Raw genomic sequence first — 71,564 nt, forward strand, 5'->3', positions numbered from 1 at the left:
ATTAAAAGATTGGTAAATCAAGCAGCACTCCTTCCAAATTTTGTCAATATTCTATTGTGGGCAAACGGGCGATCTTCAAAAACTATTGAGTTTCTCCATGTCGAAATTTTCCATATCGCCAGTGGAAAGGTTATTCACCAGTACCGGCTCAACCAGTTACCTTGTGAAAACGACCTCAATGCCCTACAGGGTTTGTGGAATTTGGTGAGCATGAGATGCCAAAGGTCAGTAATGACCGGACAACCAAAAAACATATGATTAATAGACTCCTCATCATATAGGCAAAGAGGGCTTCTATTCAACAGATGAAACCCTCTATGTTGAAGGTTATCCATAGTGCTCAACTTTCCTTTGCTCGCTATGTAGGCGTACCACTAGGTCCTTGGGGGAACAACGGCATCCCAGATAGTCTTTTTCCAATAGAAAGAGTTCCCTTTATTCCTGATATCCTCCCAAATATGCTGCCAAGATACATTATCCCAATCTAAGTCCTTCCTTTGCCATGAGTCTTGAGATTGGGAAAGGCGGATAGAGGTTAGATGGGGAAGAACATCCATAACCAAGCGGTTGGCATGAAAGTCATGTTGAATGGCAATCTTTAAATCTGCAATAGAAAATGGCCGCATAGCCTCTAAAATATAGAACTCAGAGGAAGGGACTTTGAACAACAAAATACCCTCCCCCTAGTCATCCAATCACACTCAGGCTGTAGAGCCATTCCCCACAGACCATCTGACCTCTTTTTTAATAGTGTCCCAACCCCATTTCATCCTTTTTTAGAGCCATGAGTCTTTGGCCTTACCCTTGGATGTCCAGAGACTGTGGTTCATGAGATATTTCTTCGAGACAAGGGATGCCCAAGAAGCTGTGGCATGACCAACCTAACCTACAGAGCAAGATTTCTTAAATATGCTCTGTTGAGGTCTGTAATACTTTTCAAGCTCATACCCCACTCCCCTTTTCGGTCTGCAAAGCTTATTCCACGTAACTAAGTGGTATTTGTGGCATCCTAGGTTAGAGCCCCATAAAAATTAGCTGCAAGAGACTCAAGTACTTGAATAATCTTTTTCGGAAGTTTGAATGGGAAATACCAGAAAAATATTAGAGGTATAAAGGAAGATTGAAATAAACATAGTTTGTCGCATTGGAGAGTAGCGAGGCCTTCCATGCCGCCAATTTCTTTTGAACTTTAAGGATGAGGGTTGGCAGAGATCAAGACTAGGTTTTCCCACTTTGAAATCAGAGTGTTGGGGGTTGTACTACAGTCATGAGCATCAGATCACGATAATGTGAATGTTTGTCTTGTTATATGATATTGATTGTTGTATTCCCTTTAGTACCACTTTTTTGTGGAGTTAAAACCTTGGTGCATATGTCATGACTGCATAATGAAAGTACATGTTTGTTAGTTGTTATTTCCACCATTGTAATACTAAGATAGTAGTTTTTTTGTGTCGTCATTTATGTTTTCATTTTACAACCTATTTTTCATATCTATAAGCAATGCATGTAATAAGCTGCCCATTAAAGTCATTTTACTCAAAGTGGGTTAGTGAGAATGGTACTGAACTGCCAATTAAAATCATTCTCCGAGTGGGTTAGTAAGAGCGATGTTTGTACTATAGAAGTCTTGCTCTAACCAGCTCCAGAAAAATGCTTTGCTTGCTCCTTTCATGCATGATTTTCTCAATTGTCCTAATTTGTTCTCTTGTGTCGTGTTTGTATAGTCATCCTTTGCTTTAGTTGTATTTGCTTTACTTATGTTGAGTCTTGGTGTAAGCTCGAACGTTCACCAGTGTCGGAGCACCCTCCCAAAACCGGCCCCAAGTGTAAGATTGAGATTCCTTGTTTTGGATGGTCGGCATGGGAATTCTGTAAGCGGGTTCGACCATCCTTTGTAAGTAAAATGTAAAGCTTACTTGCTTTCTCTCGTGATGTACTCAATTGTTTAAGTGAATATATTGTGAGTTTTCTTTTCACACTCTTTGTGTATTTTGTGCCTTAAGTTTTCGAAAAAGCATTCAAGTGATTTGTGCCCACTTTAACATGGTGAAGGCTTGCGGCTTACTGGCGAGAGTTTGTCGCGCCGCACAGTCCAAAAGAGTTGGCCCGTGACAACTGGTATCAGAGCCTAGATTCTGTTCAATCTGAGGAAGTGATTCGAGAGTCAGAGTAGAGTTTCACACCGGCTTGCTACTGTTGAGGAAGACGAGCCCGGCTCATGACTAGGAAAACCTGGAGGAGACGGTGAATCGGTTGGTCGCAGATGTGGCCACCCATGAGGAAGCCCTCGGCTTTGCTACCGAAACCTTTGAGGGATTCAAGGAGAAGATGAAGTTGATGCAGGAACAAATGGCCGAGTACGTGGCCATAAACCGATCACTCTCTAACTTGGTGAAGACTCTACAGGACGAAGTCGTTGGACTTCGTAACTAACTTAGCCAATAGTAGTCAAGAGAGGACCAGTAGGGTCGGCGTTCAACGTCCAGTGAAGTACAGTGGTAGTCAGGATGCTAGGGTGATCGACAACTTTCTGTTCCAAGTTGGCTACTACCTGGACTTGCAGAACGTAGTAGAAGAGGACTTGAAGATCAAAACCGCAATGATGTTCTTAGAGGGAGATGTTGTGGCTTGGTAGAGGTGGAAAATGTTGGACATTGAGAATGAAGATTGCACGATTCGTACCTTCGACAAATTTAGCAAGCACTTGAATGGATACTTCATGTCTGTGGATGTTGAAAGACATGTTTATCGGTTGGTTGTGAACCTGAAACAGACAAGTGCTTTGAGAGATTATATCAGGGCCTACTAAAAGGTCATGTTGGACGTACTTATGATGCCAGAAAAAGATACACTTCATTGGTTCGTCACAGGGCTCCAATCTTGGGCCCAAGCCGACGTAGAGAAATTCAATCCAGAGACTTTGGAGCAAGCATATGTGGCAGCTGAGCGTTTGGCCGACACCCAATGCAAAAGCTATACTAATACCTTCAATTCTACGAAGAAGTCCGACCACGGCGGTAAGAGGGAGGAACGACGAGACAACACAAATGAATCATCGCCCCAGAAGCCAACCGAGAGAAAACTCTTCTTTCGCAAGGACTATACTGGGCCACCAAGAGAAGTGACTTGTTGGGTCTATGGAGAAAAGCACCAAGCGCATGTTTGCCCGAAACATGTGAGAACTACCGGGCAGGCCAATGCTGTGAGGGCCATCGAAGGCGAGACCGAATAAGGGCAAACACGGATGGGTGCCGCCCAGACGATCAATGTTGCCCAAAGTCGCGCAGTATCTAGCAGTATGGTGAACAAGGAGTTGATGTTCCTATATGTCACTCTAAATGGAATATATATTGTTGCGATGGTAGACTCCAGGGCAACGCATAACTTCGTCTCAGGAGAGGAGGCCGAGCGAGTGAGATTGAAGTCTGTACCGCAACAGAGGACCCTTAAAACGGTAAACTCTGAAGTCAGGTCCATCCTAGGAGAAGCAAGGGGTGTAACAGTTCAGATTGAAGGTTGGACGGGAGTCACCAACTTCTCCGTAGTACCCCTGGATGATTTCAAGGTGATTCTTGGGATGGAGTTTGTTAGAGGCTAGAATGCATTGATGTTGTCAAAGTTCAACACATTGACGTTAATGGGTGCAGACCAATCCCATACAGTGTCTTGTCACTCCACCAAAAGCAAGTCTCAGCCGATGTTGTCGGCAATACAGCTGAAGAAGGGCGTGCGTCATGGGGAACAAACATTCCTCATAGCCGTATGTCTACAAGAAGATGACCCTCAACCGAGAGTCATTCCCCCAGGGCTAGCCCCTGTCCTGAAGCAGTTCGAGGGAGTGATGCCCCCCGAGTTGCCCAAACGCATACCTCCTAAGCATGAGATTGATCAGGAGATTGATTTTGTTCCCGGAACCAAGCCACCAGCTATGGCCCCCTACAGAATGGGACCAACCGAACTGAAGGAGCTGTGAAAGCAGCTTGATGACATGCTTGAGTCAGGGATCATCCGTCTCACTAAGGCACCCTTCAAAGCCTCTGTATTGTTTCAGACAAAGCATGATGACTCCAAGAGACTCTGTGTGGATTACCGTGCTTTGAACAAAGTGAAAGTGAAAAACAAGTATCTGTTGCCTTTGATTGCAGACTTGTTCGACCAGTTGGGCAAGCGAAGATCTTTTCAAAGCTAGACCTTGGTTCCGGCTACTGGCAAGTCAGAATCATAGAAGGTGATGAATCAATGACAGATTGCGTCACCCACTATGGAGCGTATCAGTTCCTAGTCATGCCATGCGGATTGACGAATGCCCCCGCGACTTTCTCGACCCTCATGAACAAGATATTCTACCCATACCTTGACAAGTTTGTGGTAGTCAACCTTGATGACATTGTAATCTTTAGCAACAGCCTAGAGGAGCACGTTGATCACTTGAAGACAGTGTTTCAAGTACTCAAACAAAATGACCTTTATGTAAAGAAGGAAACGTGCTTCTTTGGCCAAGGAGAGATCAGCTTCCCCAGCTATATTATAAGAAATGGCCAGCTGCGAATGGATCTGGAAAAGTGAAAGTTGTCGAAGACTAGAAGCCACCCTCGAATGTGCCTAAATTGTGGTCCTTTCTTGGGTTGGTCAATTACTATCAGCGGTTCACCATGGGGTACTCATTGATAGCAGCGTTTCTCACTGACCTACTAAAAAAGAATCGATTCTGGATTTGGACTCAGTCTGCCCAAGATGCCTTTGAAGGCCTGAAGCATGCCCTTGTACAAGAGTTCGTTCTCAGATTGCCAGATCATTCAAAGCCCTTTGAAATATACATAGATGCCTCAGATTTTGCCATCGATGGGGTACTAATGCAAGAAGGTCATCTGATCACCTATAAGAGCCAGAAACTGAAGGACCCTGAGAAGCGGTACACAGTGCATGAACAGGAAATGACCGCCATTGTGCATTGCTTGCGCATATGGAGGCATTACCTACTGGGGGCAGAGTTCGTTGTCAAGATGGATAATGTGGCCACAAGTTACTTCAAGACTCAGAAGAAGTTAACTCCGAAGCAGGCTCGTTGGCTGAAATTTTTAGCGGAGTTTGATTTTGCTTTGGAGTACAAGGTTGGTAAGACCAACGTGGTAGCAGATGCATTGAGTTGAAAGGCAAAACTTGCAACCTCTCGAGCGGGGACCTCCGAAGCCCAATTGGAGAGTGCGCTCCTCGAGCGGGTTCGTGAAAGAATGCAACAGAACTCATCGGCCCAACACGTGGTTGCCTTGGCCGAAGCGGGGAAGACTCGAAGATTTTGGCTGCGAGATGGATTGCTCCTCACCAAGGGCGGACGCGTTTTCGTGCTGAAGTGGGGTAATCTCCGGCGGGAGCTAACAAATGAGTGCCATGAGTGCCACGATATGCTTTGGGCTGGCCATCTAGGCTAGGAGCGGACTCTGGCCCTTCTCAAACGGGGGTATTATTGGCCCCAGATGCGCGACAATGTGGAGGCGTATCTGAAGACCTGTCTCATCTACCAGCAGGACAAGGAGAGTAACCAGAAACCTACCGGCCTGCTTGAGCCTCTTCCTGTTCGGAGCGTCCATGGGAGAGCATCTCCATGGACTTCATTGTGAGTCTACCCAGAGTTGATGGCTACAACTCTATCTTCTTTTTGTGGATAGGTTTTCTAAGTATGTCACATTCATTCCAATTACGAAGGAGAGCCCAGCGGAGAAGACGACAGAGATGTTTGTGAAAAACATTGTGAAGTACTGGGGCGTGTCGAAGAGTATTGTAAGCGATCGCGATGCTCGCTTCACAGGCAAGTTTTGGCGTGAAGTATTTCGGTTGTTTGGCTCAGACTTGTTGTTTTCCACAAGCTTCCACCCGTAGACTGACCGCCAGACCGAACACATCAATGCCTTGTTGGAACAGTACATGTGGCACTTTGTTAGTGTCAACTAAAAAAACTGGGTAAAGCTGCTCGTTGTTGCCCAATTCTATTACAACTTGCAGAAGAGCGAGTATTCAGGTCACAGCCCCTTCGAAGTAGCCACCGGACAACAACCGTTGATGTCTCACACTCTTGCTGCCCAAGAGAAGGGAAGACTCAGCTTCGCCTACCAGATCCTTCGACACAAAGTCAACTACCTTAGCGAACCGAAGCGATACTTGGTCAAGTGGGTAGATGAAGATCAACCAACATGAGAGTATGTCTTTCCTTTGAAGCGAAGCCATCCAGAAGAAGTCGGGATCTACCACGAAGCTGCTAGCATTGAGGACACCGCTTGATTTGAAGGGGGGAGCATGTTCCCTTGTGTAGTGTCTGTATAGTCATCCTTTGCTTTCGTGGTATTTGCTTTGCTTATGTTGAGTCTTGGTATTAGCTCGAACGTTCACCTGTGTCGGAGCACCCTCCCAAAACCGGCCCCAAGTATAAAATTGTGATTCCTTGTTTTGGATGGTTGGTATAAGAATTCTGTAAGCGGCTTCGGCCATCATTTGTAAGTAAAGTATAAAGCTTACTTGCTTTCCCTCGTGATGTATTCAACTGTTTAAGTGAATATATTGCGAGTTTTCTTTCCACACTCTTTGTGTATTTTGTGTCTTGAGTTTTCGAAAAAGCGTTCAAGTGATCTGTGCCCACTTGAATACAGCGAAGGCTTATGGCTTACTGGCGAGAGTTTACCGTGCCGCACGGTCCGGAGGAGTTGGCCCGTGACATAATTTCTAATAGCTTTTAAATGTTTTCTTTTTCCCTTAATGTTGTCATCCAGTTGTAGTATGAATCAATTGTCAAGATTATCTTCACTTTGAAACATATATATTGGTCTTATGAGGACAAAAAATTTGCAAGTTCAACAATAGCAATACTTCTCAAAAAATCCTAGGGAGCAAGCGAAGGTTGAGCGTGTATAAAACACACTATCAACGCACACACAAAAATTGATTTAAATATATAATTAACAAAATTGAAAATGAGCAAGAAGCCTTAATAGTGAGAGTAGGGAATATCCCATATAGAAAGAAGCTAGGAGAGTTGGCATTTGGGTGACCCAATAGCAAGAAAATTACTCATTTGACTAATCAAGCCAACAGCCAGAAGCTTATAAGGGCTGGTTTCATCATTTGACAAGTTAGTTAGTAAAAATAAATAAATAATAAAAATATAAAACTATAAAAATTAAGGAATGCAAGAAAAAATACACACTCCAAGAGATTACATGTAATGCTTGGCGCTTGGTAGATCGGGTTAGATCGGGGTCCAGATCCAGACCCAAACTCCACCGCATGAAGAGGAGCCCGACGCCGGCTATTCCTCTTCATTTCTCTTGTGGTGCTCGATGCGGAGAAGCAGGAGGCGGAAGGAAGTGCAACTGTTGCAAAGATGAAGGGCCATAGTAGTGCTGAGGTAAGCCCTCTCGATCTCTCTCTGGCTTTTATGTTTTCTCCTTCTTCCTCGCCCACTACTGCATCCCTATCCTTGTCTTGTCCCTTTCATTGATCTTTGTCTTCTCCCTCTTTATTTCGAGTTCTCTCTGCTCAATCGCCCTCTCTTCCACCAGCTCTCAACCCTTGTCTTTTCCTCTCTACCCTTGCATGTGCTGCCCCTCTATCACTCACACCCTCTCGTGTTCACTCTCGTCTTCAATCTCCCTCTCTTGCTTTTCCCTGCTTTCTCCAAGCTATGTTGCCCTAAAAAGTTACATGATTATCTTTTTAGCATCATGGGTTAATTTTTGAAGTGGTTAGGAAGCATGATAGAGATTTTGATGTGGTAGGGAATGTGTAGAACTGTTTTAAGGAACTCGTGAAGTATGCTATTGTTGATGTGCATATTATGTCACTTGTTGGGACAGAGACCTGTTAGAAGGCTTTATGGGCGGATACTACCTATCATCACCCACTTGAGGCGATGACCTACGTCTCAATGATCCTATTTCTTTTTTGTATAGACTTTAGTGCGAAACGAGCAGAAGACTTATTGCTTGAATATTTTTGTAGGTACACCAAGAACATTGAGTATACCTTGAGCAATAAGATTTGAAGCTCGAGGTAATTTGGGTAATTTTGGTGATGCGCAACAGGTATAGCGGCATTCCAAACAAATCCCTACCTTGGGCCAAATTCAGAGTGTGTCAGTTTCAAGATTGTTGTAGCCTATGATTGTGTTATGTTGAATGAATGTTTGCATGTGATTGAATGATTATGAGATTGGTTGAATGTTTTTAAACTACTACGTAATGATAAGTGCATGCTAGCAATTATAGTTGCTTAAGACAAATTAGGTAGGGTATCAAGTCAAGTGTCTCCTCGACGCCGATTGTGCATTAGAAAACATCTTAAAATGATATTTGTATAGGACAACTACGAGTCAATCAAGGATCGAGACCACTCTCCATGGTTCGGCTAAGTTTTGTATGATGTGATTGATATGTTTGATTGATGTGAATCTTGCAATATATTTCGTGTGCATTTTTCGTGTGAATGTACTCGTAAAGTTATGACAGATAGCTAAAACTATTGGCTGTATGTGTAGCCCTCGTAAGCAGGCGTTTTGAGGTATGGGTGCACTCGTGAAGTGAACCAACCTCGTCTGCTAGCCGGTCATTTTGTGAATATGTTCTCATAATGATAAGTTAAGAAATAATAATTGATAGGAGGTCAGTGGGTTATGGCAATGTGCTTGAGATATGTCCCACCCTCGCCACTAGTCTCACCTGCTCAGAGCGCAGGCAGTGCAAGGCCCTAGGATATCATTGTGTGATGTGCTTGGAGTGTTGGGCTCTCGTCTTCCCAACCTGAGTGTCATAAGGAAGGCTGAGCAACTCTCCTTAGAATTCATACATCCATGGATGATTGCTCTACTGCTGCAGCATGAACAAATTCATATCATTTCGGGCCACCATGGGGTTGTCTCCCGACTGTAAGTCAGCCTGGTGTGCACACACCTATGCTGCACCCATAGGAGTTGTCAATTCATTAAAGTAAATGTAACTAAAATGATTGTAAATGAAGTGAATGTGATTATTGAATGTGTTAATTATGGTCATTCAGTGCTCCCTACATATTGTGGTATATGTGACATGATAGTATTATGTTTTCATATTTGTGATATCCTAGATTTGAACCATTACCTTAGAGGGTTAGAGATTTATCTGGTTTGTTGTCATACTGTGAAGGCTAAACTTCTGTTGTTTATTTTTTTCAGGTTTTGACAAACATGGGACAACAAGTTGATTAGATGACTCAACTCACATCCTATTGGGGAGATTTTGGGTCTATTGTAGTGTCGGCACGTCATGTTTTAGTCTCATTGATGTATCGTTTTTAGTAGGCATCACTGTTGTGGTTTTGGAGCATTTTTGTCATATGTGTTATTGAGAAATATAAAGTAATTTTTTTTAACTGAATTTACTATATAATGAAATGTCTGCCTTATTGTCTTTTGATGTGCATAGTTCCTTTTGATTGTTGTGTCGTCGCACCTCGACATTTTATGTTCTAACAAAAAAAAGGTTATTTGGGGTCAAAGTGTTGGAGTGTGACATTACAACTTAATTTTCTATCATCTTCCTACAAATTATAGTTCAACAATGAAAAGTGTGTCAAGAAAAAAAAGTAACATGAGCTTTGGTAAACAAAAAAAAATCAACCAACTAATATTTGGGGCATGAAACTTCTTAATAGCCTTTAAAAGTTATTTCCTGAAGGTAATGGCAGTTCACTTCAATGTTGTTTATTCACTCATGAAATGTGCACCTACTACCAATATAGACAATAGTTTTGTTGTTGCAATTAGGGGTGAACACGAGCCGAGTCGAGCCCAAGTTCAGTCAGCTCGAGCTCAGCTCGAACTCGAAAAAAGCTCGATCGAATCAACTCAAGCTCAACTCGGTAGTTAGGCATTGAGCTCGAGCTCGACTCGATTAAGTCTCGACAAACACTCTTTTATCTAAAGCCAAAAGACAAAAAGAAATTCTCTTTTATCTAAAGCCGATCCTAGGGCAGTCTGTTCTCCTTCCTTCTACTGCAAACTATTTCCTCCCCAACCCATTCCCAGTGATCAGCTTCTCTCTCTATAATGATAAGGAAAAAACGAAAGAAATTTCCATGATCCGTCAAGTCTCCTTCTCCCTTCCTTCCACTTGATCTTCCTTGTATTCATGGCTTGAGAAGTCGACAGTTCATCACAAGCAGCCTTAAGTCAACCAATCAGTCGTTGTGTTCACCATATGCCTCCAGTGATATGTGCCAAAGAGAACTTGCCATCTTTGCTGAATAAAATGCAGAAATAAAGCAAGAGAGAGAGAGAGAGAGAGAGAGAGAGAGAGAGAACTACATACATGCACATAGGAAACTTGCACTTTTGCTGCAGGCACTAACCTTGAAGGTTGAAGGCTGAAGCGGAGCTGCCGGCTACTGCGACAGGAACCTTGAAGGCTGACGACTGAAGGCTGAAGTAGGTGGAAGATCTTAGGAGTTAGGTTAGGGTTGCATTTGGGGGCAAAAAGTTTCAAAACTCAGGGCAAAAAGTTTCGAAATGAGAGAGGGAGAACAAAAAGGAAAGTAGTGAGTTTCCCGCCTAAGACATTTTCAAAAACCGGTTTTTCAATTAAAAAAACGAGTCAGTGACATTTTTGAGCCGAGTTGAGCTTTAACAGTTCGAGTTCAGAGAACTCGAACTCGACTCGATTAGTTGAATGAGTCGACTCGTGAACTCGAGATCGACTCGTTGTTCACCCCTAGTTGCAATACAACTTTAATGGGGTTTCAAGATGGATTCTCTTATACTCAAATAAGTTTTTTATCTATAGAATCTCTTTGGTTGATGAATTTAGTTTGATATTCTAGTTAGAGGTTTTTTATTTAACTTTTTGAAGATATCAATGGACATTCAGGAAACATGAAACTTTGTTGTAGAATATTTAATGTGGAATTTTCTTTCTTTTTGCATAAACATGAGTTGTTAGATTTAAAGATGAAAGACAAGATACAATAAATCTTAGAAATTTCGTGAAGTTGACAATCATCAACACAACTTCCGCAGACAAGAAAGTGCCATCAAATTATGACATGTTACAACATCTCAATTTAAGATCATGAAAGAATTCAATTAATTGATGAAGTGTTAGACTTTAAGCCATCACAAATTATCTTTTTTTCACATCAAGGGTCTCTCAAGTCTCTACAACTTAATCACCACTAGTCATTAACCAATCCTCAACACTTGAGTCACATTTAGAAAGAAAAAGTAGCCTCTAAAATGAGTAGGTTACTTCTATTCTAAGAAAGTAAGTTAAACATGTATCCCAAATTTGACATTTCAGATTTGTGTATGAGAACATCGATCTTTGATTTGTTGATGCTTCTATCAACACTAATATGAGTATATGACAATTTTTCCACAAATAACTACATCAATAAGGCTTGCCAAACTAATAGGTTCCTTTGTCTTCTTTTTCCTTTGTCAATGGCAACAGCAGGCATCATAAGAGTAAGACAACTTACATTGAAGACAAATGTTTCTTGTTGAACAACTGATTTTGGTTCGTCTCATCACTTTCTTTCATGTTTCCTCTCCTTGATGGGAGAAGTGTCAACAAAAGTCTTTAGTTTCTCAAAAAGTCATATTCATCACCAAGGCTGCCAAAAAGGTTGATCCTTTTTTCTTAATCTTTTGTACTTGATGACTCATTAATTAACTGTGAATGGACGATATTGCAAGAGTAAATCCACATTCCTTGCTAAGTTGAATGGCTTACCATGACTCCCGAATATGCTTTCATAAATCTAATATATGCATCAAAGTTGTTTCATTCTTCATAAACTTCTTTAAACTCAAGTTTCTTTTTTCATATCAAGAAATAAGAATCCTTCATCAGCAAAAGAGTCCATTCAATTTAAATGCTAGGGCATCATTAAGTGATGTCCAAACTGAAAGGCGAATCTTAGTGTAGCTTTCTATCTTGTCATTAACATAGCCCAATTAAGATTTGTCAATAAGAAAAAGTCAACAAAAAGTGATCATAGTTTGAACTAGTTGCGGTATGTATGCAAGTCATTAAAAGTTATGATGGTGATCCAGTGTGATGTTTTGGCTAGACCAACTTAAGAGTATTATGGGTTGTAATAGGTTGATTCACATTACATGTGCCAACTAGTTATGACTAGCTCTCAATAGCTGGTGAAGAACTAAAGGAACCTGAAAAAGAGAAGAAAGCAAACTAGTCAATGAAAGAGAAAAAAAACTTAGATGTTGGCACTCAAGGGGGTTTGGTACCAAGTCATTAATATTCATGTATGCATCAGGTATACATGTACATACAAAGTGCGAACAAATAATGTTGTGCAAATGCAAAGTTAAAAACAATTAAAAAATGATTAAAAAAGTAATAGGCCTAGATTCACTCTTACGATGAATTTTATTTTGGGCAAGTCGATGACAATCTAGATAACATTGATATGAAGGGCTAATAGCATCAACAACTTTATGTTATGAAAAATTATATTCTTGTCGAAGGTAACTGTCATCAACAATGATAAATAACTTTTTGCATGAATCTGAAACAATTAATGAAAATTTATACAGGAGTCCTTACACCACATTACAGTATTCTGCCGGCATCATCCCTTTAGAAGGTTCATGTTTCCAAATTGCATGAAATCTCTTCGTTGGTAGCTCTATATATGTGTGTGTGTGTGTGTGTGTGTTAATTTCCTTTCATTTCCCTTATCTCCTTCTATAAAAAGTACACAATGCTTGTAGCCAAACTTGTTTTATTATCGATTCTAACTGTTTCCATTGTGTGCATAGCAAAATAGAAGAAAGAGAGGAACTTTCCTTTAATAGACTCTTACTCTTATATTGCAATAAGAGGCAAAGTTAGCTCTCACCTATATTTGTAATTGTATATATTCAAGAAATTTGAACTATTGCAAAGTAGAATGTTTATTAATTTCGCTCTTGTTTATCTTTCACTGCAACAAAAGGTGCCAGCTCTGGAGCTATACTAGCACCACTGGCAAGTGGCAACACCAAGCCACCACTGCTGTTATGAATGGCCTAACATCAAACTCTGCCGCTAATTCAGCGCCCTAATTGACCATCTTAACTGACCCGCAGCTTAGTGCCAGTGTTAATTGTTACTGGCACTGCCCAGGTAATGCCAGAGTCCCTGTGCTCACTGGCACTACCTTCAGCGCCAGTGATTTCTCCTTTTCCCTTGTAATAGTCAGAGTAATACTTTTGGATATTATTCCACAAGTAATACAAAGTGTCCAGTCCTGCTTAAATTACAAACAATACTATGGTCTCCAATAAAATGAACATAGAACGTGTACAACAAAAGACATTACTAATTAGTTCACAAGTGGGAGAACATATGTTCTTTCATTTTATATGTGGTTGGTCTATATGTACCACTGATTAGATCATGATTTTTTGCTACTCACTGCATTCTATAAACATATATGTTTTACATGCATACTAAAAAATTTAAGGTTTTCAAAAACATGCTTTTAAGCAACTTGGGCAAAAGATAAAAATATGTATCAAATGTTATTGCCTCTGCATGTCGAAGAACAGGCTATGAACGTACAACTTTCAAAGTAAAGTTTTGGCATAACTAACGACAAGAAGTCATTACATGCCAAAAAGAAATAGTGATGTGCGGATGACATTTTTTATGCAAATGCCGCGGGTTATAGCGTGAAGCAACAAACCATTGCACAAAGGAAAAATGTAGCAAGGAACAAGACGGTTTTAAAATAAATATCAGATGCTTTGGGATGAAATTCTCACCAAAAAACATAACAACCTTTTTGCATGCTTAAAGATGTTTGGCTAATCAATCTATCATCATTCAAGCTTTGAAGGAAGAATATATATATATATATAAGTACCAGAAGCTAGTTATCTGAGTACTTATAATAAAATTTAGCAACGCTGCAACTTTTAGTTCTCTTGTTTTCTTTTTTTTTTCAACTGTATATTTAATAGCAGTTCTGCACTTAAAATTTTTAAATTGAATTAACTTTTACAAAACAAAATTATTGTTTTTTGAAAAGTTATATGTAATAATAATAATAATAATAATAATAATAATAATAATAATAATAATAATAATAATAAACAATGAAACAATAAACTGTTAGGTGCTAGAAACTTAGATGCTAGACTAATAAGGAACAATTTAGTCTCTTATCTTTTTTGCAGATAGGTGGTTGGGAGAAAAATGTCAAAATAATATTTAAATAACAAAAATGTATCATCACTTTTTTCTTATTGTTTTTCTCTGAGTCATCAATCTAAATGCATCGATGACTGAGATTATTCCTTATTTGTTTAACAGTATGTCCTACCAGTTTCTCATTTAAATAGCGGTCATTTGAACAAGCACTTCTGTCTAATGAGAGGTCAAAACAGAACCAATTTTTTTGTTGAAACCACCCTTTATCAAGATTCTAATTGCTAAGATTACATTAAGTGACCCACTATACAAAGTTAACATGGCAGAGCCAAGGGGGGGCGGGCAAGGCATAGGCCCTGATCAGCCACCTCAAATTTTTTTTATTTAAATTTACATGTAAATTGAAAAAGAAAAAATCACTTGTCGTATATAAAAATTTTGAAAAATAATATTTTGGCTCTTATCAAAATCTGAAAACTATAATTTGTACCCCTTCATGAAAAAATTGAAGCTTCGCCCCCACTGTTAACATGTAAAATATAACGGTGGAATTTAATATGACAACAACATCGGAAATTGTTGTCATCGGTAAGCCCATATCGACCATTTTCCTAAAAGGAAAAAGTTGTCATAACCTACAAAACATAATTCCGTCTTCACAATTCCAATGAAAGTAGGATTAGGAAAAACAAGGCCCTTAATGCGCTTTCTTGCCGATTCTGGGTCTTTCCCAAGCTAAGACTCTATACAAGATCATGAGGACTAGGCATCTTTAACTTTGTCCGTTTTGTTGCATTTTTTTCAGAACGCGAATGAACCACTTTACAGAATGAGAAAGAAAGGAGGTGAGAGTCCAAACACCGATGGTTGTCCTTCCGTTTCGGGTGGTTCTAGTGAGAGTTTAAAACTTCTCCCATCCTCGGTACTCGTCATCTTCCCAAAGAAATTTAATAATTAATTTACTGTCCCATAGATCTTATATTTGTTTTACATAAAAGAAGGAAGATGGTGCAAGATGAGAAAACTGAGATGTCATATACAAACAAGAGATAGATTTGGTAGACATTACATTACAGTAGTGAAACATTCATGTCGAGGAGGAGGAGGCGTACGTCGGTTTGAACAACTCCAGAAAAAAAAATTCATCTGTTCATACCTTTTGAAATTAAACTTGGATGGTAGTTTTTGAAATTGTTCAAGAGCAAGAACAGCAAGATTGACAAGCACTTTTAACATAAAAAAGGCAAAGCAAAATGTCCCAAGGACTGTATACTTTATTAGCTCGTTAGGTGCTACTGCTCTTATGCCATACAATGAAGATTGAAGGCACACTCCACCAAGCGGGGGAGAGAGAGAGAGCCCAGGATCTACATGACTGTTCGTATCTGAAAAAGAAAATGATATAATGGAAAAGAGTGTGGACGAGAAAATTTCCATGGTCGGTCAGGAGGGTTTAGCTTTGACGACAAATAAGGACCTGATGTTTTTGTTGCTTTTTTATAATTATTTCTATTATTTGAAGGGAAAAAATCTGCTAAGTGGTCCTACTAAAATAGGCCCCATGCATAAAATTGTTATTATGATGCTTTTATAGGGGAATTTTCTGTTTTCAGGTTTTTTTCCTTATAATTTCAAGAAGAGGCAGTGATTTGTAATAACGGTTTATTTTTTGCGACAATTGTGAAATAACAACTGTTACCAAATAAAAGCTACAAATTAAAGATTTAGTAAAAGATTATTATTTATTTATAAACACTTGCTGGATTCGTGCTTGAGTTGACACACTGCTCCTTGCTTTTATGCTAAATCCACTAGGCACAGTTGTTGTTGTTACTTCAACCGTGGTTGATTATGGTCAGGCACTTAGCAATAAGATCTCACAGAGTTTTTGATACTCTGAAGGTTAGCAAGAAAAGGATTGATTTTAAGGACTAATTTAGGATAGTCAACTAAATGTTGGATGAATCCAGAAAGGAGCATGTTGGAGGAGGTACCGCTTCAGGGTGGTGGGGATGACTCCAGTTGGCTGACGTGAGCCGCCGGCCCTCTCTCTCGACTCGGTTCAAGTTCGCACGGTACCGCCCTGGACCAGAAATCCCGCTGCCACCTTCTAAAAAAATCCATCCCCACAAATCTCTCTCTCTCTCTCTCCCTCCCTCTGTTCTGCATCACTGTCATCATCGCCGCCTTCTTCTTCTCCTCCTTTTTCTTTGGGTCTCCATTTATAATCCGTCAAGCCTATCTGTTTGTGTCCTCACTCACTTGCTCTCTCTCCCTGATTCGATTGATCGCGGTTCACACAGAATCGTAGTAATTAATTAACTATAATAAACAAAGGAAGACGAAGAAGAAGGAGAATTGGGGGAAGAATCGACATCTCCTTGTATCGGGGCTTACCATGTCTGGTTTCCTTCGATGGCGAAGGCTGAGAGATACCGCCAAGTCTACCCAATTGTTCTCTGATGTCCTGTACGCCAGACCGAGGCCGAACCAGCCGCTCTCCTCTTCCCCTGAATTGCCTCATCACTGCCTCCTCTTCTGCTACTCGCAGAGGTGTTGCATCTCCACCAGGTTGAACTACCTCCATATCGGGGCTTACCGGCGGAAGGAGGTACCACTGCTAGGGTGTCAGGAGAGGAATAAGTGGGACGGGAGTAGCAGGACGAGGGCCGAGGCGAGCTGCCCACGATGCTCCAAGCAAATGGACATCCTCTTCCACGGCCGCGATCGGGCGTTCCAGGCCGTTAACCTCTGCCCCAATTGTAAGACCGCCTACTATTTCCGCCCTTTCAAGTTGGGATCCTTGCAGGGGAACTTCGTTGAGGTAGGCAGGGCAGGAGGAGAGGATCTCGACAAGAGACAGAACGATCAAGGCGAGACCTTTCCCGACCTCATATGCACGGGAAGGGAGGACGTTCTGGTAGAGGATAAGATAGATGACGAGTGCCCGATCAAGCTGAGGCTTTCTTTCTGGGAGTCGTTTAGATCCCATGGCGGAGATCCGCCGGAGAATTGGCAGCCCCCAGGCAACGGCCTCGCCGTCCAGAAGCCTCCGGGGCCGCCTTTTCCTCCCGGTCTCAACGTGGTGCGCGCGTCTGGAACCGGTGGTGGGGGAGCCGGCGCTTCCGGTGGATCATTTGGGTCCAAGGATGGGTGGGGCGGATCGAATTTGGGGAAAAATCTGCCCACCCCCAAGGAGATCTGTAAGGGACTCGACAAGTTTGTGGTTGGCCAGGAGCGTGCCAAGAAGGTGCAGTTTTTATGCGGTTCCTTGCTTTTGTACTGTACCTCCCTCTTCTAAAGATGCTGCTCAATTTCGATCTAGTAATGAACGTTTTCCTGTTCTGTTTGCCTCTAGAATGCTATTGCTAACCCTGATTACCCCTTCAGTTTACATCTGCCCCACAAGCATCGGCAATCGAAAAGCTTTTACTGCAACATTTCTGATGCTGGTTTAAATAATAGTTCTTATATCTTCAGGTTGTGCACTTTTTGTGCTTTGGCATTTCGTTCTTAGCTTTGGCCATCTTTGCGTGGGCACATTTTGTATTGGTGTAAATTCTTGTAGAAAGCATGATAGCACTAGAAGAAAAATAGTAAATGTGATACCCCTCTTCTCTGTCTACAGGTTCTTTCAGTCGCTGTCTATAACCACTATAAGAGGATATACCATTCATCGCTGCAAAAGAGGTTGGTCAAACTATAGGACACATAATTTGCACGGTTAACGTTACTGAAATGGTTGACCAATTTGTATTCATTCGTTAGTTAAAGCTCATATTAATTTCTCTGTGTTTGTTGGTGGAGATGTGAGACATTAACATTTTGAGGGTGACAAATATCATCGGAATGGTTCCTGTCGTAATCCTCTTACTTAAACCTGTTCTTTTCAGTTCTAGCGCAGGGGCAGATTCTGCAAACCCTGATGCTGAACCTGACGATGCTGATTCGGTGGAGCTTGAGAAAAGCAATGTTCTTTTGATGGGTCCGACTGGTTCAGGTACTACGGATTCTTTTAGTGCAAAAATGGCTATATTCTTTTTCTCCTACCAGTAAGGCCGTAAGGGACAGTCCGTGCTACATTTATTTCTATTCTTTATATGTATATATATATATATATATATGCATACTGCCAGTTATCTCGTCTCACATGCCATTGTATGACTTGTAAGGACAGGGAAGACATTGCTGGCAAAAACATTAGCCCGATTTGTAAATGTGCCCTTTGTTATTGCTGATGCAACAACATTAACACAGGCAAGTCCTTTAACTGATTGAGGTACTTTTGGACACACCATTGTTCCATTCTAATTGCCTTGGGGGAAAACTATGTAAAATATTTAAATGTGGAGGCAAAATAAGATAACAAAGTCTTTTTTTCATGTCTATGTGTTTCAATTGCTTCATGCAGGTATTATTGATATTACAATCCGTAGACTGCTTTTTTCGTTTGAAGACCATTTTCTTTGTTTTCATGATGTATTATGAGTACTGAAGTGGATGCACCCCTTATGTCTGAACCAACTCTTTGACTTTCCATCATCGATTGTATGCTCAAATATATGACTTGTTCTCTGAAACCATTTTCTTATTAAATCCCTTTTATTCCTATTTGTTCCTTTCTTCCATGGAACTCTTAACGAACAGGTGTTGAATTGGTGGAATTTGTAGACCTACCAATGTGTGCTGTACCATCCTGAATGGTCAAGCTGTGGATTGGTTGGCAATAAAAGGAATTAAAAAAAGTGTTAATGCTTTGTTTTCCTCTCTCAAGTTATTTGATTCATATGGACGACGTTCTGTTAACCATGTCAAATTTCATATGCTACCTTTTATATAATATCTCTATTTTCCTCAGTCTACATCTAATTTGATAAGCTATTTTTTATTTATATATTTACATGTAACAGCTTAATCCTGTAATAGTTCATATTGCATGTCCTTTTACCAGCATATGAAATTTTCAGTTGTGCAGCTTTACTATCTCATTTCCCTTGCTATGTCGTTTTGTTTTCTAAGGAAGTGTTTCAATTGCCACCTCAATTTTATTTTCTTAATAAAACCACATTCAGAATATTTAGTTCTTTCTTATCCCCATTTTGCTACCTGGTAGAAAAATGTATTTACATCTTCAACGTGGAATTGGTTTATGCTATGCCAGCATAATACATCGATAGAGTGGATAGAGGTTTAACTGAATGCATGGAACGATCGCTGGTTCCCAAGGAAATAGATACATAAGATTCTTCTGGTCTCGCTTTTCTGTTTTTAGTATGTTAGCATCCTAATCAGAAGTTGGTCACGAGTTGCTCAGGACCCTTAAAGGACTAACTGAGACTGGTCGGTCTGATTCGGTCCAAGTCAATTGACTATATAAATAACATATATTTATATGAAAATAAATAAATATAAAATATGTACATATACAGTGCACACACACACACACCGTGGCTGCACATATATATTTATGCTTCAAGGATTAGTTGGCTAATCGATGGTTAGGCTGACTGACAACTAATCACTAGTTTAAAACAGAGGTTAGCCAATAACTGACTCAACTGGCTAGTTGGACTAGTCAGCTGTAGGGATTTTGACACCTATGCCTCAAAAGTCTTGGACTATTCTGGGACTTGAATTCACCCACTGATAGTCTCCCAGTTTTATACAATACAAAAAGAATCAAGTGCTCTGCTTGGGGGAACTATTTATCAGTCTCTCTATTTCTAATAATTTGACTAGTGAATAATTCATTTCACTAGTCATATCCTGAAAAGTTCTTGTTAGATTGACTTTTTTAGCCTATTTGCTGTTACTAGAATTGATTGTATCTGAAACTTTTTTTTTCGCTTAATTGGATTTGAGTCTCTGACATGCAATAACCTTTACCTGCAGGCAGGATATGTCGGAGAGGATGTAGAATCAATACTGTATAAGTTGCTTACGGTATAGTTCATGAACATTGTCAATTTCTCCCTAGCTAAAAGTTAAACCATCATCTTGTTCCTTCTTTCCATTCTAATTGTTATTACCTCCTTTCTATTTCCTAAATGATATTAGGCTGCTGAGTTCAATGTTGAGGCAGCTCAGCAAGGCATGGTCTACATTGATGAAGTTGATAAGATAACTAAGAAGGTACTGTTTGGCATCATTTGATTCATCAAATTAATTGTTGCATTAAATATTCTTCAGCAACTATGTATGTATCTCCTTGATATTTTTTTTTTCAATATGTGCGTAGGCCGAAAGCTTGAACATCAGCAGAGATGTTTCTGGTGAAGGTGTTCAACAGGCATTACTTAAAATGCTGGAGGGAACTGTAAGCACTTGCTGACCGTCTGGTCTCCCATTAGATGTTTTGGTAACTCATGCCATGTCTGTAATATTGTTGATACAATTGTCATCAACATATTTGTGGTGTGCATATGAATGTGCTTGTATACATGTGATGTGGGGCTATTATATGGTTAACCGTCACATTTTCTGAGCTTCCATTGGAAATGAGACTCACCAGCCCCTCCTTTCGTCGCATTGATTGGGTCAACCATTTTGTGCTTTTAGATACATTTTCTTCATTGCATAAACATGCTGCAATACTCCAAATAAAAAATAGCTAAATCCTGACAAAGAAGACTGAAGATAATGTACGAGCTCCCTCACTACCAATTCATAACCTCTTCTTGTTTTTTGAGCAAGCCTATCCTACATGCTTCTGAAATTTCTTATGTCTGTAAAAGTTAATCCCTCAAGATTACTGCTTGATGTTCATGCCTCTTTTTCTCTTAAGTTGCTGTGTACTATTTTTTTAGAGCTCTTTGGATCCAGGACTTTGAGAGGCATTCTGCACAGGTATCCTTTGACTTCTGCAGTAACTGAATAAGATGTTTGTTCATCCTCTTCATGGAAGCTAGCCATTTGTTTTGTTTTGAGTAAGCAGTTGTTTCCAAAAATGCATTTTAAACTTATTGCTAGGTATGTGGAAAAAAAAAAAACTTCATTCTAATTGTCTAGTGTCTTTTATTTATCAATATTGGTACTTCAATTCTCAGAATAGCTACCGAACCTCAAGAATAGTCAAACCAGCTCATGATTTTGTGGGTCAACTAAAAAAAGAGATGGGCTGTGTCACACGGGTAGTGCCGGAAAATGCACCAGTCCGTCGGATGTAGCTGTCGGAGGTCTGCACGGTGCCGGAAAATGCACCAGTCCGTCGTTGCTGCAACTCGACGCAAACAAAGAGACGCCGGTATGCTCCGCCGGTGAGTTTGAGGTTGGAAAACCTCGTCGGAAATCGGAATTGCCTGGATTTAGCGTTCCCCTAAATCTGAAAACTCTAAACCCTAAAAGCTCGTTGACACTCTCTTTATCGAAATGTTTTTAACTTCTAAGTTTTATGTTTTATTCATTTTTTACCCAAATTGCCATTTAAATTTTTTCAAAATTACATTTGATGCCACCGCCCGAAATCAAAAACTTCTTTAAAAAAGATGCGAAAAAACGCGCTTTTTTGGCTTTTTCGTTTTTTGAAAAAAACACGTATGGACAATTTTGGACTCGGTCAAAGTTGACCGAGTCTGAAAAAAAATGACCCCGGGTACGTTGACCGTACCTGGTGCTGTCAACACCGCACACCCGCACCGGTACCGGTGTCGTACCGGTACCGTGCGGGTACTCATCCTTAAGAGGAGTACCCGTGTTACATAGGAGATGGGCAAGACTCATGGATCATTGATGGTTACATTCTGAGAATGAAAAGCAGCAGGTATTTTTTATGTGGTAATACTAACTGATCAGGCACAAATCAAGATAACAACAATATGTCAACCAGAACATCAGATGACCTTGATACATTACCCTCCCCATTATCGCAATTATTGCCAATGTTTTCAAAATATCACGATAGTATCACTAAAGCAGAATGAAAAGAAAAAGCAGCAAAATGTCACACTATTTGAGAATATCACTGAAATGGATATCTTGCGATAATATCCTGATATTTTTTTTTGCAAAAAAAAAAAAAAAAATGCGTTCTGAACATTTTTTTAATTTTATTTGTCATTTTAAAACCTTTTTGAGTTTTTATAAATGTTTTGTAAGAAAATCAGAAGAAAGCACTTAGTGTCGTAATTTTTTCTGTTATTCTACGAGAGGAAACTCCTACTGAGAAGACATGAGAACAACTGTGGACATGCTTTCAACATTCAGAATTTTCATCGGATCTAATAAAGGAGGATTACTTTGCCTTAAGAACTGTAAAGTTTAAACTGTGACTCCATTTGGAAGCTTAAGCTCACATGCTTGAGGCAGGATTGATAATTATGTCTACTCAGTGCTACTTTAGTGATCTCACTCTAAGCTTTGTCCATGCTACCCTCACATCATGAGAGATGGCTTCCTTACTTTAGCCACAAGGGATGTGTTAAGTTATGAAAAGTAGTTAGGCATAGTGGAAAGTATTAGTTCATCTCGTTTTAGGGGTTGCTCATAATGTTGTGGTTACGGATGGGAGTTGGTTAACCTTTACTCTGGGTGTACCCATTGTTCAGGGTTTGATATCAATCCCATTCAGTTGTGCATATAAGCTATTCGAATGGTTTGTCTATCTCTTGAAGTTCCTCCCTGTGAGATCCGAACAAAGCAATTGCCAGCATGTGAAAATACGAGATCTTACCAATTATCAAAAAAAGTAAAATCAGGGAGATATGTTCAGTTCTAGAACATTACAAGTTTCATTACTAATTGTTTAATATCTTCTATATGCATATCATTCAATTCTGGACAAAGATGATAATAATAAATTTTGGCATCCACCAAGAGAAGAATGCTTAGTGGGTCAAGTCACAACTTAAGTTGTGAAGGTCGCGGATGATGTTATGCCAACTGATCAATTATACTGCTTTCTTCCATTTGGATTTGCCTGTTCTTCCATGTGCTGTAATTGTGATGTCTTGTGTTAAATCATTTTTATGTATTTGTCTGGCAAATATATTGCTGTATAGTGTATTGTGTGGTTTTTAGTTTACCTTATTAAGAGGGAAAGAGGAACACCTTAATAAAGACTGTGGGCGCCTGATAATGTCATTGCAACTTCTTGTAAGCAAATATGTGCGACCATCTCCAATTCCATCCTTTAAGCGATGAAGTAGGTTGTCATTATTGGCTGCGCTAGCCTATTGTGGCGTGTAGTTTTGTGAAACCTCCTCTTAGCCATTTGAATAGGATTGATGGTGTTTCTGTCTTTATGATGTTCTTAAGTAAAAAATTTGTGAGGTTGAAACTGGAAAATACGTGAGCATGATAAATGCAGTTCATAAATCCATATCCTCAAGTTTTCCATCTATTTTCAGGTTGTTAATGTTCCGGAGAAAGGGGCTCGGAAACATCCCCGTGGTGACAACATTCAGGTATCCCTTTATCAAGTACTCTTAGCATAAGGAGAAAGGAGTGGCTCTTATAAATAGTTCAACACACATACACGTCTGAGTTTTATATTGTAATATTATCTAGCAGCCAATGATCTATTGGTCTTCCGTTTGATCTGGTCTTATGTTGTTCCAATCATCCATTATTCTTCTTGTAACGTTGGTGCATGTTATTGGTTTGGCATCTTTATGCTGCAGTGTATCTTTTGGTAGGAGAGATGGGCATGGCATAATCTACACTGCATATTTGTGTGCCCACTGCCCATTGTCCAAGTGGATTTTCACTGTTGTGGCATGAAAATTAAGTTCAAGTGCAGCTTGACTATTAGCAAAGAGAAATTCTGAAAAATGCATTGAAGGCCCATGAATGGAAAAAGTAAACTTCCTTATTCTTTTATAGAGTGCAACTAGGCATAAATTCCTCAATATCTAAAATGAGTGAGGAAAACATGTCGCAAATGTATTATATATATATATATATATATATATATATATATATATATGTGTGTGTGTGTGTGTGTGTGTGTGTGTGTGTGTGTGTGTGTGTGTGTACAGACACAATCATAATCAATTCTAAGGCAAACATGGCATAGTTATGACGCTATAGTGATTAGAAGCAAATAAGAAATTTAGCTGTAATGCTGCAATCAATTAATCAAACAAGATAAACCACAAGCATTTAGTGTGTCATTATGACGACCATCAAGCACTAGACTGGCTGCAGCCAGGTCTGACATTGACCATGCTGCATTCAGGTTTTCACCCAAGTATCTTTTTGCTTTTGTTTGTGTTTTTTGGAAGAAAGGGTGGGTGGGGGTGTGTGATTGGAGAGAGAGAGAGAGAGAGCTGATCCTGATACCTTTTCTTCGTCTTTGCAAAAATTTTTAATGCCAACAAAGAAAGAGTAGGTCAGTATTTGACCAAGTCTGGTTTATTCATGGAAAAACCCTATGCAGATTCAATTGTTTCTTAATTTAACTGGCTTGCAATCAACCTGTATCCTTTGTACACATTTGTTGGATACTGTTTTTTGGCGCACCTGCACCCTAGTTGCATTACTCAGTGCAGCGATCTATATGGCAATTCTATGTAACATAGTCATTAATCATTATAAAATTGGTTGAGTGACTATAAAATTGGTTATCATTATAAAATTGGTTGAGTTGGGTATCGCTACCGCTTCTTTCAGCTACAAAATGCTTTCTCTCTCTCTTTCTCTCTCTCTCTCTCTCTCTCTTTCTCTCTCTCTCTCTCTCTCTCTCTCACACACACACACACACAACACACACACACACACACACACGTACAGAATTTTTACCCATTTATTTTCCTTTTACAGATAGACACAAAGGACATTCTCTTCATATGTGGTGGTGCTTTTGTTGATTTGGAGAAAACCATTTCAGAAAGGTGAGTATGTCGCGTGTTGGTTCATTTTGATGCAGTATATATGTTTCTGTCAACTTTAAATTGCACTTCCTCAGGCGTCAAGATTCTTCCATTGGCTTTGGAGCGCCAGTACGTGCAAACATGAGGACTGGTGGGCACACAAATGCTGCAGTGACTTCATCCTTATTAGAATCAGTATGAAAAATTGTTTGATTTAAAAGCTGTAGTAATAACTATGGCTTCCTTTCTGGTTTGATCTGAACTTCTGAAGTCACCCTGAAGAATGTAGCTGCTATGTTCAGGTTGAAAGTGGTGATCTTATTGCATATGGTCTAATACCGGAATTTGTTGGGCGGTTCCCAATTCTTGTCAGCTTGTCAGCTCTGAATGAGGACCAGCTTGTTCAGGTAAACTGAAATGACTTGTGTTTGTTTATTCTTTCTTATTTAGTATTTTTAAACCTCAAAATCTGTTGTTGTCAGTTAAACCAAGTTATTGATTTAGCTATTTGAAGTTTATTTGTAAGATGTTTCCTCTCAATTCCCTTTACCTTAAAAAAGGTTTATCATTTTCTAATCATGCAAAAAACTTTTTTGCACTATCTTATTATGATGCACACACATCACCCTAAGTATTTTCATAGATTGCTCATCACTGATTTGTCATTTATGCTTGGAAATTTTGATGGTGCCATATGATTAAGTCTTTTGCAAACTGAAATACATTTTGTGTATTCTCCTCGTTGGCTGATTCCTGGTGGTTTTGTAGTATTACACTTTCTCCTTAGCTAAAACTTTGTTCGGATGAGCATGACTGAGCAGATTGGCGTTTCCTTTGTTTATTCTAAAGTGCCTTTGGACCTTAGCGTTGTCGTACTGTTTCATCTAGTCTGTAATACTGAGTCAAGCTAGTAGTCTTAATCTCTTCTGCAGTGCTTAATGAACCGTAGCTTTGTCGTAGTGTTTCAGTTAATTTGTAATGCTAATTCAAGCTAATGCTCTTAACCTCTTTTTTAGGTTCTTACTGAGCCAAAGAGTGCTCTTGGGAAACAATACAAGAAAATGTTTACCATGAATGATGTAAGTGTTTATATTTGACTGAACTTCTGATTAAATGCTCTGAAATGGTTGACAGTTTAATGTTGAACTTTGTGGACATCACTACTTTTCATAATCATGTTGTTAAGGAAGTGATAATTTATGTTGCATTAATTTTCAGGTTAAGCTACATTTCACAGATGAGGCCCTTAGGCTTATCGCAAAAAAAGCATTGGCCAAAAATACTGGTGCTCGAGGTTTGCGATCTATATTGGAGAGCCTTTTGACAGAAGCTATGTATGAGGTAGGGATGATTGTATTGATTGGTTTCTGTTTTGTGAGCACAGGTTCCTTATCTTGCATTTAGAACAATGAGGAAAAAGTTTGGTCTAGAACCGTGTTTCTAGTTCAGTTCATAGAGTGGGCAGTTCCTAAGGCCTTGGTTTATTTCCTCAGATCCCAGATGTCAAAACAGGAAATGATAGAGTTGATGCTGTGGTAGTTGATGAGGAGGCTGTTGGATCAGTGGATTCTCCTGGATGTGGTGCTAAAATTCTGCGTGGGGATGGAGCATTGGAACGTTACCTGTCCCAGCGGAAACAGAAAGAAAAGGACCCTGTGGTATGAGTCACCTTTCTTTATGTGTTACTCTGAACAGCAATGATGCCCGTGAATTCACTTTACATGCAGAGATCTGTTCAAGTTACTTCTGCTAAATCTGGAATACCTTTCATTTGATGCGCTATAATTGTGATTTTGCAGGCTCCAGCCGAGGCAACGGAGGGTGAAGGAGAAATTGAAACAGAGCACTCTACTCGAGTGATGAGCATGTAAGATTATTCCATGTTGTCGAACATACAAATGGAAAAAGTTACGAAAGGCAATGTAATGATCTTTGTAAGCAACTGTCTTGTCAATGGAAATGTAACATGCTAATTAAGATAGTTCCATAAATCTCACAAGTTCCACATTTTTTCTGCTGTATGTTTATTATTTATCTGAAGGTCTTATTTTCCGCAATCATGGTGAAAGAAAACTAGCATTCAACGAATAATACATACAAAAATCACGACTCCATGCTAGTGCTTGGTGCTCCCTACTGCTTGCTGCTATTTATGGTAGTATTTAAAAGTAAAAAGTATGCCGGTCGATATTGGGGGTGCCCTTCAGTAGGCATCTATTATATAGACGGCAGCGGAGTGGCTGAGCTATCAACCTACAATGCAAGATGGAAGCTTTCAATTCGTGGGAGACCTATTCCAAATAATGTATTAATCTACCGTGGCAGCTTTCGTTTGGTCTCAGTCCTACTTCCAAGTAATTTATTGTAGCATGGGCTGAAGACAAGATGCTGGCATCGTATGAAGTTCTGGCATCGTATGAAGTTCCACCTCGAGCGGCATCTCTATTGTCCTGACTTTATCAATGAGCTCTAGGCCAACGTTGCAAATGGATATGCATGGATAACCCGTCTGGACCTGGATAAACCCTGCTTGAACGCCACTCTTTCCTTCCTCCTCCATTTGGCGACTTCACTTCCACTTGCCGCTGACCGAACCTTTTAAAATTCTTTTGTTTCAAAAACTGCGTCTTTTAGACTTTTAAAATTCCCTCGTCATGGTTTTTCTCTCTCTTTTTTCCTGCATTCTCCGTAACTCGCATACTTCTATAGTGACTGACGATGAACATTACGAGCTTAAGGAGCATTTGTTCCTTCCTCTATTTTCCATTTGCATTAGGACAAGGATCTTCTGGTAATCCTGCTTTACAACTCTGATTCCAATAACTTGCTCTTCCGGTCCTATGATAGTCTCCTCTTTTCCAATTCCCACTTGATCTTTAATTACTCGATGCCAATCTCTGTGTGCAGCTTGCTAAATTTCTGGTGCCAATAATAACCACATCCGAGTCATTCTCATCGAATAAGGAACAACTATGATCCAGCGAAAAGCAAACGATATGCCTCCAACCAGAAGAGTTCCAGATACCTTCTATCAGTGCCCACAAGTCTTCCCTAAGTCAAGCTCTAATTGGCATCTACCAGATCTGTGAACGTTGCAATGTAAGCGTCACCGGATCTGCAGAACGGCCCAAGTTTGAATGAGTTTACGGGCTCTCATGAATTCTACCAGACAATAACTTGTTTCTCAAAGATGTGATGAAAATCAGATCCTACCGCTATGTGGTTGAACTATGATGGTAGTTGAATTTAGGGTTTTTTTTTTTTTTTTGTCAATAAAATTGGGGACCCAACCCCCGCAGTGTTTTGCCGGATGGTAGTGGAATTTGGGCAGCTGCAAGACCGATCAAAATAATAAGCCTCTTTGGAAGTATTTTATCATATGTATACATTTAGAACAACCCATCCAAGTGGATTTCTAGGTTTTAGACCATCGAGATCAGATTGGTAGGTTGGAACTTTAACGAACTTCACATTTTGATTTCTCGAATGCTTTTCCCAAGTTGTTTAGATCATCGAGATCAATTGGTGGGTTGGAACTTTGACGAAGAACTTCACATTTTGATTTCTCAAGTGGTCTTCCCAGGTTTTTGAACAAGTTTTCCTGTGTTTTCAAGCTCTATTAGAGGGTAAATTTTGTAGATCCTTTCTTGGGAATCCTTGATTCGACATGGCCCATTGGGACCATGCACGGTGAGGATACGGTTCTAGATTTCGCCTTTTACGGCTGTTCCTTGTTTGGCCTGGTCTTGTTTACATTGTATTTAAATCGTCTAAATGGAAACATGGTGCGGCGAAGAGCAAACGATTCTTTCGCCTTTCACTGAAGAACAATTGTGGCTGCGTTGCAAAAACCAGAGACTGAGAGACCAAAAGGGCTTTCATTCTAGAACCGAAAATTTGAAAGTTGTTTTTTTGGTTGCCTGTCATATTACTAAATAGGAGAATATCCAACTTTTGGGTTGAGGTTAGTCCCATGTGCAAGCTTCACATTTCCAAAACTTCTACTTCAATCCCATTTTTTGGTTACAATGGTGAATAAAATGCTTGTTAAACCTGCCATGTCAAAGCACATGAAATTCTATGCTTTTCCATATAAACCTATTCTCAAAGTGATCGTTTACTCATTAAATTTAAATGAAACTGTAATTTATCTTAGTCTAACTGAGTTTTTTTTACCACGAGTCAATGGGGCGAAGATAATGGCAGGCTCCCATAAAGGCGGGTCCATGTCAAGAAATTCAAAAAGCGAGAGCCTGAACAATATTTTTTCTTGCATTATACGTACAGTACCTCGCACGACCACCTTGATTAAACGAAACATGCTCCTCAACTTTTTGAAGGTCTCGGATGAGAATGCATTTAGGGAAGATATGCTGACGACGTTAAGATTTGACAGAAAAAGCAGATTGACAGAAAAAGCAGATTCAAGGTCTCTCTCTCTCTCTCTCACGCACACACACACGCACAGAGATGGTGTCCGATGGACCAATTCTGAGATATATGTGTCGATTGCGACGCAAAACTAACACAGACGAGACCACTTAAAGAATGAGGGTAGAAGGAACAGACAGAAACAGAAGTCCCTCGCGTTTCAAAATCATAATAAACTTAAAAAAGTTTCCCAACATCGTTTAAATAGAAACTGCCAAACTGCTACCTCTAGAAGCAGAACACCAGAGACGTTGGCAGCTCAACTTGAGAAAAGAGATTAAACAGCAGAACCACGCCGCTGGTGCTGATGGAGGGGTTTCCTTGGCCCCCTTGTTAAATGATTTGGTTTAAGGCAGATCACAGATATCCCTCTGATTTTCAACAAACAATAACCTTCAGCTTCAAACGTAAAAGCCCAAGAACCTAAAGCCTAAAGACAGCCAATGTCTTTCTTTATAAGCATCAGAGAGCCTAAGGTCTAAGGAAAGCCAATGTCTTGTATAAGCACAGCATTGACAGATGACTTCACTGCACTGGACAGCCAGGCTTGTCTTTAGTGTTTGAATTCTACCCATTTATAAGGGCATAACATGGCCCACTTTGAGCTGGCAGAGCAAAATCTACAGCTTTTGGATACAGACATTCAATACATCATACATGTTTGTGCCTTCCTTGCCCCTTCCACTGTAACTGACGTCAAGGTAGTAGAAAATGAAAAGTAAGGCTCTTCCATCCATTAATAACCAGCTTTTAGGAAATAAATAAAAAGCAAAACAAAATTAAACATTTCAGTAGCACCACCAACCGTTCAAACAAAAACTTCTCGTTCTTATTCTCCCAAGAGAGAGAAAAACAAGTGAGGATGAGACCAAAAAGGAAAAAAAGAAGGGAAACAAACTAAAAGAAAAACTGAGCCTTAATAAAAAGCTCCTGGGGATGGTGCGGGAGCAAGGATTTTATAAAAAAAAAGGAAGATGCCTGTCAAATTCTTGCCGCTTAGGAGGATTTGTGGCTCTCGATCAGCTTCAAAGCAGTGTTAGCATCAGGAAGAGCAGGAATGGCGCCTTTCTGTGTTGTGCAGATGGCTCCACATGCATTTGCAAACTGCAGGGCGCCCCTCAGTTTCTCTTCATTCTGCACGGAAACAGCCATATGATTCAGTATTCCTCTTCTTTCTTTTCCTTTTCGCCTTGCTTCGCAGCGCAGGCCAAGAGGGGAAAAAAGGGAAAAAAAAAAGAGGCATCAGTTAAGCACCTGAACGAGATTGTCGAAGTCCTTGCTGAGTTGGACCAAGAGAGAACCAACGAAGGCATCACCGGCACCAGTTGTATCAATAGTCTTTACTGAGAATCCGGCTACTCTTCCTTTGAAATTCTGTAATATAGAGCAGATGTTACAACATGGATCAGTCCCATTAGGCCTTTGTTTAACTAGAAGAACGATGCGGAGAAAAAAAAAAGAACAAATTAAAGACCTTGGTGAAGTATCTGCAACCCTTCTCCCCATCGGTGACTACCATCAATTTCAACCCGTCATGCCACAGAGAAAGAACCACATCTTCCTTCTCGGAGTCTCCACCAGTCAAGAATGAAACCTCATCATCACTAACCTGCAAAGTTACCACACTGGAACCCTCATGAAAATGAAATTATGCAGTAACTATAGCAGAAAATGTTGAAGGAAGCCTTCAATATCTTTTTCTCAATCAAACCTTAAAGAGCATAAAAGACCAGAAGAGTTGCAATTAATTTTAAGATATCAAACGTGAAACCAGTCGACACTTTTAAACAGTAACAAGGTTATGCCCTTCTCTTAGATCTCAAAAGCATTGTTTAGCGACAGAACCAAGAACCAGCAAAAGAACATTTGTTTTTTAATAACTCCATTCTTCTAGACGGGGAAAAGATCGATTTATCTCATGGGAAATGATAAAGACATGGATCAAATTCAAGTTCGTTACCTTGATGAAATCTGCCTCATTCCAGATGCTCTTAATACCTTCACGCGCAGCATCAGCAGAGGGCCAAAGGGGCAGCCTCACATTTGGATCATAAGAGAGCAGCAATCCAGCTTGCCTGGCAGCCTTCATGGCAGCAAGATGCGCTGATCTGCAGGGCTCAGAAATCAAACTAATTGAACCGTAGTGGAAGATCCTACCGCTGGTGATCAAACCTAGATTGAGTTCAGATTCCTTCAACAACATATCAGCACTAGGATTTCTGTAGAACATGAACTCCCTTTCACCATTCTTCTTCAAGGTAACGAAAGCCAGTGCTGTTCGAGCATGTTCGTCGAAGCAAACGCCACTGTGATCCACGCCATTGATCTTTAGGATGTCCACCAACATGCGGCCAAATTCATCATCGCCAAACTGCAAACAAAATAAAACTTCAGAGGAACTGAAGAGCCATGGCGAAAAGAAATGAAACTTGCGTAGAAAAGGGGGATCTTTCCTCGGGAAGAAACTGATTTTCAGATCTAGTAAATTTTCCATGTTACATTTTCGAAATATGAACACGATTAGTAGATCAACAGAAAATGTAATACAACAACGGATCATACTCCATTGCAGCGTAAAATGTGTATAAATCAATGAAAAGGAGAAAACACTAGATTATATATATAATAAAGGAGGCCTTCATATTAAAAGGAGTGATGAAAGTCAAACAAGGAAAAGAAGGACCGGGGCCAACAAACGCAAGCAAGAAGCAAAACGAAGACGTCCAAGCGCCAAAGCAAGTAAAAGAAGATGGTGCATATGAATGGTTCAAGAAACAGAGGAACTGAGAAGAAGAAAAAAAGATGGAAAGCCAAGAATGTTTTCCATGTATCTCTCACTCGGTGATCTCTCCAAGCGATGCCAGCTTAGACATGAACAGAAGACAAGCTATCGGCCAAACGCACAGCAGACACGTAGGAAGAGTCTGATCTATGTAAGCAGGGAACCAAAAAAAGGGAGGGCAAAAGGAAAGAGAGCAAAATGGAAGTCATCCAATATAAGAAAAAAGCGCACATGATACGAACTTGAGAAACACCAAGATCTGTCAAGCTAAAGACGAAGCTGATGACGGAGTTTAAGAAAGGAAAAATAAAGAGACGAAAAAAAAAACAGAGCAACCAGACCCAGAAAGATGGATCTTGTAACCAAATATCGATAGAGAAGCCTCCATCCCCAAAGCAAGCACTAAAATCTGGAAAAAAAAAAAAATCCTAGCCATCCACATGACAAGGTCCCGTGAATCTAAGATCTCAAGAACCACCAAGATCTAATCACATGGATAATAGGAACAGACAGAGGGAGAGGAGATCCATCATCCAACCTTGCCAACGAAGGCAGATTTGCCACCAAGTTTGGTGATAGCCACCGCAACGTTGGCGGGTGCACCACCGGGGGCCTTGAGGAAGCCGGAGGATTCGGCCAGTGAGAGACCAGCCACGTCCGGCACGAAATCTATCAGCATCTCGCCGAAGCAAACGATCAATGGGCTGCCCTCCGAGATCGTCATTGTTTCTTTCTCTTCTCTCACTCTCTCTCCTACGCAACAAAAAAAAAAGCAGAGAGCCCAAGAAAGAAAGCCCCCGACGAGAACAACGGACAGAAAAAGCCCAAGATCAGAGGTCCGAGGCCGCGCCTTCTCCCAACGTTTGTTTAAATAGAGCAGACAGCCTTCTCTTTCTTCCTTTTTCTATATTTTTAATTTTCTTTTTTCCTTCTTCTTCTTCTTCTTCTTCTTGTTTCAAGATTATTTCCATCTACATTTCCATGAATCTTCTCAGATCTGGAATGCTGACTCACTCTACCTAATAAAGATAAAAAAAGTCTTTACCTAATAAAAGATTTTAGATATGCTCAGACTCCTCATGAAAACGAGAATGGAGGCAGATGTTTCGTATTTATTTTCTAAACTTTGCTACTTCATTTTTCTTCAAGCAGTCTGCTTGACCATTGCAGAACGTGCATGCTACTTAGCGAGTTGGGTCTCCGTATAAACATGTCCCTGCTTATACATTTTACACTGATGAAAGTATGTTTTATTATACATTGGTAGTTGGAGCTCCTTCCTTCCGTTCTTTTCAAGTTTGAAGGACAGCGACACGATGCTCCCTTCGTCCCCACTCTTCAATCAACCGTCCTGCGCATTAAGTGGGGCCTCTCTCCATCCTTGATTCCTTTCCCGTCCGTCTTTCGAAGAGATCTTAATGGGCTGTTGTAGCTGCGCCATTAAATTCAGTGTCTGCCATCACTACCAGTATCTTATCAGTTGCTAACTCCACCAATCGGCTGAATTTTACAAGAGGGCCGATTTTGATCATGTCCGTCGATTCATCATTGTAGTTTTTATATCATATCGATCGATGTTTTGAATACAGGAAAAAAACAATAAAAAAAAGTTAACACAAATATTTAAAAGAAAACTTGCAACCAAGCTCAAAGAAAGTCCTTTCAAGTGGGTGTTGATATTGACAACGCTGATCAGACTCAGGGTGAAATTTTGGGCCGGATTCAGGCATGGCATCTTGCTTCAAGAAAGTCCAATAAATTGAAGAACCGGATTAGATTCTGATACAAACAGGTTCTGCTTCGGGTTTAAATAATTATTCGATTGAAAAAATGGCATTAGATTCTGCTTCAGTTGGGTTTAGATGTGAGACCCAAATCTTCTTATCGTTTGGAGACAAGGGGGCTGGTATATCGTGGATATGGTTCATATTCAAATCTGGATCCCATTGCAAAAAACTGGGCATAAAATTCATTTATGATCCAACAAGATGCTTTATCTGGATCATCCCACGAACTGGATCTGATCCAATTGGGGGCTCCCTCTCCGAGCCCATGTACCGCGGAGAAAACGATGACGACGACGCACGTGAACAGAGTTGGCTAAGGCCGTTTGTTGGATTTGGATTTGGATTTGGATTTGGATCTTTCCTTTTTTTTCTCCTTCCACAAGTGCCCTTATCTGTAGCTCGACCACATGAAACTCAAACGGATCAAGGGATCCGAGATTATGATGTCCACACAAACCTAAGGACCGCTTTTGTGGACCCAGCTTGTAATTGTATCCATTCCAAAGATAGATCCAAATGTTAAATAGCAATTTAAGCTTCTTTTTTTTTTCTTCTTCTTCTTCACATGAGTTTTAGATCGAGATATGTAAGCGGATGAGATTTCAGTCCGATCCAGATTGAATTCTACGTGCGTGAATTCATATTCTGGTTCCAATTTAGATCTCACTGTATTAAAACAAAAAATCGGATCTCACTAGCATAAGATACGACATTTATATGTAATTGGGTCGGAGAATCCAAGATTTACGGTAAATATAAGCTCGCACAGTCAGTTTTCGTGGCTTATAACCAACGAACAAAAACTAACTTTTTGGAGGATATTAGGATTGTTAATGGGTTGGATTTGAATTGGATGTACCCTTTGATCATATCAGATTTATTAGATGTTCATGCTTCATATATTTTGGATTTGATTATGAATGAGCAAAGTATTATTTCATACCCAAATCTAGTTTTAATCTGAATCACATGTTAAAGCCGACTTTCAAAACGTATGAATATTAGTTATAAGAAAATTTAACTCCCTATTCAGGCTTATTAACTGATCAAAAAATTAATTTAAAAACGAAACTTGAATCTGAAAATATATTGTTTCCTAAATCTAAATCTGATCTGTTTCCATAATCAAACTTTAACTTTTTTATCCATATCTGACTTATTTAAAATAGTTTAATCAATTACTTGATCCGAAAATAATTCATTGACATCCAAAAATAAATCCTTTGCTATTGTTTGTTTTGTTTCCTTTTGTTCATTCAACTGATGATTTTGATTCGTCGAGAGCAGTTGCTTCTTGGATGCCCTTGAAAGCTGCAATTTCCTTTTGTGGATCAAAATGACGTGACTGGGGAGTCTCTTTTTTTACAAACAAGTCTACAAAACAATTACTCCAAGTTTTTGTTTCTCAAGGTCAAAAAGTTATAAACGAATGGTATGCAATCCTGCATGTAAAGGTTGAAAACAGTTGATTAGTTAAAAACAGGAGTCAACTGCAAAAGAAAACAACGGTAATATATGAGGAGCGGCAAAAATTACTCCTCCAAGTTTTTGTTTGTCAAGGTCAAAAAAGTTACAAATTAATGGTATGCAATTCTACATGTAAAAGTTGAAAAGCAGTTGATTAGTTAAAAACATTTTACGGGCGTCAGTGTCAACTTTTTCTACTGCAAAAAAAAAAGTCAATATATAAGTTAAAGAATATCGAAATAAACATGGAAAGCAAAAAAAAAAAGAGTCAATATATAAGTTAAAGAATATCGAAATAAACATGGAAAGCAGTAAGCCGTGATATCATAAAAGGATAAGATCATTTGCTCAATAAAGATGACAGAATTTTTGCAAATAATATTGTTACGCGTTATTTTCAAAACAAGTGTCACCTTTTCTATTTCGTGAGACGTGACGCACTGATTCCTTCCATATCACTGTTACACGTAGAGCCACGTATGATCAGGCTTATGAAATTTCAATCTTGGTCTTCATTACTTCATGGCTGATTGAATTAGAATGCTTTGGATTCAAGTCTGATAACCAAACCTGATTAGATTTGAATATCGGATCGCGGATCCAGTTTTAGTGCTGAAAAACAGTGCACAAATTGAATCCACTTATAAAGATAGTTGGATCCGAACTAGTACATCCCTAGCAAAAGAGTCAGAGGTCGAATTCAGGTAAAAATACAAGCCCTCGTCTAATTAGACATTGTGCACTGGAGTTGGATCTGAAATTCGAAGTCCAAAACCATATTTCAATATTTTGGACATGTTGGGGGTTCAGATGAGCCTCTCACATAAATTCACAACTGGATATCATTCACCAAATCTGAATCAGATGAGACTGATGCGATCTTAATTCTATCGATGGGTTGGGACCAATTTCTGACATCCCTGCGGGAATGCCATGCAGCACGAAGGAGAAAGACGTCATTTCATATTACGCCTTCAACGCAGGAAGGGGAAAAGAGCGATGACGAGGATCCTACAAGGATTGAGCCACTGCTGGCCCCACCTACTAAATCCGACGGCGGATAAACTCCCCAATCTCTCTCCTTATTATATTATATATATACATGGGACAAAAACCAATAGTTCGACCTTGCATTTAAATTCAATTATATAAAACACAATTAATTCGTACTTTATTTATAAAGCACGAATCAAGCTCTTTAGGTAGCGTTCGGATGACATTAAAAAATAAAACTGTTTTTCTAAATCAGACTTTGTTAACAATTGGTTTTTTAACCACACGCAAAAATGGTGTTTGTCACATTAAGGAGTAAAATTATTGACTCCCTTTTGAAGGTAGAGCATCGTTTTAGGGTATCATCCAATCCAAATATCGTCAGACACGATGAAAAGTCAATTGATCAAATCGATCTGAATGTAAACAAACAATTTTGTTGAACTTAGGAAACCAATGTTATTAAATTGGGTTGATTCGTATGGAACCAATTTGATTCATCGGCCTATTTAAGAGCGTCACTAGTTATTTTATAATATTATTTTATATACATTTTTCAGAGTTTCCTTGTTAGTTATTGTACATATATATATATATTAAGAAGATATTTTTTAAAGTATTTTTTGTCGTTTGGCAGCCGGAGTCTGAATCGGCCCATCCACCCACCGCAGCCACAGCTTGGCCGAGCCGATGAAGCCAAAGTGCGCATTCCGAGCCGGCAGTGATTGGGCGATCGAAGGCCAGGGTAGAGCACAACACGTAGACTCGGTAACCGACAGATCTCAGAAAAGGCCGCTTCCATCGATAACCGTGCTCGCCTCCTCTCTTTCGCGGCTCCTTCTTCTTCACTCCACCCCTAGTGAACGAATGAATGAATGAATGAATGAATGATCGAGGAGGAGGCCACCGATTCCTCAAGAAACCGCCATTGAGAGCGGAGGTTCGAATGGCGTCCATTGGAAGGGCCGGACACGGTTTGGTTCTTTACGGGGAGAGGCAGACGGTGCCAGTCAAAGCCTGCGGCCGACTCCCCCCGGTCAGAAAAGGACGACCCGGATCCCGGCGGCCCCCACGGGCACCCGGCCAGTAGAAGCTTGGGTTTTTCTAATTCCCTTTGTCCGCAGCCAATAGAGTTGAAGCACCACCGGCCGGGCCGGCGGCCGCTCTCTCTGGTCGGTCGGTTGCCTGAAAGTAAAATACACCCACGTTGACGTTGCCGGTATTGGAATTCATAGCTCCTATTGGGTATCGCTTTAACCACAAGCTATAACCGCCGTTGGCTTCGTTCACTTTTACGATTGTTAAAATCAATAAATAAGCCGTAACAGTACATAGGCATTAAACTGCAGGCAACCAAGCAAAGTTTTGGGTTTGAAAGCGTAGATGGAACGGATGGTGAAGTTTCTGCTGCATCTCTTCTTCCACCTACCTCTACAGCCGAGCTAGTCCATTGCAGACCGTCTGTCTTCCCTGAGAGAGAGATCTATGCGTGCCATCTTTTCTGGACCTAATAAGACAGCTACTGGTAGGTGGAGGAAGGGAGGTGGGGACGCCATTTCTCTTTCAGCAGGCCCAAGTTGCCGCGCTGGTTCACAGGAATATTTAACCGTGACTGCAATCTGAGAGATATATATCTTAAAAGTTTCGGCTATGAAAAATGAAAACTAATTGAGATAAATATGTAAGTGAAGTTGGTAGCAAAAGAAATTAAATAAATCCATTAAACGCAAGTACAAACGAAACGACCAGCTAACCTGGATGAGGTCATTATAATTGAGACTTTATCTTTTCGGCAAGAACCAGCGACTTTAACATATCTAATTCAAATCGAATGTACCCTTTCATTGTATTTTTGTTTTATCGATTTTTCACATACTCAGATCCAAATTCACGTTTGTATATAGATGCAAAAGAAGTCCATACAATTTTTAAATCCAAAAATTGAATGTAATCTTTATAATCAGACTTTTAAAATCATAACTGAATCCAAACTGCATCATAGTAATATATTAAGGACTCATTTTCAAAATGTATGCGTGTCAGATAAAGAATATATATTTATTTAAAGCCAAATCGAAATCTAATAATCTCATGTTGTCGTTTGTTAAATCCCAAATCCAGACGTTAAGTTTATTTTTTTCATATCTGATTTTTCTTAGGAGTCCAATCCATTGACATCCCCAGCTAAAACAAATAACACATGACGCTGACCGTATTCATAACATTTACTAATTAAATTGTTACGAGATAGTGCCTAGAACGATCTCCATTACATCTTGGGATGTTAATTAATGGCGTGGACTATGGTAGTATCAAGCCACTAACCACGAGTTCGACTTAATTGGATTCAATGTAATCAGATCCATGGAACTCAATTTCAGTGTCTATTTTCTAAAACTGAATTTGGATCCACTAATCATTATAAGATAGATCATTAATAAGTATATTTAACACTTCTTTTTAAAATTTGCTCTACTTGCTTCAATGGACATGGTGCCCAGAAGTGTTCTTAGCTCCCCAGCAAACAGAGAACGATTGATATTTTGGGTGTTAATTTTGATCACCTCGGGTATGAGATCCAAGGCGCTTTGAGATCAGACCCACCTGACGAGTTCAAATCTATGATCCTTAATGAGGATCTTAGATCTTCTTTTTGGAAGATGGATGGATTACAATCCGCTTTTTGAAGTCATCTGCGTTTTATTAATCCAATATGAATCATCCGAAGCCAAAATTCATGGATTTCATAGATAATAGCGATTCTAGATTCATGGTTCTCCATGAACTTTTAAGGTGAAATATTGGAACCTTCCTAGACCCTAACAACTAAAAATTGAAATATGTATAGAGAACGTATCATTGATACTTGACAATATATATATATATATATATACACCCCCAAATGGACGTTCCTTGCACCTTGTTTTGCTCCCAAATTAAAACGGCATTTAGGAAAGGAGAGTCCGTGGCTCATGAATCTTGATCAGCTTCAAAGCAGTGTTAGTATGAGCAGTAAGAGCAGGAATGGTACCTTTCTGCGTTGTGGAGATGGCCTCACATACGTTTGCCAACAGCAGTATATACAAAGTTTAGTATATAAAATTTATTTTATTTTTAACTTGATGGCAGGCCATGGATCCTACTGGCCCTTCTTGCCTCCGTCCCTGTATGTAACCGACGTAAGATGTAAGTAGGGATATCAATAAATTTGATTTGGGTTTGATATCCGACTGAACCACTTAAGAAAATTATATATGAAAAGAGAAAAAATATACATCCAAACAAGATATTAGATCAAATTCGGATTTAACAAATAACAATCCATCAGACTGGAATTCATATTCAGATTCAAATTTGGATTCAGATGGGATTTAATTTTAAATAAATATCTTATATCTAATGCCCATACATTTTGACATTGGGTTCTTAACGTATCCGAATGGGGTAACTAAGATTTGGTTTAAAAGTTGGATTCAAATTGATATGTGAACTAAAAAATCATATTTGGATTGAATTCTTATGTGGCACATACTTTTTTTTTCATTCAGATTTGAATTTGAATCATTGAATGCTAATCCAAATACATGAACATCCGAAAAAAAAAAAAAAAAAAGAGGATGCAGTTACTAGTACATCTGACTTGAATCCGATTTATTGACAATATTCCTAGATCTACCACGTAAGACCATATGAAACTAAACTTTCAAATGGAACAAAGGATCTAAAATGAAGAAATCCACACAAATCAAGGGATCGCTAGGTGGACCAGCTTCTTACATCCGTCTCAAAGTTGGATCCAAATATTAAGTTAGCTATCTTTTCCTTTTTCCCTTTGATGAAGTTTAGATTAATGATGTAAATGGCGGTTCAGATTTGGGTTAGGTGTAGCCATCTATTAGACTTAATGAAACTTGGATTCATCTCTTCTTTGTAAAACAAAAATCAGATCTGGATAGTATAAGATCCAAAATTTATATGTTACAGCAGAGTCTCAATGGCAGGGCTAGAAATTTAAACGGGAAAGCACGCACATAACTTTTAAGTTCAAGAGGTAAAAGGAAAAACAACCTTTATCTCAGGCATTTACATTCTCCGCTCTCATCATTCAAATTAAGATTCAGTTTCAAAGTTACATAGATCTCTCTCTCTCTCTCTCTCTGTCCACCCACTTCACAAGCAGCCAGCTCCCAGAAAAATCCGTCCATCCCCAACCGCCCAGATCCTCCCCTCCCACTATCTTGATCAGTTGTTGTCTTTTCACATCGGATATCCTTGGAGAGATGGTGACGGTTACATTCGAAAAGCATCAAGTTGTGCAAGAGATTACAGGTTTCTCCCCCAAGAGAAAAAACCAGTGTGATCAGATATCACAACATGGCGTCCTTTCAGGAATGGTAACATGTTTGGTCAGTGTTCGGTGATCTACAAGGGCATACCTGCCCTTTTAGTGGAAGCTGGACCCAGTCAAGGCCACTCCTGCAGTACAGCGTTGCCCTCGCAACTGCAAAAGCTACATAAAACTACTCCCTCTCTTTCACAGCGATCTCTTTTTCTCTCGACTGCATCAAAGAAGACGAAGAAGAAGAAGAAGAAAAGGAAAGGATTGGGTGGAGGCGGCAAGCAATGGGGAGCTCCTGTATGGCAGCAGTACCTCCTCTGAGAATGGCGTCGAAGGCGCAGATGCTACTGCTGCTACTGCTAGTGGTGTGTCGGATGGAGTGGGGGTGGGCCTTCGAGTTCACTGTCGGAGGGGACATGGGTTGGGCCATTCCTCCTGCCAATGACACCGACATGTACAATCAGTGGGCTTCCAAGAACAGGTTCCAAGTAGGCGACACCCTCCGTGAGTTCTCTCTCTCTCTCCTCTCTCTCAACAGTTTCATATTCACGTACAGAACATATGACATACTTTACAGCATGTCTCTGCTTCAACATTTCTGTTCTTTTAGCCAAAAACCAACGTGAAAATCAAGACATGTAAGTTGGTAGTCGATAGTGTTTCCAAAATCACGTTAATTATGTCACAAACACTCCGCCTGCTCAATGTAAAATTCACTTTCAGTTTAAGAAAAGTGAAGAAGCGTAGCTGAAATGGCGCCTTGACACCTTCCTCAACCATCACACATCTCTTGGAAGATGTTGCAGGCTGTGCTGGGTAGCCATCTGAAATTGAGTTTTCCAGCAGCCGGGTACCGCTGTGGTCGCCATCAATTTACTGCTAGTCTAGTCCTTGTAGGCTTTGATGTTTATTTCCACGTTACAAATTCAAAGCCTCTGCTTTAATTAATTGCCGCCATTAATCGATTGAAGGTCTTGTCCTTGTTACAACGCAGAATGAAGTATTTCCTCGACTGAAAACATAAAACATTAGCTGAGATGAATTACTTCGTCTAAGGACAGGCTCTTCAATGTTCTAGCTTTCCTTCTTTTCTTTTCTTTTTTTCCGTGCTCTTTTCTTTTGCTGGTAGAGTTCTTCGTATGAATTAGAGTGAGAAAAAATGAAAGGGAGAACCGGGGAAGGTTACTGACAATGTTCCAACTCTTGGTAGACTTCAAGTACAAAAAGGACTCGGTAATGGTGGTGAGCGATACGGATTACGACAAGTGCAACTCCTCCCACCCACTCTTCTACTACAACAACGGGAACACCGACTTCAAGATCAGCCAGTCGGGCCTCCTGTACTTCATTAGTGGCGTTTCCGGCCACTGCGAGAAAGGGCAGAAGATGATTGTCAAGGTGCTGAGCGGGCCAGCCTCTCCATCCCCTGGGGGGAGCCCTTCGACGCCCTCCCCACCTGGCTCCAACGCCGACGTCGCCGGCCTTCTCCCAACGTCCGCCACCGTCTGCTCCCTCGCCGCTTCCATCCTGGTGGCGCTTGTCGCACATTAAACTCTGCCGAGTCGTGTCGATGTGATGAGTTCGCCTTGCTTCTCTCCCCGTTCCTGTTTTATCCGTTTCAGTTTCTACTTTCTGGTTTCTAAAGGAAAAAAAGAGTGGGGAAAACGTTCCTTTATTGTGAACCTGAAGGCCGAAGTGCTTGTTGATTAGGTTTAGTTACATCTCATGTTAATTCTTGCACGTTTTGAAAGTGAAACTTTTGATTTGTGGTTGCTTGAACGAAGACGTGGCGTCAGATCGTGTTTTGAATCCCTGCTTTGAGCATGTTGTTTTGGGTGTTTGATTACCTGATCTAAGATTTCGGGAAATTAAACCTAGGATTTTAGATCTATGATACATAACAAGGATGGCATGTCCTCTGTTTGTCAGATGCATGACTTAAGCATGGTTTCGTAGTCCTTGATTTTGATAATCTGTTGATCTCAAGACCGATTCATAGATTTGGTTGGACAATGGAGTTCTCAATCATGGTTATCAGGTCTGCGTTTTCCTAAAAACTCTGAACTTAAGGTGGGGTCGTATTTGACAAGACCCTCAGATGTTAGACCAAGGGTAGTCAAATGCCCTAGGGAATGGAAGTTTCTTGGGCCCTAACAACGGGAAATTTAAATATTTATAAAGTACTTTCTACATATGACATTAAATATATCATGAAAAATCTATTTTGTTCTTGGGGAAGCCAGAATTAGTTACTCTTTCAGGGGCCTTTTTTTTATATGACAATGTTTTACTATTGTCTTACAGAACTGCTTACGGATCAATCAAGGTAAAATAGAGAATTATTATACTTTTTTTATATATATTATTGTATGTTTTTCAAATTGAATGGATAATGCTCGAAACCATGACGTTTCACATGTTCCAAAATGACACTTATTTAAACTAATATCCTTGTTTGACCGTTAGCAAAAATGAGGCCGATAGTAAGGCAATCAGAAGCGTGAAGGCCATCAAAATTGGGGCAAAAATATATCTACAAATAAAATTTCCTTCATTTTCTAGTTAGGAAAAGAAATTTACACCACCTTTAGAGGTGTGTCACCGTCTTCGTCTCATAAAGGCAAATGGAGAATAGAAGATCCTGTTGCAACGTAGTTTCATGAAAACTGTGGAACTAACTTAGAAATCAAAACTTGTAGTTTTTAAAAGTTTCAATCATGCAGTCTCTGTCCACACATATTGTGATGTTGCGGAACTAACTTAGATCCTGTTGCAACATATTGTACGTGTAAATGTTTACACAAGTCTCTGTCTGGTTTTATGTGTACACTGAATTCGCCTTAACCTGCAGTGTGATGTTGCGGATCAAACCAACCAGCTAAAACAATATAATATACAACCTCCGTTGGACCGCTGTTGCAGCTGCTGCTCCCCACGATGGCCGAAGATAGCCAACGCTTTCACTCTCATAGATCAGTAACCAACATAGGTGGAAATTCACATATGAGCTTAGCTAAAATGAAGGAACGGCTTGTAAACTAGAAAGATTGCTTAGATTCCATCACCGTCATATTGTACCCATCTTTCAGTAACAACTTTAAAATTCTTATCCCTTTTCTTCACCTACAAAACCAGTGTATAGTATGCAGGTTGACCATAAAAAAGCAACGTAGTTAATGGGATGCTCTACAAAGAACTACTAAAGTAATAACGTACCTCAACTAGTGGCCTCCCTCCACGTAGCAACGCATCCACACTTCGATCAGTCTGTACAAACAGGAGCTGTGTCAAGAATATGATATGACAGGCTTGCCATGCTCATATACCATGAAAAGGGACAAGAAAAGAAAAGCACAGAACATAAGCAAATGAGGTATGCTGCCTAGTAGGAACGTGTGAGAAAGAGAGGAAACATGCTTAGCAAATGTGATCACAACTTGTGAGCATATGATTCCAATGATCATATTCACAAGCCATCTGCAACAAGTGGAATGAGCATACTTCCAAGTCTATATGACTTGTATTTATTGGATTGTCAATGTTTCTTAAAAGATTTTAACAACATTAACCTATCTAGTATATGGATTGTGGCTATGCATGTGGTTCTGCTGATCTTTGAAAAGAAAATACATAATGTATCCAGGGATTTTTTAGCTAAAGGAAGGCCCTCTGCCAGATTAGGACATTGCGAATTTGCTTCATTTTTCAATAAATTCAAAAGGGATGTCCAACCTGGTTTAAATCCAAATAATAATACATCCATATCAAGAAAATGACTCGCTGCACACAAACACGTAGACATGAAGAAAAAATTGATTGCCTATAATGTTTAAATAGAATTAGTGTAATTTTGTACTAGAGAGTGTGAACATAAGTTGATGCTAGGTTTTGTCCAATCAATGCCAAACTACAGTGAGTGGCTACCTTACTGTATAATTAGAATGCATTAACACTAAAATCAGCATCAGAAATATAATACAAAAATGTGCAGACTTCGTACATCAAGATGCAGACCACAACTAGCTCATAGGTAGCAAGCACATCATAGCCAGTTGTTACCCATTATCTTCACATCTACAAATCATTCTTCTATTGACAGTTAATGAACAGAAAAGACCTTGGTGAATATTAGTGATATTGAATTCGAACAAGCTGATATGTCTGAGACACAGATTAGTACTTTTTTATCACTTAATCTGAACACCAACCCCATCCCCCTTTTCCCTCAAAACCTCCTCTCCTTCTCTCTCTCTCTCTCTCTCTCTTGCAACAACAACAACAACAAACAAAGGCAAAAACAAGAAGAAGATAGTATACCCGATGAACAACCCAGTAGTCTCTTTCTCTCATTTCTATCAAAAATGGGAAAGTTGGAGGAGCCTTGCGTTCAAGAACACTTTTCTGTGAACCTCTGGCTCGTGCCTCTTCGTCCCCTAAAGTAACAGTTTGTACTCCACCAACCTATCCAAAAGTAGCAAATGAGAATGCAACCGCTTTAGGTAAATAGGGTTCTCAACATGATTCAAAATATTGAGGAATCAGAGTAATAACTATTTTTGTAAACATCATTTGTGGAAAAATTAGGGGACAGCAAGAAGCAGTTTCTTCATCTTCCGATGATCTTTCAATAAACAATGAAAGAGAATGTAATTAGTATCAGCAAAGACATCTCTTAAACATCCAAAACAATGGGTTCTAAATCTTTTTTATCTGAATGCAGAAGGTGGTTTGCATCATGACCTATGGTAGAACCAGATAAGTTGTGCATAGATGCAAAGGCAGAACCATAAAATTTATCTAAGACACAGACTAGTCATGCTTTTTGGGCCATCTCCCTAGTTCCACCCTGCATGCATGACAGAGATACAAGAAGCAAATTTGTCATTTTTTCAGAAAAAGGGACATAACGACATATATTTTGATGAGATAGACCTCAGTAATGTTGAACCTATAGGAAAACAAACCTGCAAATGGATTACCCCCAAAAGAGGCTACTTCAAATCCTAAGTAAGCTTAAAGCTAAAGAAGCATTTTCCCTTCAGATGCACAGAAAACTCTCGGTAGTTGGGAATCATTAACCACAAATGCATAAGAAAAAGATGCACACATACAGACAAGGTAGAGGAACCATTTGGCCAGATTCCTAATCATGGCTAGTCTTCTAATGGCAGGTGGTTGTGGAAAATGACCAAATGACTGGAGGGAAAAGATAACAAAAGAACATAATAGAGCTACCAAAAGCACACACACACACACATAGATATATATAGAGAGAGAGTATAATAAAGAAACAATTTCAAGCTAATCGCAAAAGTTTAATTACGATCATTATATGCTCATGAGAGCTAAGTATATTGGAGAAAGAACAAATATCATACAGTCAGCAACAAAAGCAAGTGCACTTAACAGGACAGACAAGAGCACAAGAGCATAAAGGCATGCAAAAGAGCAAAAGCACAAAAGTACAGACAAGAGCTTTGGTACACAAAAAAGCAACGGCACTAAGATACAAACAACAGCACAAGTGCATTAAAAAAAAAATTACTAATGTGAATCCCAATGGACTTTTCTAGGTTTTTTCATAAATTGACTTAGTTTCTCAACAACAAAGCTAATATTTGGTCTACTCACAGTGACATACAGAAGCTTGCCAATAAGAGACCTGTAAGATCGTGAATCCACTAGCTCCAATTGATCATCATGAAGATGAAGACGTGGATTCATTGGAAGATTAGATGGCTTGGCTCCTAACATCCCTGTATCCTGCAGTAGGTCAAGTACATATTTTCTCTGAGACAACACTACACCTTCTTTGTTATGAGCAACCTCAATCCCAAGAAAATATCACAAGTGACCAAGATCTTTCGTAACAAAGTGCTTCTGAAGGAAAGTCTTTGTGACCGAAATTCCTTGATCACAATCACCTGTCATGATCACAATCACCTGTCAGGATAATGTCATCAACATAAACTACCATAACAACTATACATTTGGAGGTATTCTTGATGAATAGAGAATGATCAAACGGAGATCTTTCAAATCCACACCGTGAAACGACCTCAAATTGTAACACTAGACTTCTGTAGGTGGAACGGATCGGGTCCAGACCCAAACCCAAACCCACTTGCATGTTAGCCTGACGCCCTCTTCTCCCTCGTCTTTCCCTCTTCTCCCTCGTCTTCCTCTCAATCCCCCTTTGTTGCCTCTCATGCCAGCGCAAAGAAGAAGAAGAAGACGGAGGTTGGTGTAATGCGGCAACGAGAACGGTGGCGCTGGCGCTCAGGTAAGGCTTCTGACTTCTCTCCGCCTCCTCCTTCCTCTTCCTTCTTCTCCTCCTCCCTCCTGCACAGCCTTCTCTCCTTTCCGTCAGCACCCTCCTTCTGCCCACACGATTTCTCTCTCCCTCTCCCTCTTTGCTCAAGCTCTCTCCTCGTCCCTTCTGTCTCCTCCTCACCATCTCCCCCATGTCCCTCACTCGATTTCCCCTCTCTGCTTGTCTCTCCCCTCTACCCGAACCCTCTCTCACTCGTCTTCAGCCACCCCTGCAGCTACCGTGGGGTTCTTCTATCGACAAACCCCCCCTTTTTTTACCTCTCTTTCGCTAAATCTTACCATATTTATTGTTGTTGGATTGGATTGCAGTTTGGGGACACAATTTTTCCTTATAACAACGACTAGAATGCGTTGGTGTGGCGGCATTGAAGGATTTTAGCCGCTTGAGGATCACTCGAACTAGGGAGGTGGCTGTCGGGAGGACTGCAGCAGCTAAGACTTTGAAATTGGGGTGAGGCTAAGACTTTGAAATTGGGGTGAGCAAGGCCTAATCAAGCCTAGATGGTTGAATATTTTCTGTTGGAGCATGTATAATTGTTGATTGAGCATGCTAGAATTAAGAATTGATGATTTAGGATATATGTTAGCGACTTTGCTTTTTGGAGAAAGTCTAGGATTATTTTGGAGATGCGATGATCCATGCTTATAATGACCTTTTTAACATGATAAGTTGATTCTCGAAGCTATTGGGAAACATGGTAGAGATTTGATGGGGTTATGAAGATTTAGAATCATTTTAGTGAACACGTGGCTCATGCGATTGTCGACGTTGTTGGTTGGGAGAGAGTAGGTAAGCGGAGTGTAATTATTGGGAAGACGTCTCAACTATGGAAGCAAGGGAGAAACATATTAGTGATTGGTTCAATCGTAAGCGCAGAGCTTAAATCATTTGGTGACAACCTAAAGGAGTTGAGAAGAAGCCTATTGGAGGGCTTTGTGGGTCGACACTACCATTCGACACCTTCTTGAGGCGATGGCATGCCTCAATGATTATATTTTACACTTGTATATATTGTAAAGTGAAATAAGTAGAAATCTTATCACTTGCTTATGTTTGCAAGTACACCGGGCACGTCCAGTTAGACCTTGAGCAACAAGACATGAAGCTCGAAGCATTTTGAAGTGTTTTGTGGATGCGTGACAGGTATGGCGGCATTCCAGGCAAATTTCTACCTGGGGCCAACATGTGAATGTGTGCTTTCGGGATCATGGGATCCTACGATTGTGATGTGAATAAACGATTGTGTTGTGAGTGAATGTATGTATGCATGCGCATGATTTGCTATGTGATAAGTTTTGTTTTGGAAAGCTATTAGAAGCTTGTTTTAAAAACTATTACGCATTTGCATGTGCATGCTCAAATTGATAACTGCTTAGGACAGATGAGGTGGGGTATCGAGTCGAGTATCTCCTCGACCCCGATTGTGCATTAGAAAGCATCCTAGAATGGTAACTGTATAGGACAACTACGAGTCAATCACGGATGGAGACTACTCTCTGGGATTTGGCTAAGTTTTGAAAGATGTGAACGATGTATTGGATAAATGTGAATTTTGATGAATGTGAATGTTGTGAATTGTTGTATATACATTGTCGTGAGCAATAATGCAATTGAATGAGATTGAAAGGTAGTTGTACCCGTATTGTTATGACGGCTAGCTAAGAATGTTAATGATAAGTGTAGCCCTCGTGTGGAGGCAATTGGAGGTGTGGGTGCACTCGTGAAGTGAACCAACTTCATGGGCTAGCCAGTCATTTTGTAAATGTGTAATTATAATGATAAGAATGAAAGAATAAGAGATGAAAGGCCAATGAGTTGTGGCATTATGTTTGGGAGTTGTCCCGCCTTCGCCACTAGTCTCGCATGTTCAAAGACACATTTAGAGCCAATAATATCACAATTTTAAGGAGGATCAACCAATTCTCAGGTACCACGCTGTAAGAGAGTATGCATCTCATCTTGCATGGCTTTTCGCCATTTACAGTCTAGTAATGTCTGTTGATGACTAGTTGGTACAGTATGAACTATCATAGGCTCATAGCATAAAGAAACTGTAGTAAGTTGTTATCAAGGTGGTCAGTGGAAACAAATTATGAGATAGGATGCATAGTACACTGTCTCTTGCCTTTGCGCAGGGCTATAGGCAAGTCCTGAGAAGGATCAATGTCAGGTATACTTACTTCAATGGAGATCACATCCCAAAAAGATTCTGATGGTCGACCATACATCCCAAAAAGATTCTGATGGTCGACCATGAGAGGGATCCTGCCGACGAGTGTATATCAATGGAGGGTCCTGAAACCTATTCATAGTCGGAGTAGGAGAGGGAAAAGACGGCAACAGGATTGGAGGGATAGGTAGAGGAATAGGACATGGCATCTCAGATGACACAGAAGTAGGACTGAGACTCAAAGAAAGTGACATCCGCACTGATATACTCTTTGCGAGTTATCGGATCAAAGCACTTGTACCCTTTTTGGTTTCGAGGATAGCCAATGAATACACACTTAATGACTTGAGCAGCAAGTTTATCACGTTTAGGCCCAAGGATGTAAACAAAACAGGTACAGCCAAATACTTTTGGTGCAACAGGAAGTAAGCTTCGATTGGGATAAACAAGTTTAATCGGTATTTTGTTGTCAATAGAGGATGACGGTAAACGATTTGTCAGGTAACAAGGCATGAGTATGGCATCACCCCATAAGTATGCAAGTATATGATTAGAAGTTGCCTATGTTTTCGTTCGACAAATTCATTCTATTGTGAGGTATGAGGACATGTAAATTGAGGAGAGATACCATTTTCAGCACAAAAGGTCATTAAGATAGATGATTTGAACTCAAGAGCATTATCAGTGCAAATACACTTAACCAGAGAACCAAACTGAGTTTTTATTTCAATAATCATATTTTTGAGAATAGGTACTACTTCAAACCTTTCTTTCAAAAAAAATACCCAACTAACTCGAGAGTAATCATCAACAACAACCAGAAAATACGTAAACTTAGATCGGTTAGCAACCTTGCTAGGACCCCACACATCAACATGAAGAAGATCAAACAACCCTTGACTTGATGGACTAAGACTCGAAGGAAAACTACTACGAGTATTCTTGCCAAGTTGAGAGGCCTCACACTGAAACGACTCTGGGACTGAAAGGTGAGGTAGAATGGAAAGGAGCTTGGACCCTGAAGGATGACCAAGCCTGAGATGCCACTAAAAGGGTGTAGAATCTGATGTAGAAGATGTAGCAGCAAGAGCCATAGGGGCTGACAGGATGTAGACGCCCCCTTTTTCATAGTCACCACCAATAGTCTTCCTAGTTTGTAAGTCCTAAAATGAGCATGCACCAGGGTAAAAAATAATGCGACAGTGTAAATCAGTAGTCAACTGTTTAACAGAAAGCAAATGGGATGGAAACTCAGGAGCATATAAGACATGTGAAATGATCATAGACTGAGAAAGTTTCACATCTCCATAACCCAATATAGGTGACATTCTACCATCTGCAATTTTGACATGACGTGGCTGAGAGAATCTATGCAACGTAATGAACAAACTAGGTCTACTGCAGAAATGTCTCGATGCTCCTGAGTCAATAATCCAAGAGATACTTGAATCAGGCGTGGATGTACCCGTAGAGAGAGCTCAATCAATCAAAGTAGTGGAAGCTGAAGCCTGTGAGCAATGTTATCCGTATCGTACGATACGAACGCGTATCGTACGATACGTATCGTCCGTATCAACGTTTTCGATACGTTACACCTATTAAATACGATACGCGTACGTATCGTGCGATACGGTGGGCGTATCGCACGATACGCGTACGTATCGTGCGATACGGTGGGCGTATCGCACGATACGTGCGATACACCCCCGTATCGCACGATACGGGAGTAAAATTTAAAAAGGGGCCGTCGGGCCCCTTTTTGCTTCTTATTCTCAAACCGACGCTCCTCTCTCTCTCTCTTCTTGTTTCTCAACACTGCGAGGGACGTGGGAGGGAGAGATTTTCTCCATTGCATCAAGATTTGCCGGTGAAGAAGCTTCATTTCTCGTTGTGGGGAGTCTTGGGACGGTGGGAAGCTTGGAGAAAGAGGGTTTTTTGGTTTTTAACACCAAGAAGGTAAAAAATAACTCATTTTTGCCGTTGAATCGTTCATTTCTCTTATTTCCTACATTTATTTGTATGTTTTTACTTGTTTTGTGAAGATATAATGTCGGATCCTGCATGGCAGTGGTGTACAAGGGTGAATCCCAAAGATAGATTAAGAGTTAAGTGCAATTATTGTAAGCAAATCATATCAGGAGGGATTTCTCGCTTTAAACACCATATAGCTGGTACACACAGCGATGTGGCTGCTTGCAATGGCTCCCAAGAGATCCCATTGCCAGCGTATGTAAAGCACCAGTGTCAGCAGCTTCTTGATGCAGTGAAAGCAAGTAGGATTGAAAAGGACATGGAAGATGCGGAGGAAGGATATGGGGACCCACATGAAGGAGAAGAAAGTGAAGGTGAATATGTTCAACTTGAACAAGAAGATGTTGGTGTCAGTTTGGGAACAACTAAAGGGAAAGGCATCATGCATGGAGGTGGTTCTTCTGCAACTGCAACCAGAAAAAGAAGAGGTGCAAGTATAAGTTCAGTTTCACGAGGACGTGGCAGAAGTCAGGGTCGTACTGGTGGTGGTAGAGTACCTACTATGAGGTCGAGCAATATGTCTGGTTCGATCAAGAATTTTTTTCCCAATTATACTGCTGCTGGTGCTCAGCCTGAGATTCGTATAGCCATGCAATCAAAGGATATTATTGAAGCAGCAGATGAAACCATAGGAAGGTGGTTCTATGATGCATCCATTCCCTTCAATGCAGCAAACTCTTATCATTATCAGCCTATAGCAGATGCGATTGCTAGTGTAGGGCGAGGGTATAAAATGCCCTCTTTTCATAAATTGCGAGGTAAAATTCTCAACAATATAGTTAGAGATGTGAAGACATATTGTGATGAACTAAAATTGAGTTGGAAAGCTACAGGATGCAGTGTAATGGCAGATGGGTGGACAGACATCAAGAACAGAACATTGGTAAACTTCCTTGTATATTGCCCTCTTGGTACTATGTTCTTAAAATCTGTTGATTTGTCTGATACTCCGAAGACTGCTGATGTGTTGTTTGGGATTTTTGATAAAGTTATAGAAGAAGTTGGGCCTGAAAATGTCGTACAATTTATCACTGATAATGCAGCAAATTATAAAGCTGCAGGTGAAATGTTAGCAGCACGATATGGGACATTTTATTGGAGTCCATGTGCTGCTCACTGTGTAAATCTTATGCTTCAGGATCTTGGTGAAAGGGATGATATGAAGTTGACAGTTCACAGATGCCAAGAAATCACGAAGTTTATTTACAATCATGCTTATGTCTTGAATTTGATGAGGAAATTCACAAATGGGGCTGAATTGATTCGACCTGCACAAACACGGTTTGCTACAAATGTTTTGACTGTGCAGGGTATAGTCAAGCAAAGATCTTCTCTCAGGCAGATGTTTTCAAGTGATGATTGGGCTGCATATCCACATGCCTATAAAAGAAAGGCTACGACAGTTGTGGATACCATCTTCGATGTTGACTTTTGGGAATCATGTGTGCACTTATTGAAGATTTGTGTACCTCTAGTGAAAGTCCTCAGATTAGTTGATAGTGAAGATAGACCTTCTATTGGATATTTATACGAGTCTATGGATAGAGCCAAGGAGGCCATTAGAGATAATATGAAGGGAAAAAAGAAGTTGTACATGCCTATATGGAAGATTATAGATGAAAGGTGGTCTGGACAACTTCATCGCCCACTTCATGCGGCAGCCTACTACCTAAATCCTGCCATTAGATATCTTCCCACTTTTAAGAAGGACAGAGAGGTCGAGTATGGCATGTTGGATTGCATTGATGTATTAGTAAGTGATAGTAAAGAACAAGACGCTATCCATATGTCGATCAACAAATATGATACGGCTTCTGGTACCATGGCGAGAGACACAGCAGTTCGATGCAGGACAACTATGCGTCCAGGTATTAGAAAAAGAAACTTTATACTTTTTGTTCTTTAGCACTTATTCTACCTTCTCATATATTTATTTCTGACAACATTTTTACTTTCCATCTGTTATTAGATTTGTGGTGGGAAAGGTTTGGGCTTGATTGCCCAGAATTAAGGAAGCTTGCAATTAGAATCCTCAGTCAAACATGTAGTGCAACTGGATGTGAAAGAAATTGGAGTGTATTTCAGCACATCCATAGTAAGAAGAGGAATAGGCTGGAACATAAAAGGTTGAATGACCTTGTTTATGTTCGTTATAATATGAAGTTGAGACAAAGGTAAACATTTGTTTTGTTATACAAGAATATCAAATTCTAATATATATTTTAATCTCTAACAATTTGTTAATTTTTTCTCTTGTTAGGCAACTAGAAACAACATCTACGAGGAAGCATCACAATCAATATGATCCTATCTTCATTGACCATTTTGATATATTAGATTCTTGGGTTGAAGAAGAACCAGCTGCAATACTTGATGAGGACGATCTTGATTTTTTGAATGTTGAAGGAGCGGCAGAGATTGTTGAAGAAGGAGAGGCTGGGGGGGAGCAATGGAATGTTGGTGACATTCCATTTGCAACAGAGGGGATAGAAGAAGAAGTTAATGAAGGAAGTGAAGATGATGATGAAGAATGAAGATGATGATGCAAATGACGATTGACGATGCTTTTTGTTTTGAGTTTTGAAAACTATGTCAATATGTTCTGAGTTTTGACTTCTGAACTTATGAATTGTGATGTAATTGAATACTCTTAGGTTGTTTAGTATGTTATTTTGTTTTTTGAATGTTTGATTTCTTATTTTGGAATGTCTTGTTCATATGCATAGCTCACAGGTCATACTTCATATACATGAATGATGAATGTTCCTTTAAATACATTTTTCTTGAATTTTTCTGATTTTTTTTCTATTTTTTATAAATTTTTAATATTTTTTACAAATTAAAAAATTAATTTTACGATACGTTACGATACATTTACGATACGTTACGATACGGCGTATAGGTCGGCCCGACCGATACACGATACGATACGACAGTGATAACATTGCCTGTGAGGCTTTGTGTGCCAAAAACTCTCATACTCAGATCTGTCAATGCTAACTGTGACTATAGATCCAAAGGAGGAGGGATTCCCAGTTCCTGTATAATCATTGCCACCATCTGGTTTGTTAATCTCGGCCATAATGAACATTGCAGCGAGCGCCAAAACAATTTTGCAGCAGTTTGAACACACAAAAGAACGTCCAACTTGTAATTAATCAGTCAGGTAAGGGGTTGATCAACAACACAGAACTCAACAATATCACTCACAGTCGCAGCACCACTGTCACACGTCAAGGGGCTGATCAGACTGCCACATGTCACTAATGTCACAGCGATGATTATGCCAACATCTTCTAAGTATATGTATACTTTTTCAAAGTCAGACGTGAGCAGTAATATCATAAGCTGTGCATAGACATAACGACAGCCAACAAAAAACTTATTTTCAGACAACTTCAGAACTTTCAACTTGACCTCAAACTTCAACGACATAAGAAAACAGTGTTGTGCATCATTCTACGACTTCCACTACAAAAAAAAAATCAGACTTGCTTGCACGACATTGGTTTCCTCCACACGACTTCAAGAATGCATCGACCTAAGGTTTTAAGAAACCCTAGGTTGAGCAAACGAATCTGCCCAAGATGTGAGCAGACTTGCTCACAGAAGTCTGCCTAGAAAATCAGACGTGAGAGAGTACAAAGGAAGTACCAATAGATTGCGTAGGTCCCCAAATGTTCATATTACAGTCGGCAGTCTTGAGAGAGCAACGTCCTTAAGACATTAACTAATGTAGACTCCCACACCGTTGTGCATATAAATTTCTGTTGATGTCCACGACTTCAATGTATCTACATCCAGAAATTGATATATTTTTTTTTATCAGATCTGATATGATCCACATTTCAGAACTGAGCAACGACCAACGTGATCTGGCCCGAACTTCTTCTTCAATAGCAGCAACTAAGAAGCTTCGGATACAACCCTTTGTAGTCTTCCGCATGCCAAATAAAAAAAAATTGTTCCACAGCAACTCCCACGCGCAACTTCCACGTAGTTGCTTATGCTGCACTACATCCATGTTAGGGACCTAATCACACATACCTCTCATGTGGGATTAGATTCCCCTTCCACGCTGCTCCACTATTTCTCGATCAGCAGAGAGAAGAGAGAAAGAAAAGAAAATAAATAGGAAGAGATAGGAGAGATAGAATAGGAGAAGAGGTCGCCGGAAAATCACGTCAACTGTCACCGGAGAGGGATGGAGACCCCTGGCTCTAATACCATGTTTCAAAAGATGGAGAAAAGAGAGGGAACAAAAGAGAACGAGAGAGAGAGAGTGAGAATAAACTATCGTACCTTCATTGCTAACCCTAATCTCTTATTTAAAGAGAGAATAGGGGTCAGCTAGAGTCTTTACACAAGAGTGACACATAAAGATATAAATGACTAAAGAAGACTCTAACTTTTAAATAATCAGAAAACTACCACACTTAAATATAAACTTTCTAATTTCAACACAAGGCAAAGAAACAAACCATATCAGAAAGTGTTGGATTCTTAATTATATTTTCAATCCTTTCTCCATGTGCAGTGCCCAGAAGCATCACTCCCCTTTCTGCAATGGATTGGCAGGCAAGTGCCTCAGCTTCCGTACCAATCTCATCAACAATGATCACCTCGGGCATATGGTTCTCAACTGCTTCAATCATAACTTTATGCTGCATTGTTGGCTTTGGAACTTGCATTCTACGTGCACTTCCTATAGCTGCATGGGGAATATCACCGTCCCCCCCTATTTCATTGCTAGTATCCACAATTACCTGCCTCAATAAATCAGTGTTTTTTAGCAAACTTAACAGGAAAGAAACAACTACAGAAATTAAAACCTATGGTAAGAAGATCACCAGACTCACCACTCTCTTATGAAATTCATCGGCTAAGACACATGCAATCTCACGCATGACGGTAGTCTTCCCTACGCCAGGTCTATAAGGAGAAAATGAAATGGTAAGAAGTTTAAAAATGTAGAATGTTGAAATGCTCCAGCATAAGAGCATGAAAAAAAAGAAGTGTCTGAACATCACCAGAAGCTACCTCCCAAGAAACAGAATGCTTTCCTTGTACTGCAGAAGATCTCGAACCATGTCAACATGACCAGTGACAGACCTGCCAATTCTGCAGGTCAAACCAACAATAAGACCTTTCCTACTCCTTATTGCAGATATCCTATGTAAAGTCCCTTCTATGCCTGCTCTATTATCCCCTCCAAATTCTCCAATAGCATTTTGTGCAAACTCTAAGTCCTGTTCTGAAACCTACAATGACGGGTAACCAAGTTGAATGTTAGTTTTAGTGTTCTTTTAAAATGAAACAAATTTATCAGCATTTACTCAAGCTATTGACAAATAGATGCATGAGAGAACGTATATCACAGGACAGGAAATGACGAGAAAAGAATGTAAAAAAAAAAACACCTTATTGACAACTAGTCCATCTATAGCTTAGATGAATGTTCATTAATTTGCATTATCCTGTTCAACCAACCTAACAATACTGATGCATGTAGTTTTATTTTCTGATAAAATTTATATTGCTTAGATGTTCTGATAAAATTTGTATTGCTTAGATGAATGTTTTCTCTAAAAATGCTAATACATTAGTTAAAGATAATCCTGGATGTCTTAAAAAAGTCAGGCATATTTTTTTTTTCTTACTAAACTAGGGTATGTTTGAAAGGGAAAGAAAGGTGGGAGAGGGGGGTATGGCGCAAAGATGGTTTGACACAGACCATTTGCCTCAGCCACAGTCTCCCCATTCACATGCAGTTGAGAGTATTTCATGACACCCTTCACCAAAGACACTAATTTGACAGAAATAAACTTGTGGATGTTTACAATTAACCAAAAAAAACCCAGTGTGCCTTTCTAATGACCCTACCCAAAACAGACGTGAGTACCGGTAATAGCAATGTCAACTTGTCAACTCATTCCATAATCTGCTTTGACACCTAGAAAGTCTACAAACCAGGATACAAGACAGTATACAGTCATACAGGGTAACATCGACCTTTCTCAAAATTCTCTTTATGGGATTATTCTCAGGTTGATCTCACACATGAAACGTTCGTCGACCCCCTTCAGGAAACCATCCACATGCGTTAGACCCAAATTGGGGAGCTGAAAGTACCTCTAGTACTGACTATAACATTCTGAAGCAGAACTAACCAAAAAATCCAGTTCAGCAAAGTTCACCCTGCCCCCTAGCCTGCTTCAGGAGAGATTAGAAAGGACACCAAGCTTAAACTTTAAAAGATGGAAAAGAATGAAAACAAATAATAAATTTCAACATGTAGTTTTATTTTTTCACGTCTGTCAGGGCCAAAACTTGACTTGTGTGGTCTGAAATGACAATGGCAAATACTTTACCATGCTTCCATGACTAACATGTCACATATGGCTACTTCTAGAACGCTCCATCAAATAGTTTACCTAGTATAAGCTCCAAAACTCAATTTACACGAATGACATTTGTTAGTAGGGATTCCACTTGTTGACTACACGGTGATAATAAATTAAAAAAAGAAATTAATTATATATGACCAACGAAGAACAATTTCTACAAAATGATATAAAAACAAGAAATCAAACGAGGATCCCGTCCATAATGCACAATGTCATGATCAAAATAAAACATTATCAATTTTACTGACACTGGCGATAATACAATTCCGGGAGATCATCATTCGTAAGAAGACACCGGTACGTTCAGATTTTCTAATAAAACAAGGACGTTGCTAAGCTATTTACCTCTGTACTGCGCAAATATTGCCCACCATAATCACCAAGGAATCGTGCTTCGGGAGGACGACCCAAGTCCACTACAACCTAATAATGAGAAATCGGTTCAGCTGGGAGGAACCCTCAAGTCTCGTGCAACCAGTGACAAGCAATTACCTCTAGAAGCGTGTCTCTTCGAGGTTCGTTGCGAAGTTTTTCACGCAAATCCTCAGGTAAAATCTGCAGTAGATGAAAAATGATCAGTAAGTCGTACATGAAATGCACCAACTGGGCGACGGTTCGTAAGCACAGGATAGAGAAAGATTTACGTAGACTTTCTTCATACCATTCAAAAATCTCAGTTAAACCTTGGAACTTAGGTGGGGAGTCGATTCAACCCTCCACACCAGAAAAATTGGCTACGGTGATCAACAAGATTCACGAGACATTTGGGTGGCTTTACTCCGAGGCAAAGAGTTTGCAGGGTCAACCAAATAGTTGGCATGCTTCAGAAGGTGAGAGCGACTAAGAACCGCCAGAAATTCTTCCTCATCGATAAGTTAATCGAAGCAAGCTATGGGACATGCTTGAAAATCAAGGAAATTAGAACAAACGGGTACATTCATTTTTCCTGTCCCCATTAAAAGAACACGGAGAAAAAGGACAAGGAGACATTAAGAAGATGAAAAGAGAAAGTATACCTCTAAGAGAGCATCAAGGTCGTCCTCCACCACCACGAATCCTCCGACCTGTGAATCTCTGATTGACATTTGGTGCTTACGGAAACTACTCGGAGAGGGAAGAAGGTGTGGTCGGCAAGAACGTCTAAATTTGAATGGAACGTAAGGGAGGCAAGCCGAGGACACGGAAGACGGCGTGTATGTGAAGCGGGAGGAGGCAGCGAAAGGAGAAGAAGCCATTCTGCATCCTCTCGCTCTCTACAGCCGACGGGGAGTGTGATTTCAGACGCAGGACAACGGGAGTGTTCATATCAGTCGATATACATGAGGGGCTGATTTGCAATTTCAACCATACAGATAAGTGGCAAAGCTTAAAACAACGTGCGATAAGTATGAAAGTTTGGTGTACAACTTCGTTCTTACAGACAATTTTTCTTTTATCGGTTTTATCCTAAATAATAATAATAATAATAAGAGTTAACATCAGTTTTCTACAGTTTCATAGAGGGCAGCCGGGAATTTCAAATTTGTACTTAAAAAATAGCCACTGCATTTATATCACCGACTTGCGATAGTTTATGATAGGTTTATTGATGATTTATAGTCTTTTAGAGACTTTGTATATATATATACATATATATATACTAACCATCCAATGTCATCCAGCGATCTAATCAGATCAAATTATTTAGAGATGGTCAGGAAAACAAAGAGAAAAAAAGGACCGGTGTTTTGGTCTTATAGAGATAGTTAAAAGAAAAACAAAGAAAAAAATATAAACTAATACTAGATAAGAGAAATATCCATCACATTTTTTCTTTTAGTTTTTTTTTAACTATCTTCGTGATGTAGCAGATGATCTTGATTGGATGGATAAATGACTTTTAAAAATCAATCATTATTCAATTTTCTTTGAATGAATGATTACTCTAGCCTATCCAGAGTTACCCATCCATAATCGTTTCCGATGATTAAAAGATTGATGGTTGAGAAAAAAATAAGAATAAAAATGTGGTGGCACTGCCGGCAGTTCCACCACTACTCTGCTAGTAGGTGAAGAGGTGGCACTGCCGGCAGCCTCGTCAGCAACAGTAGGGGCAGAGGCCCCTTGTTGGCCGGTGCCTCAGGGAGTGTTTCCTCCTTCCTCAATTGTGAGGGAGGATGATTTAAAAAAAAAAATCATTAAAATTAAAAGAATGAACAGTTTCAGTTTGATATATAAAGATGTCATGGAGGAGCTAGAGTTACAGTTCAGTTTTCTTATATATATATATATATATATATATATATAAGAAATCGAAATCAGTGAGCCAATGTCCATGATTGAATGGTTCTTTTATATTTTGAGACATTAAATATTGTTGTAATGGTGTATCTCTTGACTTTGATTGGCAAAGTTTTTTACTACAAAATACATCATTTCTGATTCTGATAGTTTTAGAGCAATATGCATGTCATCGCAGGTGTCGCCTAATGTTGGCCGGTGCCTGAGGGGGGAGTGTTTCCTCCTTCCTCAATTGTGAAGGAGGATGATTAAAATTAAAACAATGAACAGTTTCAGTTTGATGTATAAAGATGTCATGGAGGAGCTAGAGTTACAGTTCAGTTTTCTTATATATATATATATATATATATATATATATATATATAAAAGAAATCGAAATCAGTTAGCCAATGTCCATGATTGAATGGTTCTTTTATATTTTGCGACATTAAATATTGTTGTAATGGTGTATCTCTTGACTTTGTTTGGCAAAGTTTTTTTACTACAAAAAACATCATTTCTGATTCTGATAGTTTTAGCATAAAAAAATATCAAAGAGCCATTCAGTCATGAATGCTGGCTGCCATATATATATATATATATATATATATATATATATATATATATATATACACACACACACACATTACTCATGAGGCTGTAGACTGAACAATTGTGAACCTCCACCCTTGCCCACAACATCATCACCTGGTGCAATTGAGCCTTCTCCTAAAACCCAAAACGTTGCTCTCTACACACCATTCTCCTCCTCCCACAACCCAATGACCTTGAGCCAACTACCTTTGCCCAAGCAAATCGACATGCACATTGGTGGCAAAGGATTAGGGATGTCAATTGTTCGGATTCAGATCGGATATCTATCCAAATTGCTTTAAAAAAATCGGATATGAAAAGAAATTTAACTTTTGAAGTCGGATCGGATTCAGATATAAGAACTAACATCCGGTTTTAAATAAATATTTGATCGGATAATAAACCCCTTAACAGGTATATTTGAATCCATACTATAACTTGATATCTGAATCCAAACCATGAGCTGAGATCTGAATCCGAATTGTAGCCTGATATCCAAATGTGAACCATGAGCTGATATCTGAATCCAAATAGTGAGAGTTGATATCCATGAGTTGGTGGTCTACCACAATGGTAAGATGTTTTGGGTAAAAAGTCTAGCTAAACGCACCAACTTAACATTATGGTACGATAAGAGTATAAATTTTATATGAAGAAAGCCCAACTAGTTGCTAATGACTTCCATGGAGTTATAAATAAAAAAGGTTATATAGTTGCCATATACACCATTTGACTTAAAATGTTTACAATTACATCATGCAAATTAATTTTAATTAATTAATTAATATTGTGTTTAATTCAACATTTTTATGTAATCAAGCAAACTATTATAGTTAAGACATCAACTAAGCATGATATCTTAAATAATGTATTTATTTAATTGTAAATAAAAAAAATCAATTAAAAATAACTTCAAGAATATGAAAACTAATATCAAATAAATATGTTTAATATGAAAAAATTGCAGAACTCTTAAAAAAGGTTTTGTTGACACTATTAGAATTGCTTTTCTTGAAAATGATGTGTATTCCCAACTCAAGAGGCAGAGAGAGCTTATACAATCGCCACAGACCAAAATACCTGCTGGACTAGATCCAACTGGATGGTGGCATCTTTTTAGCAGACAATAGAGTTAGTGCAAAATTTTGCATCCCTTACCAAAGCATCTTATGCATAGTCCTTGGGTTATATAAACATTTTTTTCAAATCCAAGATAGTAACATAGCAGAATGGGCATGTGACAATCAGAATATCGGAGCAGTCCTCCATAGAGATGATAACGAAGATGAGTGGAATGATGGAGGAGACTGGGATGATAATGAGCAGTATGAAGAAGAGATCGTAGAAAAGATGGAAAATAACTAATAAAAAAATGGGACGAAGCTGCTGAGTCTTTAACCCTGCAGCGTAACGTTTGTCAAGATCGGTAAAAACTTGACCCTTGCAAGTTAAAGTTAAAACTTCTCATGAGTATAGTGCTTCCCATGTACATCATTTGTTTGAGAAGGTACGTGATAAACTTCTCTTTGGAAAAATCCACCAAGTTGAAAAATAGAATTTGCATTGTAGATTCTCGCTTCAAAATCTATCCTAGAAAAACCCTCCATAATAAGTATAGATTTTATGTTTGTAAATTTTCGGCATAAAAATTTACCTTGTGATGTACCCCATAGGATAAGCTTTGGGTCACCTCCTAAGGTAAATTATCACGATGAGCTTCTAAAAAACTGTTCGTAGTTGTCAACGCTCGTTATGTAACATAAAACAATATTGCGTAAAGATAAAGTAAATAAAGGCGAAATGAATCTCATATGGGTCAGAAAAGTGAAAGTAACAAGACACATGGCTTTTCTTTGAGAAAAATGCGAAGACGATTACTGTAGCCGTCATTTTAGCACTACGGTAGATACTATTGTACACTATAGCACTTTTGACTTTTTAGGCACGTTCGACTGCCACCTCATCTAGCACATGACAACTATCTTCCTTCGAGTTCCTTCGCATATAACTGTTTTTGTTTGCTAGTGTTTTGCTTGTTCAGGAAAGAATCCAATTCCTTTTTCAAGTTGCAAATTATTTTGAAGTCCAGTGCCTATATAAGCACCACCTCAGAATCTGTAAGTGATATCCACATCTATATCCACCATCGAGTCCTAAGTCATTTTAGTTCTTGTCTCTTTTCCTAAGATCCTCATCTTTTTCTTCCCTTTTCTCCTCTTGCCTCACATGTTGTAAGAAAAGCAAACCAGTGCTTTTGTATACAAATCGGGCCCTTCTTTTCTTTTTGGTATCAGAGCCTAGTACACTCTTGGTGTTGTAAGTATGTTTTGCTTTTAATGAAAATTTTTATGTGCATTTAAAGTTTCATTTGAGATTTAGCTTATAAGCTGAACAGGAAAATTTGTTTCATGGAAGCATGTATTTCTACATACACCTACATAATCTGTTATTATGAATATGTGTTTTATACTGGAAGTTCTGGCCCTAGCCAAGATCTTTGCGTATGAACCATGCGTTATGAAAAATAACCTACTATAATATGATTTGTTTATGATATTGTTCATGTGTTTCTGAGTTCTTGATTTTCTGGAATAGCCATTGTGTAAAACCTTAAGGACCAATACGTTATTGTAGAAAAGAAGTATCTGCCGAGGCAGGAGGCCGTTTAGGGGAAAAAAGTACATGAATGGTGAGGTCTAAATGGGAAGACATGATATTGTACATGGTGTTCTATGAAAAGGGAATCTAAAAAGTTTTCAAATCTAGGGGAACTATACAATAAGTCTACCATGTTCTAGCTCTTTTTTATAATAGATGTGTTATCTGTTCGTAGAACCCTATTTCTGTGAAAAGAAAGTTTTCAGTTCAAACCAAGGACTCGTAAACAGAGTATGAAGTTGTATGGATGATACATGGGACAAAAAGAGAAGAGAACCTAGTAGGCTAAAGAAACTTTTGATCTTATAAATAGTGTTTGTCATACAATAGATAATTAAAGTACTTTTTCTAAAAATTTTAACTATACTAGTTAGAAATATTAAAGTTTTACTATAATTATTAGAAATATAAAACATATAATAATATGAACAGGTTAGAATACTTGAATTTAGAATTGTACCAAAAATCTAAAAAATTAAAAACAAGTAAACTTTACGAGACAAGTCTTTTCCTGATACAGATTGTATCCATTTTATTCCCAAATGAGTGATAAGGAAGACATTTACATACAAAACCTAAAATAAACCAAAACCTACTACCAGACACATAAAGACTAAGTATGATCCACCTAGTAGTTTTGATAAAATAATGATCCGACAACTAAATATGATAATTATTATGATAACAAAATTAAGTTAGAAAATTAGTCAACTCGAACGAACATTTAGGGAAAAAGCTAGAACCACAAGGAGCAACTTTAGAAGAACTAACAAAAAAGCTAGACAATCTGAATATAGGAAATGGTGGAATAAAACATACCCCTATTTCTATCCCTATTCTCAAAAGTATTGCTTTTTCTATAAGATAATGGCTGTAAGGCATTCCCTTTCAGGTCTTAGTAGAACCCTTAGCAATACTAATAAAATAAGACAAATAGTTGAAATTTATTTTACTACAATGATTCGAAGCCAAGGTCCTAGCTCCAGAACACTGGAAGAGCTAATAGATGTAAATAGGGATTTATAAATCTATAACAATAATCAATTAGCTCTACTAAATCCTAGAACTTTATATAGAACAAGGTTTTGGAGTATAAACCCACAACTAGTTAGAATTAGAGAGGAAGAAGTTTGTGTAACACTGAACATCAAAATATCAACATCGTAAGTCAAGAAAGCATTAAACAACTATTACGAAACCAAAATAGATTTATTCACCTTGGGCTAATAATTATAGGAATTAAGGGATTAGCCAGAAGAAATTTAGGAACAAAAGTTTTAATCACCCTACTAGACAAAAGATTGGCAAATGATGCCAAGAAAGCCATTATAGCGAGTATGGAAATTGACATGTATGATAATAAGGGATATTCTATTGTGCACCTGATTTCCTGCTTAGCATAAGAGATCTAGAACATATAATTATAGGAATCCAAACTAAAGGATATGAAACATTTACAGGAAAAACAAATCTACTTATAAATGTAAGTTTTTTAGGCAAAATAACAAATAGTAGTACAACAAAAATACAAAATTAATATCAAAGCAATCATCGAATCTATGACAAGTAAAAGTATAAGGATGATTAAGCCTATGGCTATTAATCCCGAAGAGCTAGGATTAGATTGGAATATTAGTAAAAACATAGAGATAAATACTAATATTAAAATCCCAGAGGAAAGCCTAATGTTTAAAAACGTTGATGGTAGTTACATCGTAAGAATCCTACACTATAGGGAAAAACAGAAAAATGAACAAAATGAATGAGAAGAATTCCGAAGTCAAATTGAGGATTGATAGAAAACTTAGAACATAGTTATATTTTACTCCCCAATAGATTTGACCCATGAGAGGAAGATATCCTTAGACTAGAAATAAAATTGCTAAAAAAATAAAAATTTGAGAGGAAGATAATTTATATGTAGATCAATGGGAAATGCTAGGGTAAGTAGACTAGGAGACATAGAGAAACCTATAAATATCTCAAAAAACCTTATGGAAATAGACACTTCAAAATCCTCCCTGACTACTACTGGTAGAACACCACAAGATCAATATCCACAAATACCTCCCTCAATATTTTATGCACCTGGACAACCTTATAGAAGACTATATATAGAATATAAGGAAAGAGATACACATAAACCCAATGGTAAATGTATGCATCTAGAAACTTTAGATAAAAAAACCTTATTAGCTGAAGGTAGAATATTGAACATAAGTGTCCATGACCCTCAATTATTACCCTCAGTTATAGAAATGTTTCCCAACAAGTGGCCAGAAATGGGATAAAACTAATTAAGAGATGTAGACAACAAAAGAAATGTATACTTGCACAGAAAAGTTTTTAGAAGAAACTTCTAGAGCCTCTGGGGAAGTATACAAAAGAGAACACACCCAAGACCAACAGAAAGAAATTTTATTAGGAAAAAATATTTATATCCTTACTAATAAAATACAGTTACTCCAAATATAGGATTTGATAAACAACAACATGACTCCATTAGAAAATTAGAACAACTCCAAATTAAAGACTGGTGATATATAAAGCCATTCTTGCAAGATTTCTTTTATTACAGTTGCTTAGCATGATGTTTTTATAATAAGAAAATAGGAGAAAACCTATTTCTTAAATTACCATATACATTAAGTTCTGAAATTTATAAAAAATACAAAGAAAAGGAAATAATACCCCAGTTAGGTAACATTAGTATAAAGATCCAATTCGTTATAGAAGAACTGGTAAAGAAGTATACTGAGATTACTATTTCTAAACAATTAAAAGGAAAATATAGTTTTTGTAGACAAATATACACACCACAACAATTAAAGAACATAGACATACAAAAACATATAAAACAAAAGATGAAAGAGTGAAATACTACCTTCGAAAATCTAATGCTAGAAAACCATATCATGACAAACATAGACATGTTAGAAAATATAATACTCAATGGGATTATAAAAACAAGTTAACATGTTTTACATGTGGTAGACCTAAACATTTAGCCAGGGATTGTTCAAAACAAAAAAAATTATATAATAAAGCCTCAACCTTAGTTGATTATGTAAATGAAGATGTATTAGCTTTAGATGAATATATTTGTGATACTGAAAGCATTTATGGTATTAGCTCTATAAACGAACCATTCTCTAACCATAATTCCTTTGGTGAAGAACCCTGCATAGATATCTGTATCAATCATAACATACTTGAGTCAAACAAAAAATATGTTGAAGAGGTCCAAGACGCAATGTCTACACTAACCAACCTACGATATATGTTGGATAATATGAATGATGAGTAATGATTCTTTTGTCAAAGCAAAACACATCATATCGGATAGACTTAAGATTTCCTAATATTTTGTGAATAGACATTAGCCACGATAGATAATGTAGAATGCATTGCTTTATCTAACATAACATTTTTGTTATAGGAAACATGGCCTCTACTAGCCAAACCCAATTGGTCCAAAGAAACCTAGATTTAGGACTGCCTATATTCCCTCTTTTTTGCTTCCAAACAAAATTTACAAACTTCAACCACGCAATTTTTGCATTGGAATCTAAGTTCTATGCTTGGATAACCATTATAGAATATGCTTGGGTGATCACTACTTCCTGATCTTTACAGACAAGTCTTTTCTTGATATAGTAGGCTAAAGAAACTTTTGATCTTCTAAACCATGTTTGTCATACAATTAATAATTACAGTACCTTTTCTAAAAGTTTTAACTACACTAGTTAGAAATATGAAAGTTTAACTATACTTATTAGAAATATAAATCATATAATAAAATGAACATTTGAGATACATGAATTTAGAATTGTACCAAAAATCTAAGAAATTAATTAATATTATGTTTAATTGAACATTTTTATGTAATCAAGCAAACTATTATAGTTAAGACATCAATGAAGCAGGATATCTTAAATAGTGTATTTATTTAATTGTAGATAATAAAGAAAACTTCAATTAAAAATATTTTCAAAACTATGAAAATTAATATCAAATAAATATGTTGAATATGAAACAATTGTCGAACTCTTTAAAAGAGGTTTTGTTTATCAATTTATCAATTACTTATTTAATCAATCAAGTAAATTATTTTGTATAGTTATACAACTTGTCTAAAAGTCTTCCTTATTGAATATATAACACATAGTCTACCAATTTCAAAACAAAAACCTTTAACTAATAGGAAAAAAAGATTGATTAAATATTTGAATCATAAAATAAATTCAATAATTCGGAGAGTGAAATGTGCAAATGAAACAATTTGTTTGAAAAATAAACAATACAATTTGCAAATGGATCAATTTATAAGTTGTTCTATTTATGTAATTAAGCAAACTAATATATTAAGAGAACTAACTCAAAGAGCTAGTGATGATGTGGAACAAGTGAAGGTTTGGCATCATTGATCAGTCCTTATAGATATGTAAAACAATTTATTTTAATTAACTCAATGAAATGAGAAAGTTTCCTTAAACAACGTATTTTGTAAATTAAAACTAATATAGATAGCCTGATTTAATAATTATCAATAAGTGATCATTGTAAAAAAATTGTCTACTAAATTAAAATTTATTGTTATTTAAATAGATATAAATCATAGTTCAATATGCACAGTCAATATGAAAAAAGTATGAAAGTCATATGAATAGTTTATTTATTCAACAAAGTATTTTAATAACTAATCAAACATAATATTTGTGTATTGACATGCAGCCTCATAAGAGTTTTATTCAGTTGGTAAACTAGTTGCTTTAGATAAGTATTTTAAAAAAGAGAATTGATTAGAGGAAGTATTTGAAAATAACATAAAATTTGTACATTGAGAATTAAACCCAAGTTCTATTAAACCATTATATGTAATTGCAACTATTTAGTTAAACTATCTTATTTAATCAACGAATGCATCAAGGGATGTTCTTTGTAGTAGCTTAGCTACCGTGAGAAGGAGTCCGACTCAAATTCGCTCAAAAACATTCGACTCGTTGATAAACAAGTCGAACTTGAGTTTAACTTATCCTTGAAACATTTAAAGAATTAACTCTAGTTTAACTCAAATTCATTTTTTAAATCTAATCAAAAAGTGAGAAGATTTAGAGAATCAGTAAATCAAATTATAATCAGAAGTGACTTATGAAAGAGAACCTGCTAGAACATGATCTATTTATGATATTGTTCTCGTGTTTCTGAGTTCTTGGACAAGCCATTGTATAAATCCTTAAGGACCAAAAGACTATTGTGGAAAATAAGTTCCAATGGAGGCAAGAGGTTGTTTAGGAAAAAAACAATACACAAATGGTGAGGTTTGAATGAGATGACAAAGGATGTTACACATGGTGCTCTATGAAAGGGGAATCCAAAAAGTTTTCAAATCCAAGAGAACAATACCATAAACCTATTATGTTCTAGTTTGTTCTTTTTTATAATAGACGCGTTATCTATTTGTAGAACCATGTTCTTGTGAAAGGAAATTTTTCAGTTTAAAACAAAGACTCATAACCAGAGTATGGACATACATGACGAATACATGAGACTACGAGATTAAGGGAGACAAGTACCTAGTAGGCTAGAGAAATTTTTGATATGTTAAATTGTGTTTATATCTTAACTATAGCTATAAATTAAAAATTTTGCTTGCTATCAGTTCATGAATAAATTAGAATATTTGAATTTATAATTATATCAAAAGCCTAAAAGTACTATGAAACATAACCAGTTTAGCCATACTTGTTACTTTCAAAATGAAAATCACTTACTTTCTTAATGAAGACAATAATCCTATGTCTCAACAATTAAATAGTACAACTGACCTAGATATTACCTTAGCCCAGAACCTAGAACCTTGAAATATAAAGAATCAGAATTTTTGGTAGCCCATATTTGATACATTAAGAAACAATACTCTTAAGGAAATATTAGAAAAGCAAAAATATTCAAAAGACCAATTAGCCACTATCCTAAGCAAGCTAAGAAACTTGCAGAAATATAAAGACAACATTGAGGTCTTACATAAACAAAGTTTGGAAAAACTAAAACACTCACAAGATTCGAATCAAAACTATATTGAAATAATTAAAATAGTAAATGAAATCAAACAAATAATTTTGTGGTAGGCGGTGGATATGGATTATATCTCAAAAAATTTAGCTAAATTAGAACACAGACATGAACATGAGTGGAAACATAGATCAGGGAGTAGTGATCATTTGTGCATATACTGTAATGGTTACCCACGCATAGAACTTAGATCTCAATGTAAAACATATATGATTGAAGCTTGTAAAATTTTGTTTGGAAGAAAAAAGGTACCACTTTACTCTAAAAAATAAAGTAGGATGAAAATATGACATTGTGGAAAGAAGAATTATTGTAGAGGGAAATAACTAAATTTGAAGAACGGTTGGAATCCTTAGAAAAGAAGGTAGAATGACTTGACATAATAGACCATGAAATGTTGAATGCCAATAGCAAAGGTAAAGGCATAGTTATAGAAAAAGTGAAAGAACACTAGCTATATCAAGTCTCCCTAGTATGGAACCCGATCATAAAGAACATGGTGCAAAAAAAAAACTACCATAAGGATTCCTTGTACATTTAAAATAGAGGATTGCAAATTAGAAATAAATGCCTTAGTTGGCAATGGATATAGCATTTCAGTATTAAACAAAGCACTGGTGCCATCTAATCATAAAAATTTACAACCTGCCTATCAATTCTGGGCAAAACAAAAGGACAAATCATTACATAGGTATGACAAAGAGGTATGCAAATATAAAATAGTCTTTAAGATCCTAGAAGGAGAACATACTGCCTACTAACCAGGGCCTAAGACATTTATTAGACATATGCAACTACACGATAGTACAAAATGCATTATAGGACTAAACTTTATATTAGAAAATATGGCTGGATGTGTCATGAGTAGGACTGACCTTCCTTTCCTCAATAAAAAAATTCCTTGGGCACCAGAGTGGAAATTAGAGGATAAGAAAAATGAAGATTGCCAATGCAAAACCCCAGGAGCTTGTAAGGAAAGAGTAGAACTAGCACACCTAGAAGAAGAAGAAGGTGACGTAGAAGATCTAGAAATAAATCTTGAATACAACCCTATCAATATACAAAACATTTATAATAAAATAGAAACATGTTGTATAGAAATAGATGCTTTTAATGAGAATATTAGAGAAAGAAGGAACCATAGGAGAAATACCTATGAAACATTGGGATCTTAACAAAATAAAATGCATATTAGAAATAAAAGATCCAAGATTCACTATCTCCAGTAAAAAGATGAATGTAACAAATGAAAATATCAAAGATTTTGATTCCTAATGATAATACCATAGATGACTCATACGATACAACTGACAAAACTGAATTAATTAATAGCATACAACATAGCAAAATATTTAGTAAGTTCGATTGCAAATCTGGGCTTTGGCAAATGAAAATGCATAAAGATATTATCCAATGGACTGCATTTACTTGTCCTTTACGAAGTTTTGAATGGTTAGTCATGTCTTTTGGTTTAAAAAATGTTCATGCTATATTTCAACGAAAAATGGACCTAATATTTGACCAATATAGAAAAGTTGTTTGTGTTTATATCGATGATATTCTTGTTCATAGCAAAACACAGCTAGCACATATAGGCCATCTAAAAATAGTTCTAGGAGAATTCTTAGGAAACAAGATTATAATCAGCAGCAAAAAGAAACATTTTTTTCGAAAACATATAGAATACTTAGGTGTAGAAATTGATGAAGGAAAGATTAAGCTATAACCACATATAGCCACAAATTTTGAAATACACGACATCAAAAGTCTGCAACAGTTTTTAGGATTGGTCAATTATGCTATACCATTTATTAAGGGCTTGGAGAAAATGGTTGGCCCTTTATATAACAAACTAGTTTAAAAATTTTAATATAAAGGATATGAGATAGATAAAAAGAGTTAAAGAAGCCATCAAATAGTTACCAGAAATGTATCGCCCCCTAGACTCAGACTTTTTAATAATTGAAACAGATAGATGTTTTAATGGGTGGAAAGCAGTGTTAAAAAGAAAACCCAATAAATGTGCTCCAAAAACAACAAAGGTCATTTGCAGATATAGTAGTGGAAAATATAAACAAAAGGGACTTACCATAGCATAGATCAAGAAATCCTAGCTGTAGTATATGGGTTAATTAGTTTTAGACTATTTTTACTCAATAAAAAGGAAATAGTAATAAGAACAGATTGCAATGCCATTGTAAAATTTTATGAAAATAAAAACTCAAAAAGAACAAGCCAATGAAGGTGGA

At 38.3% G+C, this 71,564-nt stretch overlaps 5 protein-coding genes across 15 annotated transcripts; 3 read left to right on the top strand and 2 right to left on the bottom strand.

Annotated features, from left to right (window-relative positions):
• Positions 1-16,264: 16,264 nt before the first annotated feature.
• On the top strand, positions 16,265-27,009 carry LOC116257873 (CLP protease regulatory subunit CLPX1, mitochondrial-like). The gene is made up of 15 exons (XM_050078934.1): positions 16,265-17,430; positions 17,809-17,870; positions 18,074-18,180; positions 18,358-18,441; positions 20,077-20,123; positions 20,238-20,312; positions 20,419-20,496; positions 23,525-23,581; positions 24,939-25,009; positions 25,084-25,183; positions 25,291-25,395; positions 26,005-26,067; positions 26,207-26,329; positions 26,482-26,646; positions 26,788-27,009. The coding sequence occupies exons 1-15, from the start codon at positions 16,579-16,581 to the stop codon at positions 26,857-26,859; spliced, it is 2,061 nt and encodes a 686-aa protein (XP_049934891.1). The 5' UTR covers positions 16,265-16,578; the 3' UTR covers positions 26,860-27,009.
• A 3,172-nt stretch (positions 27,010-30,181) lies between these two features.
• Positions 30,182-33,194, bottom strand: LOC116257875 (probable fructokinase-5). The gene is made up of 5 exons (XM_031634887.2): positions 32,740-33,194; positions 31,380-31,790; positions 30,894-31,028; positions 30,674-30,793; positions 30,182-30,553 (listed from the first exon to the last, which is right to left on the bottom strand). Exons 1-5 carry the CDS (start codon positions 32,923-32,925, stop codon positions 30,416-30,418), a joined length of 990 nt encoding a protein of 329 aa, XP_031490747.1. The 5' UTR covers positions 32,926-33,194; the 3' UTR covers positions 30,182-30,415.
• Positions 33,195-40,619: 7,425 nt separating this feature from the next.
• On the top strand, positions 40,620-42,596 carry LOC116257876 (stellacyanin-like). Its single transcript, XM_031634888.2, has 2 exons — positions 40,620-41,291; positions 41,998-42,596. The coding sequence occupies exons 1-2, from the start codon at positions 41,072-41,074 to the stop codon at positions 42,336-42,338; spliced, it is 561 nt and encodes a 186-aa protein (XP_031490748.1). The 5' UTR covers positions 40,620-41,071; the 3' UTR covers positions 42,339-42,596.
• Positions 42,597-43,442: 846 nt separating this feature from the next.
• LOC116257874 (uncharacterized protein ycf45) lies at positions 43,443-59,051 on the bottom strand. Of its 9 annotated transcripts, none has more exons than XM_031634883.2 (11): positions 58,746-58,886; positions 58,391-58,618; positions 58,222-58,284; positions 58,075-58,152; positions 56,363-56,583; positions 56,182-56,254; positions 55,804-56,088; positions 46,419-46,550; positions 45,105-45,248; positions 44,004-44,054; positions 43,443-43,910 (listed from the first exon to the last, which is right to left on the bottom strand). In XM_031634883.2, the coding sequence occupies exons 2-11, from the start codon at positions 58,391-58,393 to the stop codon at positions 43,839-43,841; spliced, it is 1,122 nt and encodes a 373-aa protein (XP_031490743.1). In that variant the 5' UTR covers positions 58,394-58,618; positions 58,746-58,886; the 3' UTR covers positions 43,443-43,838. The 9 variants fall into 9 exon arrangements, 8 of the variants coding, with proteins under 8 accessions (XP_031490743.1, XP_031490744.1, XP_031490745.1 ...); XM_031634884.2 differs by having other exon boundaries at positions 58,391-58,630; XM_031634885.2 differs by having other exon boundaries at positions 58,391-58,569; positions 58,746-58,847.
• On the top strand, positions 46,718-55,797 carry LOC126410273 (uncharacterized). Of its 3 annotated transcripts, none has more exons than XM_050078933.1 (4): positions 46,718-52,080; positions 52,156-53,190; positions 53,292-53,496; positions 53,583-55,797. In XM_050078933.1, exons 1-4 carry the CDS (start codon positions 51,339-51,341, stop codon positions 53,854-53,856), a joined length of 2,256 nt encoding a protein of 751 aa, XP_049934890.1. In that variant the 5' UTR covers positions 46,718-51,338; the 3' UTR covers positions 53,857-55,797. The 3 variants fall into 3 exon arrangements, with proteins under 3 accessions (XP_049934890.1, XP_049934889.1, XP_049934888.1); XM_050078932.1 differs by having other exon boundaries at positions 46,718-51,247; positions 51,334-53,190; XM_050078931.1 differs by having other exon boundaries at positions 46,718-53,190.
• Positions 59,052-71,564: the final 12,513 nt, after the last annotated feature.

The sequence above is a fragment of the Nymphaea colorata genome, chromosome 7 (genome assembly GCF_008831285.2).
Source record: "Nymphaea colorata isolate Beijing-Zhang1983 chromosome 7, ASM883128v2, whole genome shotgun sequence".
In the NCBI taxonomy this organism is placed as follows: Eukaryota; Viridiplantae; Streptophyta; class Magnoliopsida; order Nymphaeales; family Nymphaeaceae; genus Nymphaea; species Nymphaea colorata.

Coding starts and splice junctions, on each gene's coding strand:
- LOC116257874 (XM_031634879.2), bottom strand. CDS start 58,964: ATGGCTTCTTCTCCTTTCGCTGCCTCCTCCCGCTTCACATACACGCCG. Junction 58,285..58,745: donor ACCTTGATGCTCTCTTAGAG/GTATACTTTCTC, acceptor CATCTACTGCAG/ATTTTACCTGAGGATTTGCG. Junction 44,055..45,104: donor ACTACTGGGTTGTTCATCGG/GTATACTATCTT, acceptor CTGTTTGTACAG/ACTGATCGAAGTGTGGATGC.
- LOC126410273 (XM_050078931.1), top strand. CDS start 51,339: ATGTCGGATCCTGCATGGCAGTGGTGTACAAGGGTGAATCCCAAAGAT. Junction 53,191..53,291: donor CAGGACAACTATGCGTCCAG/GTATTAGAAAAA, acceptor ATCTGTTATTAG/ATTTGTGGTGGGAAAGGTTT. Junction 53,497..53,582: donor AATATGAAGTTGAGACAAAG/GTAAACATTTGT, acceptor TTCTCTTGTTAG/GCAACTAGAAACAACATCTA.
- LOC116257873 (XM_050078934.1), top strand. CDS start 16,579: ATGTCTGGTTTCCTTCGATGGCGAAGGCTGAGAGATACCGCCAAGTCT. Junction 20,124..20,237: donor TACTGTATAAGTTGCTTACG/GTATAGTTCATG, acceptor AAATGATATTAG/GCTGCTGAGTTCAATGTTGA. Junction 25,184..25,290: donor CTTCATCCTTATTAGAATCA/GTATGAAAAATT, acceptor TGCTATGTTCAG/GTTGAAAGTGGTGATCTTAT.
- LOC116257876 (XM_031634888.2), top strand. CDS start 41,072: ATGGGGAGCTCCTGTATGGCAGCAGTACCTCCTCTGAGAATGGCGTCG. Junction 41,292..41,997: donor CCAAGTAGGCGACACCCTCC/GTGAGTTCTCTC, acceptor AACTCTTGGTAG/ACTTCAAGTACAAAAAGGAC.
- LOC116257875 (XM_031634887.2), bottom strand. CDS start 32,925: ATGACGATCTCGGAGGGCAGCCCATTGATCGTTTGCTTCGGCGAGATG. Junction 31,791..32,739: donor AATCTGCCTTCGTTGGCAAG/GTTGGATGATGG, acceptor TTTTGTTTGCAG/TTTGGCGATGATGAATTTGG. Junction 31,029..31,379: donor ATGAGGCAGATTTCATCAAG/GTAACGAACTTG, acceptor GTAACTTTGCAG/GTTAGTGATGATGAGGTTTC.